Source organism: Haliotis rubra, unplaced genomic scaffold, assembly GCF_003918875.1.
Source record: "Haliotis rubra isolate DU_JTF1 unplaced genomic scaffold, ASM391887v1 Scf44, whole genome shotgun sequence".
Classification (NCBI taxonomy): Eukaryota; Metazoa; Mollusca; class Gastropoda; order Lepetellida; family Haliotidae; genus Haliotis; species Haliotis rubra.
The window spans coordinates 2,005,208-2,077,296 of record NW_025767124.1 but is presented as its reverse complement, the minus strand read 5'-3'; the positions used below and the strand labels follow the sequence as shown (position 1 = coordinate 2,077,296).

General features: G+C 41.2%; 1 protein-coding gene and 2 long non-coding RNA genes across 5 annotated transcripts; 1 reads left to right on the top strand and 2 right to left on the bottom strand.

Moving 5' to 3' along the window:
• Nucleotides 1-51,283: 51,283 nt before the first annotated feature.
• On the bottom strand, nt 51,284-66,594 carry LOC124289317. The gene is made up of 3 exons (XR_006901662.1): nt 66,521-66,594; nt 66,146-66,261; nt 51,284-51,321 (listed from the first exon to the last, which is right to left on the bottom strand). It is a non-coding gene; the product is annotated as an uncharacterized LOC124289317 (long non-coding RNA).
• LOC124289315 (phospholipase B-like 1) lies at nt 51,843-71,883 on the top strand. 2 transcript variants are annotated; one of them, XM_046725925.1, is made up of 18 exons: nt 51,843-52,013; nt 54,679-54,889; nt 55,757-55,982; nt 57,278-57,439; nt 58,402-58,546; nt 59,175-59,375; nt 61,903-62,043; nt 62,613-62,798; nt 63,516-63,622; nt 64,879-66,122; nt 66,381-66,589; nt 66,843-67,095; nt 67,164-67,264; nt 67,317-67,576; nt 67,734-67,835; nt 68,095-68,145; nt 68,402-68,713; nt 68,873-69,065. In XM_046725925.1, exons 1-10 carry the CDS (start codon nt 51,953-51,955, stop codon nt 65,053-65,055), a joined length of 1,617 nt encoding a protein of 538 aa, XP_046581881.1. In that variant the 5' UTR covers nt 51,843-51,952; the 3' UTR covers nt 65,056-66,122; nt 66,381-66,589; nt 66,843-67,095; nt 67,164-67,264; nt 67,317-67,576; nt 67,734-67,835; nt 68,095-68,145; nt 68,402-68,713; nt 68,873-69,065. The 2 variants fall into 2 exon arrangements, with proteins under 2 accessions (XP_046581881.1, XP_046581882.1); XM_046725926.1 differs by lacking the exons at nt 66,843-67,095; nt 67,164-67,264; nt 67,317-67,576; ... (2 more) ...; nt 68,402-68,713; nt 68,873-69,065 and adding an exon at nt 69,804-71,883 and having other exon boundaries at nt 66,381-66,539.
• Nucleotides 67,041-69,442, bottom strand: LOC124289316. 2 transcript variants are annotated; one of them, XR_006901660.1, is made up of 4 exons: nt 69,206-69,442; nt 68,329-69,003; nt 67,142-67,605; nt 67,041-67,073 (listed from the first exon to the last, which is right to left on the bottom strand). It is a non-coding gene; the product is annotated as an uncharacterized LOC124289316 (long non-coding RNA). The 2 variants fall into 2 exon arrangements; XR_006901661.1 differs by having other exon boundaries at nt 69,257-69,441.
• Nucleotides 71,884-72,089: the final 206 nt, after the last annotated feature.

Genomic DNA, 72,089 nt, shown 5'->3' with positions numbered 1-72,089 from the left:
GACACACACGGACACAAACATATGCACACAGACACACACGGACACAAACATATGCACACAGACACACACGGACACAAACATATGCACACAGAACACACACGGACGCAAACATATGCACACAGACACTCACGGACACAAACATATGTACACAGACACACATGGACACAAACATATGCACACAGACACACATATGGGCTCAGATATGCAAATGGAACTGCTTCACCCTATCTAAAAGCCCTGCCGACCGATCACTTCTTGTTGTGCCTCCATATAAACTCAAACTTTTCGGTCATAGATTCTTCAAACATTCAGTTGCTGAACTCTCTCAAGTTTTAAAGGCTGTCTTGTGTTTGCGCTTAAAGCATGGCCAAGTGTTGTGGTGTCAAGCGCATTACAAATTACCTAAATTATTATAAAATTAAATATACGCACAAACATAAGCACACACACAAGCACGCACACACATACGCACACAGACACATTCACATTCAAGTATATGTATTCTCAATATTAAATGCCCGTCCAGCCGTCCCCGAGTTAACGAGGTTATAGATATTATACAGATTGCGGTAATATAATCCACATATCTTGTGCTATATACTTGAATGCACCAGCTAAACTCCGAAATTAATCTTGAGGCCTTAAAGGTGATTCATAACCCGGTTACACACATCATTTGTCTCGAACATCCCCTTAGGTGTACGTTTTTTCTTGAAAGAATACATAAAAGTAGTTAACCCACTTGCACACATACGATTATTGCCCTAAAACTATGCTTTAATAATGTCATCGTTTTTCTGATAGACTCAACAATAAAAGTGGTGCCACAACTGCGTTGTGAGTGAGTGAGTTTAGTTTTACGCCGCACTCAGCAACATTCCAGCTATATGGCAGCGGTCTGTAAATAATCGATTCTGGACCAGACAATCCTGTGATCAACATCATGAGCATCGATCTACGCAATTGGGATACAATGGCATGTGTCCACCAAGTCAGCGAGCCTGACCACCCGATCCCGTTAGTTGTCTCTTACGACAAGCATGGGTTACTGAAGATCAATTCTAACCCGGACAACTTTGTACACGTGAAGACTGAATATATGGTATCGTGGCAATATGATCTTGTGGCAATTGTAATCCTGGCATTGCTTTTCTCGATCGAACTCAATGTAACTCGAGATGTATTGACTGACCGCATAATAACTTCGAATAACCGAGGTTTCAGGGTACAGTTTCTCTGGTTGTTCTAATAGGGAACATCTGAAGAAGCAGCTTCAACATCCTTCATCTGAATCTTTATATCACATCTTTAATCAAACTTACGTGGCATATCGATACCAATGACACCGACTTTTAATGCAGATTTATTTTCAATATGTGTTATATACCCAACATAACACCGGAGCCCATATTGTTCCGTTTTGATTTCGAGCCCGTACATTACCATAGTACATAGCTCAACTTGTACTAAATGTTCAAAGTGGAATAAACAATTTGCATATTTAAACGGCGTCTAGCCCCCTAAAGTAGATCTAGAGTCCTCGTTGATCCTATCGTCTCTGAGGGGATTCTTGCGTCCCCAAAATGCAGCCAACACGACGAGACCCAACGATTCCACATGCTTTTAACGACTTTATTTAAGTCCTTCAATTTGCTGCGTTACCGATTTGCTCAATTCCACCGTCAATATCTCCATTTGGACGCCATTGGGAGAACTCGTATTCGATGTTGTTTCAAAATCAGCTCTGTATATATGTCGTCTATTATTTCGTCTTGCAAAACGTCTCAGTCGCTGTAATGCTGTAATTAAATAAACTGTCTAGACGTATTCTAGACGTATTCATAGCTGTCTATTCAGGCTGTCCTGCGGAAGGGCTTGAAGGTCGGTATGAGTTAGCTCATGCCATTATCATACCAGCAAGCCTCCATATCGGAACAAAGTTATGCAAACGAGATGTGGGAATTTCAAATTTAAGCTATCTAATGCCAATTTACATTAATTTCCGCTTTAAAAAATGAAGTGTAGCATCGAAATGGGAAAGAAAAGCATAATTATTACATGGGACAGATTCAAATCTTAGCATTGAGTGAAATGGTTGATAAACAATATTATTCTCATTTAAACGATATTGCTGCTGGACAGGAATGATGGTCCCGCTATCACAAACATTAAGAATGACTTCGTAAGGTTCTTGTGGAGGATTTTCTTTTTCATCTTTACTGATTGGCAATATCTCCAAAGCGGAGATTGAGTAACGCACTGTCCTTATTTCGTAAATAAATACTAACTTGCGACATTTTACTTAATTCACCACTTACAATCATAATGCTGAACAATTGTGGTAAAGGAACCGCAACGTTAAGCAATTCTGACCTGACAACATATGTAAGAGTTATACTGTGACTAGCTATGGTGATGTATAAAATATAAGGGCACTTAGATTTGTGAGGAGTGCTGTGAACTAGCTATGGTGATGTATAAAATGTAAGGACACTTATGTTAGTGTGTGGTGCTGTGAACTAGCTATGGTGATGCATACAAAGTAAGCTCACTTATGTTAGTGTGTGTTGCTGTGAACTAGCTATGGTGATGTATAAAATGTAAGGACACTTATGTTAGTGTGTGGTGCTGTGAACTAGCTATGGTGATGTATAAAATGTAAACACACTTATGTTAGTGTGTGGTGCTGTGAACTAGCTATGGTGATGTATAAAATGTAAGCACACTTATGTTAGTGTGTGGTGCTGTGAACTAGCTATGGTGATGTATAAAATGTAAACACACTTATGTTAGTGTGTGGTGCTGTGAACTAGCTATGGTGATGTATAAAATGTAAGCACACTTATGTTAGTGTGTGGTGCTGTGAACTAGCTATGGTGATGTATAAAATGTAAGCACACTTATGTTAGTGTGTGGTGCTGTGAACTAGCTATGGTGATGTATAAAATGTAAGCACACTTATGTTAGTGTGTGGTGCTGTGAACTAGCTATGGTGATGTATAAAATGTAAGCACACTTATGTTAGTGTGTGGTGCTGTGAACTAGCTATGGTGTAAGTGATGTATAAAATGTAATAAAATGTAAAGTGTGGTGTGTGTGTGCTGTGAACTAGCTATGGTGATGTATAAAATGTAAGCACACTTATGTTAGTGTGTGGTGCTGTGAACTAGCTATGGTGATGTATAAAATGTAAACACACTTATGTTAGTGTGTGGTGCTGTGAACTAGCTATGGTGATGTATAAAATGTAAACACACTTATGTTAGTGTGTGGTGCTGTGAACTAGCTATGGTGATGTATAAAATGTAAGCACACTTATGTTAGTGTGTGGTACTGTGAACTAGCTATGGTGATGTATAAAATGTATAAAACACTTATGTTAGTGTGTGGTGCTGTGAACTAGCTATGGTGATGTATAAAATGTAAGCACACTTATGTTAGTGTGTGTAGTGCTGTGAACTAGCTATGGTGATGTATAAAATGTAAGCACACTTATGTTAGTGTGTGGTGCTGTGAACTAGCTATGGTGATGTATAAAATGTAAACACACTTATGTTAGTGTGTGGTGCTGTGAACTAGCTATGGTGATGTATAAAATGTAAGGACACTTATGTTAGTGTGTGGTGCTGTGAACTAGCTATGGTGATGTATAAAATGTAAACACACTTAAGGTTAGTGTGTGGTGCTGTGAACTAGCTATGGTGATGTATAATAAAAATGTAACACACTTATGGTTAGAGTGTAAGCACACTTATGTTAGTGTGTGATGCTGTGAACTAGCTATGGTGATGTATAAAATGTAAGCACACTTATGTTAGTGTGTGTGGTGCTGTGAACTAGCTATGGTGATGTATAAAATGTAAACACACTTATGTTAGTGTGTGGTGCTGTGAACTAGCTATGGTGATGTATAAAATGTAAACAATGTAAGCACACTTATGTTAGTGTGTGGTGCTGTGAACTAGCTATGGTGATGTATAAAATGTAAAGCAAACACTTATGTTAGTGTGTGTGTGGCTGTGAACTAGCTATGGTGATGTATAAAATGTAAACACACTTATGTTAGTGTGTGGTGCTGTGAACTAGCTATGGTGATGTATAAAATGTAAGCACACTTATGTTAGTGTGTGGTGTGGTGCTGTGAACTAGCTATGGTGATGATATAAAATGTAAACACACTTATGTTAGTGTGTGGTGCTGTGAACTAGCTATGGTGATGTATAAAATGTAAGCACACTTATGTTAGTGTGTGGTGCTGTGAACTAGCTATGGTGATGTATAAAATGTAAAAACTGTGAACTAGCTTATGTTAGTGTGTGGTGCTGTGAACTAGCTATGGTGATGTATAAAATGTAAACACACTTATGTTAGTGTGTGGTGCTGTGAACTAGCTATGGTGATGTATAAAATGTAAGCACACTTATGTTAGAGTGTGTGGTGCTGTGAACTAGCTATGGTGATGTATAAAATGTAAAGCACACTTATGTTAGTGTGTGGTGCTGTGAACTAGCTATGGTGATGTATAAAATGTAAACACACTTATGTTAGTGTGGTGGTGCTGTGAACTAGCTATGGTGATGTATAAAATGTAATGACAATTTATGTTAGTGTGTGGTGCTGTGAACTAGCTATGGTGATGTATAAAATGTAAGCACACTTATGTTAGTGTGTGGTGCTGTGAACTAGCTATGGTGATGTATAAAATGTAAGCACACTTATGTTAGTGTGTGGTGCTGTGAACTAGCTATGGTGATGTATAAAATGTAAACACACTTATGTTAGTGTGTGGTATTGTGAACTAGCTATGGTGATGTATAAAATGTAAGCACACTTATGTTAGTGTGTGGTGCTGTGAACTAGCTATGGTGATGTATAAAATGTAAGCACACTTATGTTAGTGTGTGGTGCTGTGAACTAGCTATGGTGATGTATAAAATGTAAGCACACTTATGTTAGTGTGTGGTGCTGTGAACTAGCTATGGTGATGTATAAAATGTAAAGCACACTTATGTTAGTGTGTGGTGCTGTGAACTAGCTATGGTGATGTATAAAATGTAAGCACACTTAGGTTAGTGTGTGGTGCTGTGAACTAGCTATGGTGATGTATAAAATGTAAACACACTTATGTTAGTGTGTGGTGCTGTGAACTAGCTATGGTGATGTATAAAATGTAAACACACTTATGTTAGTGTGTGGTGCTGTGAACTAGCTATGTGATGGTGTTAGTGTGTGGTGCTGTGAACTAGCTATGGTGATGTATAAAATGTAAACACACTTATGTTAGTGTGTGGTGCTGTGAACTAGCTATGGTGATGTATAAAATGTAAGCACACTTATGTTAGTGTGTGGTGCTGTGAACTAGCTATGGTGATGTATAAAATGTAAGCACACTTATGTTAGTGTGTGGTGCTGTGAACTAGCTATGGTGATGTATAAAATGTAAGCACACTTATGTTAGTGTGTGCACGTTGCAATGGAAAAATATGTGTACCTGAAATTGCTTAAACAAAATAATTGTTCGAGATTTACAAAATAATAGTGAGTTGGGTCTTACGCCGCTTTTAGCAATATTCCAGCAATATCACGACGGGGACACCAGAAATGGGCTTCACACATTGTACCAATTTGGGAATCGAACCCGGGCCTTCGGCGTGATGAGCGAACGCTTTAACCACTGGGCTACCCCACCGCCCCCTGGTACAATAAAGTGAACATTGGCAAAACACGTACCGTAAAGTAACCAAAACGTGAGTACATGACACGTTTATATGGGTAACAACTTCTTTTTATTCTTTATACGACGTTTCTGAGCTAATTCTTGCTCCTTCATCAGGTGAACAAAAATGTTACTAGGTTGACTTCAAAAGACTAAAACGTAGGGTCCGAAAACACGACCATGATACACGTATCACAAACATCACTATTGAAAAATGTGGTGTCCCCCGCCGTGATGTTGCTGGAATATTGCTAAAAGCGGCGTAAAACCATACTCAGTCAGTCACTATTGAAAAAACTTGGATTGTCTGTTTCAGTTTAAGCCGCCATCTTGCACATGTTCTTTTGTCCGGCACTGTAGTATAATGCAATGACGTCATATTCGAAGCAGTTCGACGCCGAAGATCCAGGTTTGATTCCCCACAGGGGTACAATGTGTGAAGCCCATTTCTGGTGTCCCAGCGTGCTATTGCTGGAATATTGCTAAAAGCGGCGTAAAACCATACTCACTCACTAACCCACTCGAAGCAATTCGCACTCTATATAGTACCCTTGCCCGCTTGTGTGTTATGTTCTATGAATACGTGTGCCTTCGGGTCCCATGCATTACTGTCAAGGGTATTGTATGATTTGTGAGCAAATGATTATATTTATGATCAGCATTTGACAGGCGATATGAAGGGTCATCGGGAGAGAAACAAATAATATGTTGGTCTCAGTGTGACTGACAGCTTGTCATGTTCGCGGATAAATCATACCGACGGAGGCATCTTTGGTATGTATTTATGTCCATGTTATAGCAACGATACATCACATCCCTATAGATTAAATTAAACGTAATAATAAGGAACACACACAGACAGATACTCACACACACACACACACACACACACACACACACACATACACACACACACACACACACACACACAGACACACACACACAGACACACACACACACACACACACACACACACACACACACATACATATTCGATAAGAACAAACATCTATCTATCTATCTGCAATTTATCTATCTATCTCTATCTATCTACCTATCTTTCTATCTATCTAGACCCGTGAAGGTCCGGGTTAGAATGAACCTTCAGTAACCCATGCTTGTCGTAAGAGGCGACTAACGGGATCGGGTGGTCGGGCTCGCTGACTTGGTCGACACATGTCATCGGTTCCCAATTGCGCAGATCGATGTTCATGCTGTTGATAGCTGGAGTGTCTGGTCCAGACTCGATTATTTACAGACTGCCGCCACATAGCTGGAATATTGCTGAGTGCGGCGTAAAACTAAACTCACTCACTTCTATCTATCTAACTGACTATCATATAATATCATACATACTGTCATTCATATATGTTGATTATATATGTATTGGATATAGAATGAATATATACACACATGTATGTATCTAATATAAATTTCCATATCTATCTATCTAACTCTCTCTATATATAAACATATAAATAAATATATTATAGAATGAACATATACACATATATCTATATCTATATACATCCAATATCTTATTATCTCATTTCCTCTCTCACTCCCCCCTCCTCCTCTCTTTCTCTCCCCCCCCCCTTCTCTCTCTCTCCCTGTGTGTGTTATACAACAGTTATGATGATCCTGACTAGTATTTGACCTCTAGGGCAGTAATTATTGGTTGGGGCGGTGGGGTAGCCTAGTGGTTAAAGCGTTCGCTCGTCACACCGAAGACCCAGGTTCGATTCCCCACATGGGTACAATGTGTGAAGCCCATTTCTGGTGTCCCCCGCCGTGATATTGCTGGTATATTGCTAAAAGCGGCGTAAAACCATACTCACTCACTCACTCACTCACTAATTATTGGTTTCTATCACAATTGCTATAGTATACGACCAATAAGTACAAGTCACCCCTTCAAAAGACTGGCGCCTCAGATCCTGACATATTTCAAGAGTTATCTGTAATAAGGCATGATCTCCGAAAGACTCAACGCCTGCAGTCTAATTGTTTCTTTTAATGTCTTCATCATCTCATCAGGGATAGATACCGATGCTACAACTATCTTTAATGTTCCAGTTTAGTCATATCAGAATCCAATAAAAAAATTAACATTTGCCTATACAGTGAAAGAAAGGTTGATTCCGTGATTACCACATCAAGATCCCAAATTTACATTCAACCCATATCATGGCTGGCATCAAGTGGTTTAGCGGCAGGATTTACTTTCCTGAAGAAAATGACAAGTCAGTTGAACCGTAAGATCTGACAAAGGGGAGGGGGTGAAGGGAAAAGGAGGGGGGACGCGATCCCTTGTCTACATATCAGCCAGGCTAGACATTGGGGCGATGCTATCGCTCGTTTAGCCCTTGGCAGAAACACTTGACCTGAGTATACTCGTCGACGAATGTCCGTCCAGCTGATTAATAGACTCAATGGTAGAAAAACAACAATTTATGCCATATTCATTTGTAAGGTCGTCACACAAATCTGTCTATCATCAAATCAATCGTGTGGATTTACCTTTACTTTATTACCCTACTGACGTTTGACACAAGGCCAGAAGGTTAGCCATGATGCATGATAAGGTATTACCTACCCTGGCTGAATCAAAGAAATCAGTTTATTGTCTATTCTATACTGGTTATTATTACTGTGTAGAGAACACATGAAATGCTCCACGCCACAATATTTCTACAATTAAGTCATGCTGGTGTGATTAATTTATACTTTGTAGTGGAATTAATTCACCACATCGTGGATACACAAATCCTTAACAAATCAGCGATAGATCTTTGGCTCAGAACTTGTACGTAATTGTGGATACAAAATTTTGTGGAGTTAAACTAATAAAATAACTATAAGGAATTCCGTAGAAATGTGCAGAACTAGTGTGTAGTGTGAGGAAGTCCGCATGTGTAGAAATGCATAGCGAAAGAGTTCTAAACAGAACTGAGCAAAGACTAGCAAAACTAACCTGTACTGCACGAAACTAACCTGCACTGCACGAAACTTTTACTTGTGCTGCACGAAACTAACCTGCACTGCACGAAACTACCGGTGCTGCACGAAACTAACCTCCACTGCACGAAACTTACTTGTACTGCACGAAACTAACCTGCACTGCACGAAACTAACCTGTACAGCACGAAATTAACATGTACTGCACGAAACTAACCTGTACATCATGAATAATCCTTTCCTAGACGAAACTAGCCTGTACTACACGGTACTGTCGTATTGTACTCGGATCTACGCGGAACTAACCAGTACTTTCCCGAACTAGACTGTCATGAGCAGACTTTTACAGTTCGAAATACTGAATAATGCGGTGTCATTGTTAAAACATCTTTACAAGAAGCGCAGCGGTATGGATTGAAGTGACTCAGCTGCAATATTTTCCTCGCGAATTGGGTGCAGTAAAACGGAATTGGAATCGTGTTTCTCTACGATACACCAGATGAACATTGTCAAGCCTAGAAGTAGGCTTAACCAAATTGAACTAAATACGTGCCGAGACAAATGTAAATTACAAAAATGGTTGTAACGAAACAAAACTGTGCAAAATCATTCCTGATAAATACGGTGTGGTGGCTTCATGGACATTAGGCCGGTGGAGTAGCCTAGTGGTTAGAGCGTCCGCTCGTCACAGTGAAGACCCGGGTTCGATTCCCCTTTCTGGTGTCCCCTGTCGCGATATTGCTGGTATATTGCTAAAAGCGGCGTAAAACCATACTCACTCACTCACTCACTCATGGGCGTTAAATTGAATATTTTAAACACATAGACAAATATCCCTTTATCAAATTGTGCATTCACAACGAGTTCAAATTTCATAATTTATATTTCCACAAATTAAAAATGATGAACCTTTTGAAAAATCTTAATGGGACAAAATATGTTTTATGAATACCATTGCCTACGGCGGTAGCAATAATTACTGGTTTGCTGTTATCATTAGAACTGTATTTATCTTCAAGCGTGATCAAGTTGTCCTGTCAGTGGCTGTCATGAAAGAACGAGTGAGTGAGTGAGTTTAGTTTTACGCCGCACTCAGCAATATTCCAGCTATATGGCAGCGGTCTGTAAATAATCGAGTCTGAACCAGACAATCCAGTGATCAACAGCATGAACATCGATCTGCGCAATTGGGAACCGATGACATGTGTCAACCAAGTCAGCGAGCCTGACCACCCGATCCCGTTGGCCGTCTCTTACGACAAGCATGGGTTACTGAAGATCAATACTCTTACCCGGACCTTCACGGGTATCTGATATGAGTGAGTATGGTTTTACGACGCTTTTAGCAATATTCAAGCGATTATTCTGACATGAAATGATATAAGTGCTAAAATCGTTACTAAACCCAAATCACTCACTCCTTTCTTTCCACCCGATCCCGTTAGTCGCCTCTTACGACAAGCATGGGTTACTGAAGGTTTCATTCTAACCCGGACCTTCAAGGGTTGTCATGAAAGAAGTGCACTACACGAGTGCTGTTGATAGTCCTGGGGCTCCTTTCACGAAGCAACCTTTACTAAGGTTAGCCTTAACTCCCTTTCTTTAACATTGTACTAAGGTTACCATAGTGACTTACGATGACCTTAGTGCTTTGTGAAAGGAGGCCCTGGACCCTAGTGGGGATTTAAGAAGAAGTTTTGGACGAGTCTAGATTGCCATAGCCCAGAAATTAAAAAATGTTCTTGGATCCTTTTTGGAATTTAAAATCATATATTTTGGATCAAGACAACTTTATTCCGGAAAGTAAATGTCAGCCTATTGCTAAACCTGTTCGTGGGACAATGCCTGTCGCTCTTAGTTCAGAGATATACAGTACAAGTTGCACAAGATCATAAGTGGAAGTTTAAATATTTTTTTCTTTGTCGAACTGAGGTAATGACTATTAACATACAAAGTTCAACTGAAACCACAAAATCTATAATAATTACGTTAGAAAAACAGACAAAGGAAATGTAATTTAGACTAATATTTTCCATGTGAGTAATTTTTGGAAACAGAATCTTCCCAATCAGCACTGCTTATCTCGCTAGCCTGTACCTATAGCCGCCGAGGTGGCACGCTCATGTGTAACGTTGTAGCAATAGCAACTCGGGACCTTCCGCCGTGAAAATACGAAAGAAAGGAAAATGTACGCTCGAGTTACGCTGAATGGCGTCTCCTCGTCTGTCTGTCTGTTTCTCCCAGCGTGGATTAGGCTCATTAATAACACGTTAGATGCGCTTTAGGACACACTCAATAGTTTTTTCATTTTCGCCCGATTTGTCGGAATATCACTTGACAACGATTATCGGTCATAATTGAAACTCGTGGCGTGTGACCGATTGATGGATGCTTGGATACGAGGGGGTCGGAGGTTGCTGATCAGGGGTCGCAGCTCTAGTGTTCATTTCAGATTTGCTTTTCAAGTAATTTTCTTTTGCCTGCGCGGGCCGTCTCTAGAGATTGGTCTGCAGTGAGTGGAGTTTTTATTCTTTATTGAATGTGGGCCGATGTTGAAAGAAATGATTGCTCTAACCTCATCATATTTCTTTCATTTGGAGAAAAATGATGCAAAAATAAATCAAAACAAGAGCCTGACGATTTACTCGGAATCCAATTACACGGATGAACATTGTAAAAAAGTGTTTTACTTTGAGAAATGGATAATGTTTATGATGTCTGACATTACCCAGTGAGTATAATGACGAACAATGGACATATCCGTCGGCAGACACTTCATCTGTTGGCCTCGGGGCGTTGTGTACGTTGACGGTAACGTCATATTGAGATACAAAGGGTACTGCTGTAACGACGTCATCAGTAGCGAATAAAGCCCGTGAGTAGATGAGTGAGTTCGTGAGTGTGTGATTTAGAGAGTTGTTTGAAGGGTAGGCTAGTGTATGAGTGAGTGATCGACTTCATCTGTTGGCTTCGGGGCGTTGTGTACGTTGACGGCAAGGTCATATTGAGATACAACGGGTACTGCTGTAACGACGTCATCAGTAGCGAATAAAGCCCGTGAGTAGATGAGAGAGTTCGTGAGTGAGTGATTTAGAGAGTTTATTGATTGGTAAGTTAGTGTATGAGTGAGTGATCGCATGAATAGATGGGTGGGCAAGTTCGAGTTCGTGAGAGTCTTTTTAAACTTAGGCTCAGTCTTTTCTTATTGTTATTAAACTTAGGCTCAGTTTATATTCAGTTACATACCCAATTGAGATGAACACAAGCGAGTACATAACTCAATGACCCACAATGTTATCTGTAGCTCTGAGTATTCAAGAAGCCGGATCCCTCATATGCTGCTACAGATTGTGGAGCCACGTGTCATAATGTCCGTACTTTAAGAAGACCCGTCCATTCACCACCACGAATTCCCTTCCGTAACTGTAAGAACACTCGGTCGACACCATTTGCCTCGTCTCCACTTCGTCACCACTCTCCCCTCTCCTTAACATCCAAGACCTCTCGTCACCTCTGTATCCGTAAAACTGCAAGAACCACACGACCACAATTCGTCACAACTCGCCCATCTCCATAAGCTATATGAATCACAACCACAATTCGTCACAACTCGCCCAGCTCCATAACTTGTATGAATCACGACCACAATTCGTCACTACTCGCCCCTCTTCGTAAACTGTGAGAGACATCGATATTGGCCCCGAAGAACCCCCGGCCACCTTAACCTCCATTCACAACCACTTGCTCCCCTTCTACTTAACCTGTATGAAATCTCGTCCCCAATTCGTCACCACTCTCTCTCGTTCCGTCGGTAATGTGTAAGAATCTCGTCCCTCATTCACCATTTGCCATACCCCTCTAACTTTATGCTACTTCGCGCTCCATTCGTCACCAATCGCCCCTCTCCTGCAAGACAACCTGTCCAACATTCGTCACTCCTGGCCCTTCTCCCTAACCTGATTGGTACCTTGTGCCCCATTCGTCACCACTCGTCTCTCTCATGCAAGAAAACTCCAACATTCGTCACACTTGCCCCTCTAAACTTGCCCACCATTCGTCACACTCACCCCTCTAAACTCGCCCACCATTCGTAACACTTGGCCATCTAAACTCGTCCACCATTCGTCACACTCACCCCTCTAAACTCGCCCACCATTCGTCACACTCACGACCACCCCACTTTGCCCCTCTAAACTCGCCCCACCATTCGTCACACTCTCACCCCTCTAAACTCTCCACCATCCATCACATTGTCACACTTGCCCTCTAAACTGGGCTGCCTACCCATCGTCAAGCACTCACCTCCCCTCTAAACTGCCCACCATTCGTGTCACACTGCTCCCCTCTCTAAACTCGCACCACCATTCGTCACATCTCTTCCCTCTTAAACTCTGCCCACCATTCGTCACACTTCACCCCTCTAATCTCGCCCACCATTCGTCACACTCACGACCACCCCCTTAAACTCCACCACCATTCGTCACACTTGCCCCTCTAAACTCGCCCATCATTCGTCACACTCACGACCACCCCCTTAAACTCGCCCACCATTCGCCACATTTGCCCCTCTAAACTCGCCCACCACCCGTGACACTCACACCTCTAAACTCGCCCATCATTCGTCACACTTGCCCCTCTAAACTTGCCCACCATTCATCAAACTCGCCCCTCTAAACTCTCCCACCATTCGTAACACTTGGCCATCTAAACTCGCCCACCATTCGTCACACTCACCCCCTTAAACTCCACCACCATTCGTCACACTCACCCCTCTAAACTCGCCCACCATTCGTCACACTCGCCCCTCTAAACCCGCCCACCATTCGTCACACTTGCCCCTCTAAACTCGCCCACCATTCGTCACACTTGCCCGTCTAAACTCGCCCACCATTCGTCACACTCTTCGCCCTCTAAACTCGCCCACCATTCGTCACACTCGCCCCTCTAAACTTGCCCACCATTCGTCACACTTGCCCCTCTAAACTCGCCCACCATTCGTCACACTTGCCCCTCTAAACTTGCCCACCATTCGTCACACTTGCCCCTCTAAACTCGCCCACCATTCGTCACACTTGCCCCTCTAAACTCGCCCACCATTCGTCACACTTGCCCCTCTAAACTCGCCCACCATTCGTCACACTCTGTCCCTCTAAACTTGCCCACCATTCGTCACACACTCGTCCCTCTAATCTCGCCCACCATTCGTCACACTCACGACCACCCCCTTAAACTCGCCCACCATTTCCAACATTTGCCCTCTAAACTCGCCCCACCATTCTGTCACTCCCCACCACCCCTCTATCCTCGCCCACCATTCGTCACACTTGCCCCTCTAAACTCGCCCACCATTCGTCACACTCACACCTCTAAACTCGCCCATCATTCGTCACACTTGCCCCTCTAAACTCGTCCACCATTCGTCACACTCGCCCCTCTAAACTCGCCCACCATTCGTCACACTCACGACCACCCCCTTAAACTCCACCACCATTCGTCACACTTGCCCCTCTAAACTCGTCCACCATTCGTCACACTCACGACCCCTCTAAACTCGCCCACCATTCGTCATCACACTTCGCACATCTAAACTCGTCCACCATCCGTCACACTTCCTCCACCTCTAAACTCGCCCATCATTTCGTCATCTAAACTTCGCACCTCGTAACACTCTGTCTTCGTCCCACCATTCGTAACACTTCGCCCCTCTAAACTCGCCCACCATTCGTCACACTCACGACCACCCCCTTAAACTCCACCACCATTCGTCACACTTGCCCTCTAAACTCGCCCATCATTCGTCACACTTCACGACCACCCCTTAAACTCGCCCACCATTCGCCACATTTGCCCCTCTAAACTTCGCCCACCACCCTGACACCACACCTCTAAACTCGCCCATCATTCGTCACACATCTAAACTGCCCTCTAAACTCGCCCACCATTCATCAAACTTCGTCCCTCTAAACTCGCCCACCATTCGTCACACTTGGCCATCTAAACTCGCCCACCTCGTCAACTTCACCCCTTAAACTCTTCCCACCATTCGTCACACTCCACCCCTCTAAACTCGCCCACCATTCGTCACACTTTGCCCCTCTAAACTCGCCCACCATTCGTCACACTTTTGCCCCTCTAAACTCGCCCACCATTCGTCACACTCTGCCCGTCTAAACTCGCCCACCATTCGTCACACTCTGCCCCTCTAAACTCGTCCCACCATTCGTCACTCTCGCCCTCTAAACTCGCCCACCATTCCGACACACTCTGCCCTCTAAACTTCGTCCACCATTCGTCACACCTCGACCCCTAAACTTAAGGTCCACCATTCGTCCCACCGCCCCTCTAAACTCGCCTTTATCCACCATTCGTCACACTTCCCCTCTAAACTCGCCCACCATTCGTCACACTTGCCCCTCTCTCGCCCACTTCGTAAACTAAACTCGCCCACCATTCGTCACACTCCCCTCTAAACTCGTCCACCATTCTGTCACACCATTCTCGCCCCTCTAAACTCGCCCACCATTCGTTCCCTCTAAACTCGCCCACCATTCGTCACACACTCGCCCCTCTAAACTCGCCCACCATTCGTCACACTCCGCCCTCTAAACTCGCCCACCATTCGTCACACTCGCACTTCTCCACCATTCGTCAACACTTCGCCCCCTCTAAACTCGCCCACCATTCCACCTGCACATCTTCGTCCACCATTCTCGCCCCTCTAAACTCGCCCACCATTCGTCACACTCGCCCCTCTAAACTCGCCCACCATTCGTCACACTCGCCCCCCTCTAAACTCGCCCACCATTCGTCACACATTCGTCCACCTCTAAACTCGTCCACCATTCGTAACACTCGCCCCTCTAAACTCGCCCACCATTCGCCACACTCTCCCCTCTAAACTCGTCCACCATTCGTCACACTCGCACCTCTAAACTCGTCCACCATTCGTCACACTCGCCCCTCTAAACTCGCCCACCATTCGTCACACTCGCACATCTAAACTCGTCCACCATTCGTCACACTCGCCCCTCTAAACTCGCCCACCATTCGTCACACTCACCCCTCTAAACTCGCCCACCGTTCGCCACACTAGCACTTCTAAACTTCTAACACTCGTCGCCCACCATTCGTCACACTCCTCGCACATCTAAACTCGTCCACCATTCGTCACACTCGCCCCTCTAAACTCGCCCACCATTCGTCACACTCACCCCTCTAATCTCGCCCACCGTTCGTCACACTTTCCCCTCTAAACTCGTCCACCATTCGTCACACTCGCCCCTCTAAACTCTCCCACCATTCGTCAAACTCGCCCCTCTAAACTCGCCCACCATTCGTCACACTCGCACTTCCAAACTCGCCAATATTGCTGAGTGCTGCGTTAAACACCAACCAACTAACCAACTAACCAACCAACCAACTCTAAATCGTTACACTCGACCCTTTCAAATCCCATACACCTCAACAGAGTCATCCGCCGGCATACAGTTTCTGGCTGTCGGCCATGTTAACCTAATTCTGCGTCGGTATTGCTTCATTTCAAAGCGACGTTGAATCTGTACACATAATACACATGGTACACACATGGTACACACAAAGTATACACATGGTACACACAACCAGGCACGACCTGCGACAGCACCCCTCCACGGAAACATGAAATGTTAGGTTATAGTTATTCCACATACGTCAAAGTACGCATCGCTCAAAACGCCCAAAGATTCGCTCTGGTCTTGGTCTTCCGTTGTCGGCACCATATGGGTTTAAGCAAATTATCACCACACCCCACGCTACCCAAAGCATTACGCTGGCACCCCATGCTATTGTTCGAAAACTGCTCACATTTCCAACTTAGTCACTCCTGACTTGAAATCAGTTTTATTTAATATTATTCCGTAGAGTTAGTGAAGACTTGGCACGAAATCAATGTCAGTCAATCACTTTTTCCATTCACAGCAAGACTTCACTCGTTCTTGATACAAGATTCTTTGTGAAAAGTAACACGTATTCCTGACGTCATAATTGACATGTCTTACTTTCCCAATTCTCTTGATTGTTTTTTGTTACCATAAATTCAGGATTTTGATTTGATCAAAGCCATATATTCATACGGAACACGGATTTTATACGGACTACGTAATAGTTCCGTTCATTACTCTAATACAATCAATTCCTTCCGATGATTCATAAACAATTAGGAATTATAATTGAAATGCACATAGTGGAACAAACCGCTCCCGATCGCGATAACATTCGCCCATAGAGTCATACGATGACAGGAAAGGGGAAGATATAAATTTTGGAATTCATTTTCCAGTTAGTTTCGTTTCGCGCTCAGTTAGCGCCCTCTAGGGAGAGCAGGAGGTACTAGAATGAGCAGCGTACGACAACTCCCGCATCGCCCGTCGCTGCGGCTGATTTCTATTGTTGAGTAAAACAAAAATACAAATGGGTCAAGCACAATAAATATCAAGGGGAGAGCTTCTGAGAAAACGTGTATTGATAAAATCTGTATAGCAATATAACGACCAACGTCTCTATTAATAAAATGCTTATTATAAAAATCGTATACTGGGCATAAACGCATTCAGTAAGATGAAATAATATAAAATAATATAATGAATAAATTCTTATCTAAATGACCAATATATGTCGATTAAGCGTAAAGAAGCATGCATAAAGCGTGTTATTATCGCAATTCAGAGCTTTAAGTCATTTAAAGTTGTCAAACTTGCCACATGCCTTTGAAACATGTGATTAATGATTTGCTATTTTCTCTGTGACTTGTCTAAGGAGTTGTCTTTAGGTTGTTTAACTATCACACGTGCGTACCCTCTTCACATTAACCCATGTAATTGAAATTCTCAGCGTGGAACAAATTGCCTTACTTCATGATAACATCTTATTTGATGAAGCCGTTATGTCTCTAGATGACAAGGGCGCAGCATTAATATAAATTTCAGAATTCATTTTCCGCGCTGTCTCCCACACTGCCCGGCCGTCGAGTCCCAAGGGACCCACGGGCTCGACCCTCGTCTTCTATCGCCTACCCTCGGCTCGACTGAAGCACCAACGAGGCTAATTCTATACGACGCTCCCTCCCATCTGTTCATATCAGAAGCCAAACTCGCTTGTAATTGATATAGGAATCCCCTCATGGGTTTCAAGAAATGGAATTTTCGGTTATAGCCAAATTGAGATCTCGCATGCTGGGACAATCCGCGGGGATGCTTTTTGATTGGAATATAACTATTTCATATGATGTTTGATATTTGTGTTTAATGGCGGGTACTAGAGTTGCTGTTTTGCTTAATGCGATGCCGTCAGCTTGTTACAGATTGAAAGCGAGAAGTCGGACACGAAAACAGCCACCAGACATGACCGCCGAGAAACAGACGCGAGAAGTTTCGGTTGGTATGGTCCCAATGCGTGTCACGTGATTACTGCTAATGTTAAGTGTTAACGCGACTTGAATTGCGCGGTGTATTTGGTTAAGGTGTTTGTCATTTGGTTAAATATTTATAAACAGATAATATAATGAGTTTTGTACAGTCGGGACTATCAAATACAGATTCACTAACATAATTAACTTTGTTGGTTTGAGTTAAGTGGATCTTCGGTTCCTGGAAGGAAACCCCAACATCGTTGTTTGTTTGGTTGGTTGGGCTTTTGACTGATTGACACTTTTAGTAGCAATGTTGCGGCCTGCTCATAGCTATATACACCAAGAGAAAGTTCCACTAAATGTGTTTCCTGGGTATTCCACATTACAACATGTGCTCGTAATATCAATCACTGGCATAGTCGATTACAGGCCGGGAAATACATAGGATATTGGCGAGTCCGGCGTTAAACCAGCCAAGCAAGCAAGCAGCCAACGAACCAGCCAACCAACCTGCCAACCAACCAACTAACCAAGCAAGCAGCCAACGAGCCAGCCGACCAACCAACGCCAACGCCAACCAACCACCCACCTAACCAACTAACCAAGCAAACAACCAAGCAAGCAGCCAACGGACCAGCCAACCAACCAGCGCCAACCAACCAACTAACCAAGCAAGCAACCAGCCAACGAACCAGCCAACCAACCAACGCCAACCAACCAACTAACCAAGCAAACAAGCAGCCAACGAACCAGCCAACCAACCTGCCAAGCAACCAACTAACCAAGCAAGCAAGAAAAGCAGCCAACCAACCAACGCCAACCAACTAACCAAGCAAGCAAGCAGCCAACGAACCAGCCAACCAACCAACGCCAACCAACCAACTAACCAAGCAAGCAAGAAAAGCAGCCAACCAACCAACGCCAACCAACTAACCAAGCAAACAAGCAGCCAACGAACCAGCCAACCAACCTGCCAACCAACCAACTAACCAAGCAGGCAAGAAAAGCAGCCAACCAACCAACGCCAACCAACTAACCAAGCAAGCAAGCAGCCAACGAACCAGCCAACCAGCCAACCAACCAACCAACCAACCAACGCCAACCAACTAACCAAGCAAGCAAGCAGCCAACGAACCAGCCAACCAACCAACCAACCAACCAACCAACCAACCAACCAACGCCAACCAACTAACCAAGCAAACAAGCAGCCAACGAACCAGCCAACCAACCTGCCAACCAACCAACTAACCAAGCAGGCAAGAAAAGCAGCCAACCAACCAACGCCAACCAACTAACCAAGCAAGCAAGCAGCCAACGAACCAGCCAACCAACCAACGCCAACCAACCAACCAACTAACCAAGCAAACAAGCAGCCAACGAACCAGCCAACCAACCAACGCCAACCAACCAATTAACCAAGCAAACAAAGAAATAAACTACCCCGCGATCAGGTGATCATGACCACCCAACACGAAATACGACACAGACATGTTATACTGCCCCAGCCCCGTCTGGTTTCATATGCTTTCCTTGAAATTCTATTACGTCAGTTCGCTAGTTCGATCATATTCTTGTTTTTGTCAAGTAAAAACATAATCTTCAAAACGTTTACACAGCACTCAAGCTTGATGCTGATTTTTAAAAGGGTCGCGTCACGTGTGTATTTATAGTAGCCTTGAAGTAATGTTTGACATAGAAAAAAACGTAATGAAATCTTAGAGGCAATTATTTTAGAAGCCTGTACGCTCAGACATCATTGCCGCCTCGTCAGCTCGCCTAGCACTTCTGTACTAAACTTTAGAGCGCTTAATTATTTCTAAACACCCATATAATGCACATTTTCTTTTTTATTTCTTTAAACAAATTTATAAAGTAAACTGAAGGCTTTAACTTGTCGTAGGGGTAATATTGATTTCCTGATGATGCTTACGTAATCTATATATTCTAGGAGTGTGCATGTGCATGCGCATGCGCGCGAGTGTTCGCGCACCTCCGTGTGTCTGTCACGTATCGTACTAAAATACACTTAAACCGCCTGCTCTGTATTATACGTGAAAGGTAGTTTATATACTTCGAATTCTGCTCCCAAAACATAGTCATCCAGGTTATTCAGGGAATCTATAAAGTATATTGATTTGTCTATATCACTGACTGACTGAGTTTGGTTTTACGCCGCTTTTAGCAATATTCCAGCAACATCACGGCGGGGGACACCAGAAATGGGCTTCACACATTGTGCTCATGTGGGGATTCGAACCCGGGTCTTCGGCGTGACGAGCCAACGCTTTAACCATTAGGCTACCCCACCGCCCCTGTCTATATCAGATTAGTCTAATCCTGATATATAAGATACAAGTGGGAGCGAAACTAAAATTATTAAACCATTTATAAGATACAAACTCAAAACTCAAAACAACACCACCGCCATCATCATCATCAACATTAACAACAACACCAACAACAACAACTGAACGGAACTGAAAATTCAAAGCATGCTGTTTGTTATTCGATGGATGCCACGTAATGTCCTTTGTATGTGATTCTATGTTCCAAAGAGTTGCCCCGTAATGTCCTTTCTATGCCATTGTACGTTCTACGTTCCAAAGAGTTGTCCCGTAATGTCCTTTGTATCTGATTCTACGTTCCAAAGAGTTGTCCCGTAATGTCCTTTGTATGTGATTCTACGTTCCAAAGAGTTGCCCCTAATGCCCTTTGTATGTGATTCTACCTTCCAAAGAGTTGCCCCGTAATGTCCTTTGTATGTCATTCTACGTTCCAAAGAGTTGCCCCGTAATGTCCTTTGTATGTGATTCTATGTTCCAAAGAGTTGCCCCGTAATGTCCTTTGTATGTGATTCTATGTTCCAAAGAGTTGCCCCGTAATGTCCTTTCTATGCCATTGTACGTTCTACGTTCCAAAGAGTTGTCCCGTAATGTCCTTTGTATCTGATTCTACGTTCCAAAGAGTTGTCCCGTAATGTCCTTTGTATGTGATTCTACGTTCCAAAGAGTTGTCCCGTAATGTCCTTTGTATGCCATTCTACGTTCTACGTTCCAAAGAGTATGCATATGTATTTTACATGTATATATTTTTACAATTATATTAATCTCACACAACACGTACACTCGAGTTTATCTATTTTCTGTGGTCAATGTGTGATCATGTCGTCCAACAAGCTGTCCCTTTTCCGGAGAGGCTGGTACTGAAATTAGGTGACCTCCATTCTGATTTCCTGATCCAATATTTCACAATTTGTCTGATCTACAGTAATTACGTCCTGTGGTGGAGTGACGTTTACCGACGCTAAGCAGACAATGGATGACTGTGTTGATGTAGCAACTACCCTTGGGAAACATTCTCTCACTTCCCAGTACACAGCCAGGCAGGCGGTACCAACTGGGCGGCACAGTTGTCGATCTGGGAGCTTGTGTTATACATGGAGCTTAAGTGGCAGAGAAAGACAAAATGGGAGATGGTGTAATAGGGTTTAAAGTCGCGTTGATTGCCTCAGAAAGAGAGAGAGTGAGTGAGAGTATGATCGAGAGAGAGAGAGATAGAGAGAGAGAGAGAGAGAGAGAGAGAGAGAGAGAGAGAGAGAGAGAGAGAGAGAGAGAGAGAGAGAGAGAGAGAGAGAGAGAGTATGATAGAGAGAGAGAGAGTATGAGAGAGAGAGAGAGAGACGAGAGAGAGAGAGAGAGAGAGAGAGAGAGAGAGAGAGACACACACAGAGAGAGACACAGAGAGAGATTTGAAAGATTTGAACACTTATTGATTGTACATCTATAGATTCCCTCTTTGCATCTTCGTCCCTTGTACAGTGCAACCGAGGCCTTAACTGCACCTACATCGTTTCCGCAATGGCTGCTGCGTTTGTTTCCGCAATGGAACAACCCAGTGACTGACCTCATGAGCATCATGTGGGGGATACCAATCAACGAAGTCACTTCTAACTCGCTCGGAAACGCTCCCATTTTGGAATCTTATGGCCATTTTGTTGAGGGATATGAACATTGGATTAGCGACTTTCAGTCTCAGATAAACTAACTTCTTCAAGCCTCTGACATGAAAAAAAGTTCCTAAATTATCTGAATAATTTTTAATAAGAAAGAGTCCCGTGACTTTCTTCATTTAAAAAAAATGAACCTGAAACCTACGGTAATCTAGACAAGCCACATATTCTAGACTTGCTTGGGTATATGGAAATTGCATAGGTATGTGTTAAGTCGGAGAGAAAACACCAGTCACAACAATGGACCCATCTTACGTCTAACATCTAAAACTAAGAGCGAACAGCCTTATGCCAGTCTCCTCAGTCGATTGCTTAAGATTAAGACTACCAAGGGTAAACGTTTGTTGTCCCATAACATACACGACTGTGAATTCACTGAAAATTCTTCATATTCACTACGTTTGACACCGTCAGATTTCCAACTCTTCTTATTTTTAAGAGAAATGATGTCAGTTTTGCCATAGAGGATTTTTGGCAACACCGATGAACCTTTCTACTCCTGTGGGATCAAGGCTTGTCTATCATACAAACCCTGAAACACATATACCCACTACGGCCCAAGTCTAGATTACCACAGTTTCAGGCTCCGAAAATGAAGACAGTCTCCGGGCTCGTCCTTATAATGTGCACAAAGAACTTAATTAAGCATCCCCTGTATTTTTGCAATGATAGGTTTTCAACTCGCACATGAAACTTCTCGTGGTGACCACGATGGAAAAACAGGAGTTTTTCTGACCCGTATGATCCTTTAACTCAAACAAAACGACAAAATGATTGGAATCCATGTTGATTTTGAGGTGATAATTACTCATTTACACACACACGCACGCACGCACGCACGCACGCACGCACGCACTGATTTTCATACAAAACCATGCCTGTACCAGCACAGGCAAACTGTAGCGCAAATAGGGTTGCGCAACAAAGAGAAATGACCAGTCTTCCTATATGCGAGACTAATTTTACAATTAAACTGTTGGAGATGATTTTTCTTGTCGTCGTTATTGTTAGAATTTTCGTAATATTTATTCGACAAAAATCACTTCTGGGGTAGTGGGCGAATGAAGCAGGGGAGGTAACTCCGCAAGTATTCCCATATGGCGGACATGTGATTCAACAAGTATGTTAAGATTTAAGTCCCCTGCTCCTTCACTCCGTTGAACCGGAAGCTGGCAGGGGTAATGGAGGCGAAGAACGGTTTGATGTGGCACGAGTGGCGCTTAAAGTGCTGAATTAAATATGTTTTACGTGAGTAATTATTAAATATGAAGTTGGAAGTCTGAGAGAACATCCCTGTGAGGAAATGGGTGTCTACATTTGATGGTGGCGACATTTTATTTTGATATTAAAATATTTTTCGAACAGAAGCAAGGGAAGTACGTTGTCAACTTTTGCTCGCTTCGCTCGCATATAGGAAGACTGGTCATTTTCTCTTTGTTGCGCAACCCTATTTGCGCTACAGTTTGCCTGTGGTACAAGTATGGACTTGGAATGTTTAATATTATTGTTTTGGGTGAATGTGAACATTCAAAATGTCCGTTTGCATGTCTTGCACGATTCAAGGTCAACACCGAGTGTAACCTCCATGTGACAGCCAACACTCTCCTCCTCATACCCCCTATCAGCCTCCTGATCCTCAGAAGGGCCAGTCTACGCCATTCCTCGTGTAAAGCAGCTTCCAATTGGGCCAGGTTCTGTACAAGAGGATCAATTTGTTGCACACGACGACCAATCATGTCCCAGATATGCTTCAAAGGGTTAAGATCGCGGCTCATTCAATCGTGAGATATGTGAGGGGCTGCTTAACTAAGTTGTTTGTGTACATTATGTGAACATTATGTACAAACCGTAATTTCTGTAAAACATGTTCATTCTTAGACTAGATGTTAGTGATTCCAGGCAATCCAGCGTCGTTGGCACTGTGTGGACCTCGGACGGGACCATGATGTAATGTCATAGACAACCAGCCATTATTACAGTCCACGATAGTTAGACTTAGATCTTTTCAATTTGGAGCAGTAGGGTAGCCTAGTGGTTAAGCCGTTCGCTCGTCACGCCAAAACCCATTTCTAGTGTTCCCCGACGTGATATTACCGGAACACTGCTGCAAGCGGTGTAAAAAAATACTCACTCACTCACTCACTCGTAATGTGCTGGGTTTATGTTCAGTACTGAAATCCCAAGGGCTGTTACATGCATTGCATAAGCGGCATAACTCGCCCAGTGAAGCGACGACTATGTTTACTTCTTAGTGAGTGAGTGAGTGAGTGAGTTTAGTTTTACGCCGCTTTTAGCAACATTCCAGCAATATCACGGCGGTGGACACCAGAAATGGGCTTCACACAATGTACCCATGTGGGGAATGGAACCGGGGTCTTGGGCGTGACGAGCGACTTCTTAGTATATGTCACTGTCACGATATGGCTGAAATATTGCCGATGTGACGTTATATTTGTACTCACTCACTCACTCACTCACCCACCCACCCACCCACCCACCCACCACTCACCACTCTCACTCACTCACTCACTCACTGATATATGTCACCAACATGTAAAACGCTAGTAAAAATTTCTTGCTCGCTATCACCATTATTGTGGGAACCTGCTGAGTGTTGATTTCCAAATGCGTCATATGACTTGTTCAAAAGTTTTTTGAACAAAGGTATAATATTTTAAAACTCTTTTTTAGACACATAAGTGACAAGACATTGATGTCCGATGCAATTCCTTAGTTTGTTTGTGCCATATAATCCCTTGTTTGCATGTGTTTGTGACGGTAGGGCAGGATACGCTCTCCCTTTCTCTTTCACTGTTTGATAGTTACTCAAAAACACATAATAATGGTACAATCGGAATCGTTCAGTAGACTCTGCTTTCTTGAGCTATGGAAATGATTTTGTTGCCTTTATTTTATAATACCATTTTGGTACAATGCTCTCAACGGAAGCTTTAGACCATTACCGATATACTTGAAATTATTCAATATTTGATTAGTCCTATCGACTGAATAAAAGACTCTACTTCACCCTGCACCTCAAGGTGTGTAAGGTGTGTAAGGTGTTGCATTTCCCCATGCATCTTAGGTGCATCACTTTACCGTGCCGGCATCCGCTTACAGCTAAATCTGGGGCACGATAAAGACCCAGGCTCCCCAGTGTGTACAAATGTGTGAAGTCTTTTTTTTTATGGTGTCCCCCGCAGTGATATTGCTGGAATATTACTAAAAACGGCGAAAAACTCTCGCTCACCACAGCAGAATCTCACCCATGCTCCTATTAAGCTTCTACAACAAGCAATGAGTGGGGCTTTCTTTCAGCATTAAGCTGATATGATAAGAATGCTGCGTTTATCATTGCAATTTGTTATTGTACCATTCGATTGTTAAAATAAAACGACACATTGGCTAGTATGCAAATGAGATAGTTCTTCTTTACTTAGAAAAAACAAACAAAACATAGCAAAATAATATGAAAGATCAACAAACTAGAAGTTAATGAATGACAAACGCACACCAGCGAAGACATTTTACGACGCTTCAAGAAATCGTGACAACAGATTGTGAGGTGAGGTGAAATTGGGTTTTACGTCGTGCTTGAGAATATTTCGCTCATATGACGACGTGCATGCGTGTGTATGTGCGGCTGCTTGTACTAGTCCAGAGTTAAGCTGGTTATATAGTGCTAGCCCCTGAGATACCATGCCGCAGTGAAGCATGAATACCCCACTCAGACACATTATACTGGCTCCGAACCGACCAGTCCTTGTTGTACCCATTAATGCCGAACGCCAGGCAGGGACCAACAAGTACCATATTTTAATGTCTTTTGGTATGACACGGTCGGGGATCGAACCCGCGACCTTCCGCTCTCCGGGCGGACGCTCTAACCACTACACCACGGAGGCGGCCACAACAGATTGTGAGTAGAAAGTGAATTATGAATGGTATACTGTCAGAGATATTCGAAAGCTAAATGTACGAGAATGAGAGATCTGACAAAATGTCAAAATATTACTTAGTTATGTAAACTTTTAAAAAATGGTTTGCCTAGGTTTTCTAGTTCAAAGTACACGCCTATAAAAAGAAACACATGATGAAAAATTTCAAGTTATTTATTGGCTTGCATTTTTTCTCATTTCAGGGTCAGGAAGGATGTGTTGCTGTAATAGTTCTTCTCTGTAACCTAAAGCCGACAGCTTTCTCTGCACATACGTTGGATAGAACATAACGTTATTTATGTGGCCGTTTAAACAATCGCAGTGTGTTGGTATGTCTGCAACATTCCACATCTAGGCGAAAGTTATTGCATCTAAATTTTGAAATCTGTCGCGTGCAATAGAAGTGAATATCACAAGAAATATGTTGTTCAATGATCAACATTTATTGGAAGAATAATTGTTGCACTAAGATGAAGAAAATATGCATGCCAATTTTGAGAGAGGCAGCCATAAATTCTCTGTTTCAAATGAAAAGAAGTGTGCGGTGTCGTCAGTCTCTTGACTCAACCCTACAAAACCCAAACCATACTGAAACATATCATTCTGATAGGTGATTCCAAAGTTGCTTTACCAAAGTCATCGAGGGAGGTAAGCATACAAAAAGATTTTATCCATTAGTGTAAGTTTAAGTATGCACCAATAGCTGGTTGCTCTGGAGACGTCTAACGGGATCGGGTGGTCAGGTTCGCTGACTTGGCTGACACATGTCATCGTATCCCAGTTGCGTAGATCGATGCTCCTACTGTTGATTACTGGATTGTCTGGTCCAGACTTCGATTATTTACAGACGGCCGCCATATAGGTGGAATATTGCTGAGAGCGGCATAAAACTAAACTCACTCACTCACAGGATATATAGCTTGTATTCTAACTCTGCCACATTCTCCTAGCACCATGAGGGGCGGTGTGGTAGCCTAGTGGTTAAAGCGTTCGCTCGTCACGCCGAAGGCCCGGGTTCGATTCCCCACATGGGTACAATGTGTGAAGCCCATTTCTGGTGTCCCCCGCCGTGATATTGCTGGAATATTGCTAAAAACGGCGTAAAACCATACTCAGTCAGTCAGTCCTAGCACCATGTTCGTCATTAGTAAGCTTGTTGAGCTGCAACAATCTCTTGCAGAATCTTCAGTTGTACCTGATTCTTCAATCACATTATTGTAAGTATACTGGACAAAAATATTTAGGTATATATGTACATTTTGAAATTATGAATAATGATCTATTTATTCATTGACACACTGATAAAATATCAATCATAAAAATACCAATATCCCTAACTTATTTTGTCCAGTATAGTTCCCCAGGCATAACAAAACTTTATAGGGGTGATCGGTGAGCAGAAACAGGGACATATCAAAATCGCTGTTAATATATGTCAACTGACATTAAATGTGCGGCTGTACGTAATTGAGCTTTAGTCCACAACAGTTTAGGGGGAAGTAAAGACGGTCCCAGGATATCTATAGTTGCAGTTTCTGTTTGGCGCCCTTTACAGAACCACCTCTCATATTGATTTTAGGTGTGTTCGTGCTGATTTTCAGCTCAGTGACATCACAAAACTGCTCCAGAATGTTAATTTGCGTTTGCACCTGCATAGAAGAGTCAGAAACCGCGGACACATCATCACCACCACCACTACCACCACCAGGATCAACAACAACATCATCATCATCATCATCATCATCATCATCATCATCATCATCACGATGGGGCTGTGGGGTAGCCTAGTGGTTAAAGCGTTTGCTCGTCACGCCGATGACCCGGGTTCGATTCCCCACGTGGGTACAGTGTGTGAAGCCCATTTCTGGTGTCCCCCCGCCGTGATATTGCTGGAATATTGCTAAAAGCGGCGTAAAACCAGACTCACTCACTCATCATCATCAAGAATGTCTGTAGATAGGCCCACAATACCATTATTTTGTAACTTGCATGCTCCAGCTTTTCATACACCAGCCTCGTACACCAGTCTACTTTTTGAAATAATTTTAACAAACTCTCGAATATTGAAATGTATACAAAGTTAAGCGTCTTGATGTACCATTTATACATCGTTTAGCACCATATACTCTTTTCCAGACATAAAATGTACTCATTCTCAAGACAAATAACGCCCAGGTCTCAGAACAATATAGAGGCATTCGGTAAACAAATAAAATTTTACAAACAGTACTTTATTTCCTTAAATGGATGCATTGTTGGTATATCGATGACATGCAAATGTAGTTTTAACGCCAAGATATTTATAGGAAGTTTGGAATGGAGGAAGGATGGGAAAGCCGCAACAAATCGGGGGCCTAGTGACTGCAAGAGTTGTATGGTCCCCAGGGAGTTGAGATTGATAATACGATTTGCCGTTGAGGCTGACATCCAATGATCGAGGGAAAATAAAATACCAGCGCCTTGAGCATATACTAATTGCGTGGATATGTGCGCTATATAAATATCGTATAATAATAAAAAAAAGTTTGTAATAATTGTTCCTGGAAGTACAATTTTTCATTGTAATTAACCGAAAATGACAGTCAAGTCATCTGAAAATGACGAGAAATGACACGTGTGTATTGTCACCAGCGAACCGTGAGCTCATCAACGAGATTTATGGAATCAAGTGCATAGCCATTTGAAAATTACATCCTCGGGCCATATTTACAGGTGTTTAAAAATTACTTGCCTCCGTGCTTATTATGCACGATAGTGATGTCAAGATATTTACACAAACATGATATTTTAAAGTTTTTAATGGAAATGGAAATGTAGACCAAAGACTAAAAAAACGAGTACAGATTTATGACTTGTGCATTTCGTCATACTGCTAGCTTGAGATTTTTTACATTTTCCATTTCACTATTTATATAACATAAGCGATGATGTTTCGTTGTTGTTGTTACTAGTTCCTGAGGATTTGATTAGCGGAAAAATATCATAGACGAAATAAACAGAATAAAGTTAAATCTTTATAAGTGAGTTAGTTATGTTTAACACTGTTTTTTTTTCGGTTTTATCATTCCGCTGAATTTAGGAAGAAGCCCCAAATGGCATCGGTCATGTACCAGTTTGAGGAAGTTGGTATTGACGGGTATGTTGAACCAAGATAAAATTGGGATGGAATCTTGGATTCCAAACTACGGTCACAGGCCCCTTGAGTGAGTGAGTGAGTTTGGTTTTACGCCGCTTTTAGCAATATTCCAGCAATATCACGGCTGGGGACACCAGAAATGGGCGTCACACATTGTACCCATGTGGGGAATCGAACCCAGGTCCTCAGCGTGACGACCGGACACTTAAACCTTTAGGCTTTTCGACCCAGAGCACGTAGCGTCCAAAATTCCTAAATACAAACATGAAAAGGTTCTATACTTCTCGCGTTTTCAAAGTTCATTTCCGGCTTTGTATCTATCAATATCGAAACTCCGATATTATAACAAAAATACACGTAGTGTAAAAAGAGGTCACAGGTAATATAGTAGATACCCTGTACTCACACCATCCATTGCAGTATACTGGACACCCGTGAAGGTCCGGGTTACAATTGATCTTCATTAACCCATGCTTGTCGTAAGAGGTGATTAACGGGATCGGGTGGTCAGGCTCGCTGACTTGGTTGACACATGTCATCGTATCCCAAAAGCGGAGATCGATGTTCATGCTGTTGATCACTGGATTGTCTGGTCCAGACTCGATTATTTACATATCGCCGCCATATAGGTGGAATATTGCTGAGTGCGGCGTAAAACTAAACTCACTCACTCAGTCGTTTTTTCATGACAGCCATTGACAGGACAACTTCATTACGCTTAAAGATAAAAACAGTTCTAATGATAACAGCAAACCAGTAATTATTGCTACCGCCGTAGGCAATGGTATTCATAAAACATATTTTGTCCGATTAAGATTTTTCAAAAGGTTCATTTTTAATTCGTGGAAATATAAATTATGAAATTTGAACTCGTTTTGTGATATTCGCAAACAGAACTCGTTCCAAACTGGTTTCCTTTTAGCGTGGACCGAGATAATATAATGTTTTAGAGGGGTCTGCTGAATGGGTGAATGAATGTTTTTCAGCCGTTTTTGAGCATTATTACAGCACTATAGCTGCAGGTAAATCTTAAACATATATATTTTATCAAGATTTTTCAACTCATGTTCTCGCTACCCGTGAAGATCCAGGTTAGAAATGGTCTTCAGCAACCCAGGCTTGTGATAAGAGGCAACGGGATCGGATTGTCAGACTGATTTGGTTGACACATGTCATTGTATCCAAAATGAGTAGATCGATGCTCGTGCTGTTGATTACTATGCTGTGTGGTTCAGACTCGATTGCTTATAGACAACCGCCATATAGCTGGAATATTGCTGTGTGCGGTGTTAAACAACAAACAAATAGTTTTCTCGCCGTTTATTGCTACCAAATTGCTGACAATCATCACCCCTCGCTCATGTTCACATTCAACATTTGTTTTTAGAAAATGCCGACCATATGGCCTTAGTATAGACCTTGGATGCCCCCGTGTTAGCTAACTTCTCGTCCCGAAGAAAATCACATGGGTTAGGTCTCTGGTCCATTAGACGGGTAAAGAACTTGGAATGAATGTGGTGTCCTCCAGCCGCTCTAGTGAGGATGCCCGTGATATACGCATCCTCCACCGAAATGTACGGCAAGCGCCAAGACGCCTGCAGTATCCGTACGGCAAGGTCACGTGATATAACGTACGCGTTCCCCGATACGTAGATGGGGTAAACGTTCATTGGGTACGCCTTGGTGTCAACCTTCCATCTGCCCGCCCTCAATACTCGGGACTTTCCGTAAACGTAACCTATGACACTATAGTTAAACAATGGCTCATTAATCAACAAGAAGTCGATCAGGAGCGGGATGTTTGCAAACGTATCCTCGTCGCATTTTAAAATATAATGAGTTCCGGGACAAACTTCATGCATCCATGCAAGGGAAGCGAGAACCTTTCTACTGAGATTTCGATAACTGTCCACAAAATCACCCATCACAATGTCCTGGTGTTTCTTAGATTCTTCCTGTACGTCCAAATATTCCTTTTCATTTGAATGCTGTCCTAACATAAAAACGACCTTGACTTCTGCGTTCACAATTCTGATTGGCCATTTTTGCGTCCGGGAGACACTCCCCCATGTTCTTCGGATCAAGTCACGTGTTTCACGGTTACCAGGCAACGATGGCACCGCGACTAAAAGGTAAGGAGATCGTTTATCACACATACGGTCCTCTTTTAAAATAAACTTCTCGACAGAAGGTTGTATTGGTTCTGTCAAATGGAAATACTCTTCATCCTTGCCGAAAGTTATGTCATTCACGCATGTCCAGTTCAGCTTCCATGCTTTAGGGTTAATCGATATAGGCTGACGGATGGGGGACCTGTGGAATATTGTTGGCGGAGTTGTTGGACGGGAGGTCAAGGGCTCTTCGAAAAAGATTTCGTCCTCGTCTTGTTGGTACTGCTGCTGAATGAACTGTTGAAGAACATAAGACAGCATCATGCAGGACGCCAGAAACATCACACATACCGTGTGCCTTCTCAGTCGACAATAAGGCACTATCATCAGACTGGAAAATAAAAATACATATAATCAGTACAATGTAACTCTGTTAGTGAGTGAGCGAGTTTAGTTTTACGCCACAATATTCCAGCTATATGGTGGCGATCTGTAAATAATCGAGTCTGGACCTGATAATCAAGTGATCAACATCATGAGCATCGATCTATTGGGATACGATGACATGTGTCAACCAAGTCAGCGCGCCTGACCACCCGATCCCTCTAAAGACAAGCATGGGTTACTGAAGACCAATTCTAACCCGGATCTTCACGGGTTTAAGGTTCACAGACCCGGTGCTATGTATTAATTGACAGACTGTTCGACAAGCGACAGAATTTTTAAAGCAGAAAACGAATGATTTCAAGAGCGATGTTAAGTTATTGGGTGTGCCAGTATAGTATATATATGTCAAGTTAACGTGTTAACAAGCGAAAGGTTAGCATTAAAATATTTATTTCTATATCAATCGAAGAGAAATACGTTATCGTATTATGTGGCTTTCTAGGCACCATAGAAGCAGTATTCACTGACATCACCTGCTACTGAAATATGCAAATACATTAGATAGATACTAATTACGGTGTAAGTAAGTCACCTTTCGTCAGCGGCTATCTAGTCAACTGACCATCGAGTTGCTGGGCACATAAATAAATTGCCGGGCACACAAGCCCACACATACATGTGCATAGGCATAACTGCATAAGTGCAATATTCTCAAACCTCACCCCAGTAAAGATTCGGATTTTCTGCTTTAAAAATTCTGTCGCTTGTCGAACAGTCTGTTAATTAATACATAGCACCGGGTCTGTGAACCTTGAACCCGTGAAGATCCGGGTTAGAATTGATCTTCAATAACCCATGCTTGTCGTAAGAGGCGACTAACGGGATTGGTTGGTCAGGCTCGCTGACATGGTTGACACATGTCATCGTATCCCAACTGCGTAGATCTCTGCTCATGCTGTTGATCACTGGATTGCCTGGTCAAGTCTCGATTATTTACAGACCGCCGCCATATAGCTGGAATATTGCTGAGTGCGGCGTAAAACTAATCTCACTCACTCTAACCCCACTTCACCTCGCCTTTCACTTTTATGTACCACTACAAGTTAAATATAAATACATGCATATATCAATGACTAGAACGAGGGCAACTTAACCCTGTATCAGCATGCCTCTGATATATTGGTTACTAGTAATTCTCTTACCTTCGTGAGACCATCCCTCGGGTTGATATAGTTTGACAAACACAGGTATGAGAATGATCTCTTCACTGCAACCCTACTCCTGACACGGTCTTAAATATAGCATGTATTGTAAAACACTGATACAGCTGTACCGCCATGAATGATGTTTGGAACAATGCTCGTGTCAAAGAACACACACTGATAAATATTAACGACAGCAAAAGGTTAAGTATCGACTTGACAATAGCTACCAATAATTCCCAATCAATGTGGTATTTTTCAGAAAACGGATGCATGGAATATCTTAGCGAAAGTAAGATATAACCATTTTGATGATGCTTAGAAGCAACAATTAGTGGCCAATTGAAGGTGGTGTATTTGATGATGGTATAACAGTAACTGTTGTGTATTGGAATTTAAGCTTTCAGTGTTTCGGCGAATGTTTTCAGCTTTGTACTGTTTTGAAAACCTTTGTAATATGTTGTCAAATCCAGATCCCAAGTGCCTACTGTATTTTGCCCAGAATTGTGAAGAACTACAAAAATAGAGTGAGTGATGTTAAGAATGTGATAGAATACTGAATATTCCATCTGTGATGTCACGAAATGTCCTTTCATATGAGGCTGTGAATGAAGTAATTCGCCTCTTTTCAGAGTTTTGATATAAAAGACAGACAGACAGATATTTATTCAGTATAAAGGCCACTGGCCCAAAATACAATCATATTGACATATAAATTCTGCGCATTGTACAAAATACATTATAAAACCATGAAATATTTATATAAATTACTTATTACTCCTGTCAATAACCCACACCCTCAGGGTCAGGCACCTAATCGCCAGCACACAAAGTCAGACGCCTAGACCGCTCAGCCACCGCAGCTTCCACAAAAATGGAAGTCGGACAACTGGTAGTCTCAATCCAACAAAAGTACTAGAATCTGTACTTTACAAAGAAAGTGTAATCCCAAATATAACATATGCTACATTTGACCACTTTCTAAATGGCATTGTGTATTTCATTAAAAATATGAGTAAGAACTGTTGATACACTACTTCTTGTATGTTTTAAAACTGTGCAGCTATACCGTCAGGTCCGGGTGATTTGTTATTGCCCAGTTTCTTAATATGAGTGTTAACTTCATCTGTAGTTATAGATACATTAAGAATGTCATCAGTATCACACTCCTGATCAGCACAATGATAATCATCAACAGGGAACGTATTAGATACATTCAATAGAGATGAGATGTGTTTTTGATATAAAAATGAGTAATGTTAACGCGATACCTCCACTTTGGTAAAACAAATCCACCACGAGCTTCGTAGATGGTGCTGACAAACATAAACTAATTCCCTGCTCCCTATGCGCGTCGTCGACTTGCGCCAATGCGATATGAAAGACGGGGCCCAGGAGAAACCGAGAATTCCGTCATTGGATTCTGGCGTGTCCAGGGGGCATAACTCTGCACAGCCAGCAGGTCGTAGGTTAATCATTTCCGTGAAACCCACAAGTAAAGATATATTACTGACAAAGGGCAAAATAGGGACATTCTAGAACTAAGCGCAGCGATTAGCCCGAGACATAAAACTATATAAAAATCGTAAAAATTTAATTACCGAAGTATCATATGTAAATATTTACAACAACGGATCATCAGGATAAAATATGAAAATGATGGTAACAGGGAAAGATTTGTGAGCTCGGCATTAAGGGATAAAACAAGGGGCGGTTGGCTTGGCATTTGGGCAGACTCTTGGTTATTTAGGGCGGGCGTTCTGTGTTTTACTTTGTCTTACATCTATTTGTGATACTTTTAGTTTTAGTGTGTTTATTTTAATCAGAGTGTTCCACAGAGTATTCGACAAGAAATGTCACATTTTGATATGGAATGTAAATCATTGTTGCTCAGACTACCATCTTTTAACGTATCACCCGGCCAGGGATTAAAACACCGACCTTTAATTTACCGGACAAATATTCTATCAACTGGACCACGCAGTCTGTGTTTGAATGAGTGAGTAAGCGTGGTTTCACGACGCTTTTAGATATATGTGAGCAAAATCACGGCGGGGGACACCAGAAATGGGCTTCACACATTGTACCCATGTAGGGAATCGAACCGGGTCTTCGGCGTGGCGAGCCAACGATTTATCCACTAGGCTACCACACCGCCCCGCAGTGATGGCTTGTTCCCTGGCCCTACACAGACCAATGACGGACCAATGGTGGTCATCACTACACACAACGTACACCACATGCATATATTGCAGATAAAACTACATTAAATGGTTAAATGGTTCAGCAATATCTTTTTACTGCAGTGTTAACGTCACGAGAATGACTCCCAATGTACGCTTGTAAAATACATTCAACAATATTTAAGCTCTTTCGAGACACCAAAATCGTTCTCACAAAGGCGATATGTATTCAAGGACATTCACAGTAACAATATTGGCATTCCTATTTCTTGTCAGTTCGCTATTGTCACGAACTTCTATACATAATACATGGAACTGGAAAACAATGTGATTCGCATCTATAATTTAGGGCATACCATGTACACTTCGACGACTATGGTGCATTTTCTACCCTATTTATATGCTCGAAATAAATTGAACGCCCAGTATATTGTCTACAAAACAAAATTCACACGTTTTCTTAAACACGTCCTGAGCTTGCAAGTGACAGGGCTAAAGGGATGATGATAGGGTAATGGTAAAACCGTTTTTCTCTATTTTTAAATATTTAAGTACCATGTCATATCTCACTTGAATAAAGCATTCGTGTTCATTGGTTTTTTTCACAGGATGAACATAAAACTATACAGAGGTCATGGTTCGGCAACTAAAGCCTGGGGTTATAGAGAAGTTTATTAACCTGATCACACCATTTTTATCAAATAAATTTATATAATTACAGATCAAAAGAGGTATGAGCTAGTTATATCTATTGTACGTTCAATTTACTTCCAGTACACAGCAATGGATGAAAATGGATCCTACATCATGTACATTAAACGTCCTAGGTTATAGATATTGTAGCTGTGTTAGTTAGTTAGTTAGTTAGTTTAATAATATTTTCCCTAGGGAGTCGATATTACAATACGAATGCTCCGGATAATAACATCATGGCCTTTTAAACATGATCTGGACATGTCTTTCATCTTGCGCTAATTTGGTAGTAAAAATAATCATAAATAGAAAATTACTTGATACAATACATCGCGCGAAAGAAAAATCTTGCGGTGTGTAACCGCTGTAAATAACATAGCTTTCGAACATTTAAATCTAAATATCCCTTCCAGTTTCTTTAGAACAATCTAATAACACTACATTTGGTGAAGCCTAAAAGAGTATGTACGTGTCTCAAGTATATTGAAAACGTAAATGCATCAAGCAGATGAAACATGAATAACGGAATACTTCCAAAGACAGTGAGTGAGTGAGTTTAGTTTAGTTTTACGCCGCTCTCAGCAATATTCCAGCTATATGGCGACGGTTTGTAAATAATCCTGTCTGGACCAGACAATCCAGTGATCAACAGCATGAGCATCGATCTCGCAATTGGGATACGATGACATGTGTCAACCAAGTCAGCGAGCCTAACCACCCGATTCCGTTAGTCGCCTCTAACGACAAGTATGGGTTACTGAAGATCAATTCTAACCCGGATCTTCACGGGTTTTCCAAAGTCAGACTTATACAGACTTGTACAATCTGGGGTCTGTTCCACGAAGCGATTCCAGAACCACGACTTTGGACGGTCAGTTTCTTGTAACATTCTTGGAGAAACATCAAGACCAGAAAATAACAAGTCTCGATTATCCAACGAAACAGACTTCATCTGCTGTAAAGCACAAAACAGCGGAAACGAGCCAGGAGCTTTAACGCTATAATCGCTTTGTAGAACAGAACACTTTTGGCTTAAAACTCAACTCGCTTACGTAAACGATGTCTAGTTTAAGCGTTGGTATGGGTGTGTCTCGGGCGTTCGAGAGAATGAAAATCAAACGTTTCATATAAAAATTTCAAAGTAATTGTCTGGAATCAACTAAGAATAGCAACAGTCACTAAATAATTCACCAGCCTGCTCATATAAAAATTTCAAAGTAATTGTCTGGAATCAACTAAGAATAGCAACAGTCACTAAATAATTCACCAGCCTGCTCTACATTTGAATCAATATTGGACTAAGCTTTTTACAACAGAAGATACTACCTACCCAGATTGTCATCTTACAAGCTAATGGTAAACACAACGGAACAGACAAGGGAAGCCAAAGTTGCACACTAGTGCCGTTGTACAAAACAAATTAAGATTACCTTATCCCCTTAACTTTTAACCTTAGACTTTTGCTGAGGTTGACGCCTACGAATCTACCTTGCATTGTGGTTGCCTTAGTTAACTGTAAAGGTAAGGTTGGTTCGCCCCGACCTTAGTGTTACTGCGGTTGACATTTCAAGTAATTTGTTTGTTGATTGGTTAGTTGGTCGTTTAACCCCCAGCTACATGGGGGTTGTGTGTAAATAATCAAGTCTGCCCCAGACAATCCAGTGATCAACAGCATGAGCATCAATTCCTTGCAATTGGGATGACATGTCTCAACCATGTCAGCGAGCCTGACCATCCGATCCCGTTAGTCACCTCTAGTCATGCATGGGTTACTGGAGACCCGGATGCCAAACATGAAAATATCGTCTCACAGTGCGTTTATCGGTGTCCGATAAAAACCGGTGAAATTTAATGGGGATTTTAATGCATACCAAAATTTCGGACAACACTTAGCAGTGTTTACTTTCCAAACCATCTAAGTATTTGCACTTGCTTTTAAACCATCGGATAGGAAATTTAATAGTCACATTTCTGTATCATTTTATAGCCGTAGGTAGATCCAGTGCCGCGCAAACGAACTTCTCGCGCAACGTTAACTTTTCAGGTCTTATTAAAACGTGCGAAAGTATCCTTTCAACGTAAGGTTGACCAATGACAGCTTTGTGCAAAGGACGTGATATTATTTTAATGTTACCTTAGTCACTAAGTTCAACATCAGTGAAGGTGAATCCACAAACAAAAATCCCCAAAAAAGACATTATCCCTTCCTCCTTAACATAAAAGAAAAACATCCTTTAGATTAAAAACTTTGAAACATAATGTAATCCCCTTTCATGTTTCATGATGATTAAAATGTGATTAACTCATTGACATTGTATGAAATGATGTGCTATGACATAATGTATGAATATAATGTATGCTCATTGACATTGTATCAAAATGTCACATAATGTATGAATAGATGTATGCTCATTGACATTGTATCAAAATGTCACATAATGTATGAATAGATGTATGCTCATTGACATTGTATCAAAATGTCACATAATGTATGAATAGATGTATGCTCATTGACATTGTATCAAAATGTCACATAATGTATGAATAGATGTATGCTCATTGACATTGTATCAAAATGTCACATAATGTATGAATAGATGTATGCTCATTGACATTGTATCAAAATGTCACATAATGTATGAATAGATGTATGCTCATTGACATTGTATCAAAATGTCACATAATGTATGAATAAATGTATGCTCATTGACATTGTATCAAAATGTCACATAATGTATGAATAGATGTATGCTCATTGACATTGTATCAAAATGTCACATAATGTATGAATAGATGTATGCTCATTGACATTGTATCAAAATGTCACATAATGTATGAATAGATGTATGCTCATTGACATTGTATCAAAATGTCACATAATGTATGAATATATGTATGCTCATTGACATTGTATCAAAATGTCACATAATGTATGAATAGATGTATGCTCACTGACATTGTATCAAAATGTCACATAATGTATGAATATATGTATGCTCATTGACATTGTATCAAAATGTCACATAATGTATGAATAGATGTATGCTCATTGGCATTGTATAAATATGTCACATAAAAATAAATGTTCAATGAATGATGTGAAAAATGTGCTCAAAATATGTGCTATGTGCTCTTTGACCTTGTTGAATGTTGAAATATTACCAAATAAATTAATGGATATCATAAACTCCTGACTGTTTTTCTTTTTGGGGGATTTTGTCGGGGGTGTCTGGAGGGGGATTTTGTCCTACGATGTACTTTTGAGGGGGTATTTTGTCCGGGGGTATTTTGTCCGGTTACCGTTTTATGCAATGGCACCCAGATCGATGGGTATGAATAGAGTGGGTGACATTTTACTGCTTTGACTTGAATGCCTTCAACTTGTTCAATAATGAATGTTCCATGTTTAAATTAAAATAAACGCTGTTGTCTGAAAGTGCATTGTCTATTATCTATTATTTATTTGTGAAAACTGTTGCTGAAGGAGAAATTACATTTAACGCAGAAAACATACTATGTTTTAGGATTTCAAGGAAAACATAATAACCCATTAAGTGCTGTCTGTTTGACCGTATAACAAGTGATTGTAAACCAATGTATGAAAAATAAAAGCATTCTTTATAAGCATGTACAAAAAGAAATCATATAAAATACTATGAAGCTACCAAATATCTAGCCTTTTCAACATACTCTAATAGCAAATTTTTCTCCTGATGGTCATCAATCTAGATACACTATGATCTACTATGTACCTTCTCCTGGATATGTGTATGAGATTTGTTATGTACTTATAATCTGAAATATCTTTTGTCTACTATACATATGGTAAAAGGAATTTACTGATACAAACCTCTTTGATGTATGTGCATATCTGTGTGAGCGTAAAATACCTATCTGTACTCTATATTTACCAATTACATGTAATTGAAAGGAAAACATGTACATCTTCACATATATATTATCTATGTTGTAGAGTGGGGACAAAATGGAAATATAAATAAACAAAAAAAATATTTATTTGTGTATGTACGTAAAAACTGCGAGGTGAACAGCTCCCAAACACTTGCCATAACCCTATGGGGTTTGCTTGAAATATATACTGAGTCAAAAAAGAAACTTCACAAAATGTATTTTTTAAAAACAATGAAATTTATTTCTCTGATGATACATCTATGTATCCGAAATGGGATCCCTATCTTTCGACTATAGAAAAACGTTAGCAAAACCCACTCAAACCCATCCATTCCTCGTGCAAATGACGTTAGTGCCAAATCAGGTTTTGCACGTGCAGTCGATCACGTGATCTTCGCATCGAAGTTTTCTTCATATGCACGTGTTTGCATTGGCCTCAAGAATTGAAAAAACACTTTTAAACCACAGTTCTAACGGTACTTGAAATGCCGGGATTGTCAAATGTGCAACGTTGGCATGTTGCAAGCTGGAAGATCAGTTATTGACGTCGGAAGAGCAATGGGATGCAGCCGTCGTACTGTGTATGACTTGCGAGGTCGTCTACAACAAACTGGCGCCACTTCTGATCGCCCAAGGTCGGGTCGTCCACGTGTGACGTCACGAGCAGAAGACCGTCAAATCGTCCTACGTCACCTACGTGACAGATTTCTGCCGGCTACACGAACCAGGGCTGAGATGTTTAGAGGTCGACTGTCCTCACAGACCATTCGAAATCGGTTGCGGGCTGCCAATCTCCATTCTCGACGTCCATATCGTGGGCCGATATTGACGCCGTTTCATCAACGTCAACGTCTGCTGTGGGCCCAACGTCACCTCCGATGGACCCAGAGAGACTGGAATCGAGTCGTCTTTAGCGATGAATCCAGGTTTACCCTCAGATTCGCGGACGGCAGGCATAGAGTCTGGAGACGACGTCGTGAACGGTATGCCCAATGTTGTGTACAGGAAGTCGACAGATTCGGGGGCGGAAGTTGCATGGTGTGTGAACAACCGTGCTTCTGGTCATCCGTGTGAAACAACTGCTGCTTACCGCGACAGGTGCTCTGGTCATCATGGCGGTGGAAACCTCACAGCTGCCGTTGTACAAAACGCGACCTAAGGTGCTCAGCCTATGAAGGTATGTTCCTTTCATGGCGGCTCATGTACAGCCCAGGTCAACAGTTCCAGCATGATAATGCTCGGCCGCATACCGCGATGTTGACACGAAATTTCCTTCAAAACGCTGGAATCAACGTCATGGACTGGCCATCGAGGTCCCCTGACTTGATGCACTTGGGAGAAGGCTTCGTGGTCTTAGGAACCAACCTCAGAATTTGCAGGAACTTGGCGCTGCCTTGCAAGAGCAATGGCGCAGCATCCCCAACCACGTGTTCACAAGCATCAGGCAGTCGATGTGGAGACGGTGTTTGGCAGTGGTGAATGCGCGGGGCGGCCATACACAATATTGAACTGAGAAATTTCGAATTTTTATTCTTGTGACTTGACATTCTGCATACCCATGTTTTGGAACGGCGGTGTAGCCTAATGGAACTGATTATGGCACTGTCAGTGTATCGAGTACATCACACAGATCTCAGCAATGAAATAATAACAATTTAACCATTTTACCATCTCTTTTTCTTTTATAGTGACCTGAAGAAAAAATGTGAAGTTTCTTTTTTGACTCAGTATAGTTCGGTCGGTAGAGGACGCGAGAGTCGATTTAATGCAACGTTGTATTAATTCATTCGAACTTTTGATTTCATATTGTAATCTTAATACGTAATTTTTTCGGAATAAATTATATGGTAGTTTCGCTGGGGGCTGATAGTATTAATGAGGGAAATGCAATATTGAGTTTTAGAGAAGTGTGGCGTGATAGTGTGCCTTTAAACTTCACGAATACACATCAATGTGAAAGTAGAGGTTTAATTCGCCAACAATAATGAGTTATTAAGTGTATGAATCTGCGTGTCGGTGCTGTTGATGTTAACCTCAGGTCGCGTGATAAAACACATTTATCCACGTAACAGCTCAGAAAAATCACTAATTCAAATCCAAATGGAATAGATGTATGTTGTATATACGGAAGAAATTAATTGATTTTGTATCTAATTATGTATTGGCACCCAAGGATGAGTTCATGGAGAAGGAAGGGCATCGACTGAATGACTGAATATGGTTTTACGCCGTTTTTAGCAATATTCCAGCAATATCACGGCGGGGGACACCAGAAATGGGCTTCACAAATTGTACCCATGTGGGGAATCGAACCCGAGTCTTCGGCGTGACGAGCGAACGCTTTAACCACTAGGCTACCCCACTGCCCCAGGAAGGACATCGGTGAAACAGTCTAATCGATGGGACGCATGGATGGATGAAGGGATGAATGGATTGATGGGCGGATGGACTGGTAGGGCCGTCGCCATGTTAAGTTGTAACAGGTATTGTTTATGCAGGACGGTGCAGAGGAGATACGGTTGTATGTGAACACCGTGATTCAACACCTATCGGGCGGTGGGGAAGCCTAGTGGTGGTCTGATCGTCACGCCGAAGGTCCGGGTTCGATTCCCTTCATGGGTACAATGTGTGAAGCCCATTTCTGGTGTCCCCGGCCGTGATATTGCTGGAATATTACTAAAGCGGTGTAAAACCATACTCACTCACTCACTCCCCATCATGAGTTGTAAACATCTGTGAAGCCTTTTTGTGGCATCTCCACTGCACTGTTGCTGCTGAAGTGGCGTAGGTGACTAACTCACTAACAAAATGAATTGCCTCTTTAAGAGGCACTAGCTAGACTAATGCTTAGTCTCTGAATATATATAATTTTGATAGTAAAAAACCCGAACCCATTTAAATTGAAAAGGAGCCTCAGGAAGACCAGGGATTCAGAACCTGAGGAAATCTAGACTTGCTTCATTTAGGGCTTCAACATTGCAGGGACGGCTAGGCATTAGGGGGAATAATGTGGTTTAGGGAGAGACAGACTAGCCACCTGTTTGATAAAGGTGTTAGCACCTACACCGAAATGTCGCATGTTGCATTTAAGATGTCAGTATATATAACTTGTTCTTCTTCAAAGTGAATTTCCCAGATCATTAAAAAACAATTCCCGGTCAAACCTTACTGAGCAGCATAAATCCTTACTGATTTACGAAAGTTCGGTTAAATGGATGCTTGGAATTGAGATAATCACGTGACACTTCGCGGCACAATGATTCTAGAGATTTTCGCGATGTTTAACAGTTGTTCTGAAGTACCATAACATAATCAAACGCTGTCATTGTAATTTTCCTTGAATCTGTTCACATGTGTTATGAATCACATAGACTTCTCGAAGTGTATGTTTAACTACACAAGCCATAATTACATCAACGTTAAACATCATTACGATTTACCGTTATACAACACGATGGTATTTAGTAAAGAGCTAGTGCGTGTCGATATGTCGCTTATATACGTGAAGTAGGGACTATCGACAATATACATACATGTATGTGTAGCTATAGATAAGCGGTGAGGCGATTAATTGCACCATATAATTCTGATAAGGATTCTTCCGGAACTATATAGTTAAAGGTTGTCATCGATCGCTAATTCCGATCGATGCTTACCCTTTAAACGACGCTTAAGTTACCGAGAATCACAAACACATGTTAGTCAAGAGATAATATGGATTCATCAAAAATGGAATAATTTTAAAACTTGGATAACAAACGCAGATCGTTTGTAATATTAATTGTCTGCATTTATCACAAAATAAGCAACCAGATACTATACAACAATACGGTTGTGGATGGCGCTACACATGTCAATGCTGCTGCTGTTGCTGCTGCTGTATACGACACTACGGTTGTTGATGTTGCTATATACGACACTACGGTTGTTGATGATGCTGTGTATGACACTACGGTTGTAAATGATGCTATATATGACACTACGGTTGTTAATGATGCTATATATGACACTACGGTTGTTGATGATGCTATATATGACACTACGGCTGTTGATGTTGCTATATACGACAATACGGTTGTTTAATGATGCTATATATGACACTACGGTTGTTGATGATGCTATATATGACACTACGGTTGTTGATGATGCTATATACGACACTACGGTTGTTGATGATGCTATATATGACACTACGGTTGTTGATGTTGCTATATATGACACTACGGTTGTTAATGATGCTATATATGACACTACGGTTGTTGATGATGCTATATATGACACTACGGTTGTTGATGATGCTATATATGACACTACGGTTGTTATGATGCTATATATGACACTACGGTTGTTGATGATGCTATATATGACACTACGGTTGTTGATTGCTATATATGACACTACGGTTGTTGATGATGCTATATATGACACTACGGTTGTTGATGATGCTATATATGACACTACGGTTGTTGATGATGCTATATATGACACTACGGTTGTTGATGATGCTATATATGACACTACGGTTGTTGATGATGCTATATACGACACTACGGTTGTTGATGATGCTATATATGACACTACGGTTGTTGATGATGCTATATATGACACTACGGTTGTTGATGATGCTATATATGACTACGGTTGTTGATGATGCTATATATGACACTACGGTTGTTAATGATGCTATATATGACACTACGGTTGTTGATGATGCTATATATGACACTACGGTTGTTGATGATGCTATATATGACACTACGGTTGTTGATGATGCTATATATGACACTACGGTTGTTAATGATGCTATATATGACACTACGGTTGTTGATGATGCTATATATGACACTACGGTTGTTGACGATATATGACACTACGGTTGTTTGCTATATATGACACTACGGTTGTTAATGATGCTATATATGACACTACGGTTGTTGATGCTATATGCTATATATGACACTACGGTTGTTGATGATGCTATATACGACACTACGGTTGTTGATGATATATATATGACACTACGGTTGTTGATGATGCTATATATGACACTACGGTTGTGTTGATGATGCTATATATGACACTACGGTTGTTGATGATGCGGTTGTTATATACGACACTACGGTTGTTGATGATGCTATATATGACACTACGGTTGTTGATATATACGACACTACGGTTGTTAATGATGCTATATATGACACTACGGTTGTTGATGATGCTATATATGACACTACGGTTGTTGATGATGCTATATATGACACTACGGTTGTTGATGATGCTATATATGACACTACGGTTGTTGATGATGCTATATATGACACTACGGTTGTTGATGATGCTATATATGACACTACGGTTGTTGATGATGCTATATATGATGACACTGACGGTTGTTATATGATGCTATACTTATGATGCTATATATGACACTACGGTTGTTGATGATGCTATATATGACACTACGGTTGTTGATGATGCTATATATGACACTACGGTTGTTGATGACACTATACGGTACGGTTGTTGATGATGCTATATATGACACTACGGTTGTTGATGATGCTATATATGACACTACGGTTGTTGATGATGCTATATATGACACTACGGTTGTTGATGACACTACGGTTGCTATATATGACACTACGGTTGTTGATGATGCTATATATGACACTACGGTTGTTGATGATGCTATATATGACACTACGGTTGTTGATGATGCTATATATGACACTACGGTTGTTGATGATGCTATATATGACACTACGGTTGTTGATGATGCTATATATGACACTACGGTTGTTGATGATGCTATATATGACACTACGGTTGTTGATGATATATGACATATATGCTATATATGACACTACGGTTGTTGATGATGCTATATATGACACTACGGTTGTTAATGATGCTATATATGACACTACGGTTGTTGATGATGCTATATATGACACTACGGTTGTTGATGATGCTATATATGACACTACGGTTGTTGATGATGCTATATATGACACTACGGTTGTTGATGATGCTATATATGACACTACGGTTGTTGATGATGCTATATATGACACTACGGTTGTTAATGATGCTATATATGACACTACGGTTGTTGATGATGCTATATATGACACTACGGTTGTTGATGATGCTATATATGACACTACGGTTGTTGATGATGCTATATATGACACTACGGTTGTTGATGATGCTATATATGACACTACGGTTGTTGATGATGCTATATATGACACTACGGTTGTTAATGATGCTATATATGACACTACGGTTGTTAATGATGCTATATATGACACTACGGTTGTTGATGATGCTATATATGACACTACGGTTGTTGATGATGCTATATATGACACTACGGTTGTTAATGATGCTATATACGACACTACGGTTGTTGATGATGCTATATACGACACTACGGTTGTTGATGATGCTATATATGACACTACGGTTGTTGATGATGTTATATATGACACTACGGTTGTTGATGATGCTATATATGACACTACGGTTGTTGATGATGCTATATACGACACTACGGTTGTTGATGATGCTATATATGACACTACGGTTGTTGATGATGCTATATATGACACTACGGTTGTTGATGATGCTATATACGACACTACGGTTGTTGATGATGCTATATATGACACTACGGTTGTTGATGATGCTATATATGACACTACGGTTGTTGATGATGCTATATATGACACTACGGTTGTTGATGTTGCTATATATGACACTACGGTTGTTGATGATGCTATATATGACACTACGGTTGTTGATGATGCTATATATGACACTACGGTTGTTGATGATGCTATATATGACACTACGGTTGTTGATGATGCTATATATGACACTACGGTTGTTGATGATGCTATATATGACACTACGGTTGTTAATGATGCTATATATGACACTACGGTTGTTGATGATGCTATATATGACACTACGGTTGTTGATGATGCTATATATGACACTACGGTTGTTGATGATGCTATATACGACACTACGGTTGTTGATGATGCTATATATGACACTACGGTTGTTGATGATGCTATATACGACACTACGGTTGTTGATGATGATGCTATATATGACACTACTACGGTTGTTAATGTTGCTATATACGACACTACGGTTGTTGATGATGTTATATACGACACTACGGTTGTTGATGATGCTATATACGACACTACGGTTGTTGATGATGCTATATATGACACTACGGTTGTTGATGATGTTATATATGACACTACGGTTGTTAATGATGCTATATATGCTATACGGTTGTTGATGACGACACTACGGTTGTTGATGATGCTATATACGACACTACGGTTGTTGATGATGCTATATACGACACTACGGTTAATGATAATGACACTACGGTTGTTAATATGCTATATATGACTACGGTTGTTGATGATATATATATGACACTACGGTTGTTGATGATGCTATATATGACACTACGGTTGTTGATGATGCTATATATGACACTACGGTTGTTGATGATGCTATATATGACACTACGGTTTGTTATATGATGTTGATGATTATATATGACACTACGGTTGTTGATGATGCTATATATGACACTACGGTTGTTGATGATGCTATATACGACACTACGGTTGTTGATGATGCTATATACGACACTACGGTTGTTGATGTTGCTATATACGACACTACGGTTGTTGATGATGCTATATATGACACTACGGTTGTTGATGATGCTATATTATATATGACTACTACGACACTACGGTTGATGATGCTATATACGACACTACGGTTGTTGATGTTGCTATATATAACACTACGGTTGTTGATGTTGCTATATACGACACTATGGTTGTTGATGATGCTATATATGACACTATGGTTGTTGAAGATGCTATATATGACACTATGGTTGTTGATGATGCTATATATGACACTACGGTTGTTGATGATGCTATATACGACACTACGGTTGTTGATGATGCTATATATGACACTACGGTTGTTGATGTTGCTATATACGACACTACGGTTGTTAATGATGCTATATATGACACTACGGTTGTTGATGATGCTATATATGACACTACGGTTGTTAATGATAGTATATATAAGACTACGATTGCTGAGGATCAAGTAGAGTGAAATTCAGATTGCGAATCCTCATAATTTTACCTTGCCAACTGAACATCTAAATCTCAGAATTTTACTCACCTAAGGATAAAAGTTGTTTAACATACGATCATACATTCAAATCGCTATTATTAGTTTGTATTACAAGGGGGTAAGGGCAGTAGTTGGAACAGTGAAACAAATGCACGTGCGGTACGTGATGAGCGTTAACTTAGACCAACCCTACTTGTTCTCGGTGTTTCATTCAATGTGTATACGCCCTTGTAATACAAACCAATAGTAGCGATTTGAAACTATAATCGTTTGTTAAACAACTTCACTGCAAACAGACTATACGACTACGTTCACGTTCAAGCAATCTCCAGGCATATTCCACCCAGATTCACATATAAATGTACCCGTGAAGATCCGGGTTAGAATTGATCTTCTGTAACCCATGCTTGTCGTAAGAGGCGACTAACGGGATCGGGTGGCCAGGCTCGCTGACTTAGTTGTCACATGTCATCGTATCTCAATTGCGTAGATCGATGCTCATGATGTTAATCACAGGATTGTTTGGCCCAGACTCGATTATTTACAGACCACCACCATACAGATGGAATATTGCTGATTGCGGCGTAAAACTAAGCTCACTCACTCCCTCAGATATAAATGAATGAATACTCTATATTTCCCCCAATGATTTAGAACGTACATTACTGTCATTACATTACATTACTGGTCAGTGGCAATGAAAATAGAGACATACATATGACAATGAAGCAGGGTATTCAGAAACGAAGAGAAATATGAAGAACTGTATTTACATGGTGAGAGGCATAATTTCTCAGATATAATGAGTGGTTAAAGCGTCCGCCCGGAGAGCGGAAGGTCGCGGGTTCGATACCAAAAGACGTTAAAATATGGTACTTGTTGGTCCCTGCCTGGCGTTTGGCATTAATGGGTACAACAAGGACTGGTCGGCTCGGAGTCAGTATTCTGTGTCTGAGTGGGGTATTCATGCTTCACTGCGGCGTGGTATCTCAGTGGGCTAGCACTATAAAACCAGCTTATTTAAGTCAGGGCTAGTACAAACAGCCGCACATACACATACACACGCATGCACGTCGTCATATGAGTGAAATATTCTCCAGCACGACGTTAACCTCAATTTCACCTCACCTCACCTCACCTCACCTCACCTCACCTCACCTCAGATATAATATACACCTGAAGCTCAATGACCTGACCTTTTTAGCCACGATTCACATGACTGTTGCCCAGTTGTCAAGTGTCATATTGAACCACATCCACAGGGGCGTGTCACGCTTAGAAACAGCGTTAGAAAGACATATAGGTACATAGCCCCTCCCCTAGTACTATAATAGTACTAGGGTAGGGTCTATGTACCTATATGTCTTTCTAATAGTACTAGGGGAGGGGCTATGTACCTATATGTCTTTCTAACGCTGTTTCTTAGCGTGAAACCTATATGTCTTTCTAACGCTGTTTCTTAGCGTGACACGCCCCTGTGGATGTGGTTATAGTACTAGGGTAGGGTCTATGTACCAGGGTAGGGTCTATGTGCCTATATGTCTTTCTAACGCTGTTTCTTAGCGTGACACGCCCCTGTGACCACATCTGTAATGGCACCGAGATATGTCAGACCTTATCTTCATCACCAGCAGTGTCCTCGAGTCTGAGACAGGTGTCACAGCTAAGGTTATCAAATAAAGACTCACTTAGCACATTTCATGCATTTTGCTGCGATCACCTCACGCCCGACGGTAACAACCCGTCGCAACCTGACCAGAGGTTCAAACCCGTGGTAGCCCAACCAAGGGAAATAAATAACCAATAACAAAACAGCACCATGAACGTCCATTACCGCTGTACTTACCTGAATGATTGTCCCAGGACAAGTGTGTACTCTAGGCCCAGTCGAAGTCAGTCGGTTTAGCTCTCGACCATTATCCACTGTCAGAACTATCCCATTAAAATGATTCCGATCTAATCGTCCGGCAACAAAACGGTCAACTCAGTTTAATTCGTTAGGCTAATCGATATATCGGAATACTATACTGCTTATATTACGTTATTATGATATAAAGATTGTAGTTATAGCTAGTATCCCTGGATATAAACATACTTAGGTTTCTGATTGGCTACGCTCGTCACTCTCAATACATGAAACATTAAACGACTTATATGTCTTAAGTGTAGGCACGGGTATATGGCAAACAAGCTTAAGATAATACAGATGGAACGACCGACAGCAATCGATACTATGAAAGAAAGTATTATTAATTTAAAGCTTCACTAATAAAACGGTATCATGTGACACTGGTTTAATAGTTTTCAGTGCCTTATATAGGAGACATGAACCATTAAAGACAAGTCGTGTAATTTGAGACTCCCCTGGCGTTTCCTTGATTTAACCGCTGCTGCCATAGTTTTCAGCAGTCTTCATAGATATCACAGTAGCCACCGTCAGTTTGCAATATACACAAAACTCGAGAAACATCCGGGTTAAAATAGGTCTTCAGCAATTTGTTTGTCGTAAGAGGCGACTAACGGGATCGGGTGGTCAGGCTCGCTGACTTGGTTGACACATGTTATCGTATCCCAATTGTGTAGATCGGTGCTCATGCTGTTGATCACTGGATTGTCTGGTCCAGACTCGATTATTTACAGGCCCCCATATGGCTGGAGTGTTGCTGAGTGCGGCGTTAAACAACAGTCAGTCAATCAGTCAATTAAATGTTGATAGCCATTTCACTTATATAACACGTACGTTTTTGAGGTGGGATGGGGTATTGGGTGGCATTCCAAAGCTAAATAGTTTGCGAAAAATGTAGGAAAACAGGAAAAAGACATAGACATTCCAGAAAAGGCACATATACTGTCTATTAGCTCTTACACAATTCTTTAAGACTCGTAAAGATCCGAGTTAGAATTGCTCTTAAGCAACCCATGTTTGTCATATTGATTAAAATGTGATTGAAAACAACAACAACAAAGCAATATACATAACTGACTTAACCATCATGAACACCATCAAAGTTATCGTTGTCGTCATCCTCTTGACTCCAAACGTCACTAAGCAGCAGCAACGACAAAGAATAACGATGACGACGACGTAACAAATTGGGATGTTATTTCTACTTCATATCAAATCAATACATGTTCTACACAAAGCACACGTGGGAATAATATATGTGTTATTCTCTTAAACATGTAACATTTCCTGTCCAAATGATTTTTTGTTGACTCATTATTTCGTTTTCAGATTATTTGACAATGAAGAAATCTATCAGATGTGGAATATGGAATGTATTGGAAATACTGTTATAACCTAATGTCTAGTCTGTCTCACTGTCCCTGAACCACATTATTTTCCCTACTGCCAAGCTCTCTCTGCAGTGCTGAAGCCCTAAATAAAGCAAGTCTAGAATCTCTGGTCTCCCTAGGGCTCCTTTTCAATATAAATGGGCTTGTTTGTTACTATCAAAATTATATATATTCAGAGACTAAGCCTTAGTCTACCTAATGTCAGCCACATCAGCGAGTCTGACAACCGATCCCATTCGTTATAATTATACAAAAAGTATTGGTATGTGGAGATTAATTCTAACCCGGACCTAAAGTACCATATACAATATCTTGACTATATTGAAGATATAGAGCTAGATGAATTTCTGGTGGAATATGTCATCAATGTTTTATTTATTTTCGATGACAACAACTTCTGGTAATAACTCAGACATTTCCTGCTAACCTGAAAATAACAGTTCTTTACGCTTATATTCAGTAATTGTTATGCTGCTAAAATAAATTCAAACATGAATTCAGATTTGTTGCTTTTCTTCAGTTAGACCAGAATGTTATATTTTTGTGAAAAACATGCCTTAATGATACATACTCTTAAAACACATGAAAAGTCTTTTGTATGCATATGACATTTTCATTTGGCCAGTATCTGGAGCAGTGTAGCAATTAGGTCGGTCGGAACATGCGATTCCGGCTGTCGAGCATACATCCATCACATGACAGTCACATGATTTCGGTGTAGTGTAAGTCACGTGTTATGCATAACGTTGGTGTTTATCGTCAATGATCACGCCTACATCGGTCAAGTCAAGTTACGATCACCACTCTTGTTGACAGACACATCATCATGAAGCTTCTTGTTTTTATGTTGACACTGGAAGTGATAACAGTTAGCGGACTGAACACAGGTAAACCACTTATTAAGAAGTGTTCGGTTTTCGAGCACAACATTTCGTGTGTTTGCTTTCAGACGATTATGGCACATTCTACTATGCCACTGTGTGATGTTTTCATTTAAATATAATCACGTTATATATGATTTTCCAACACAGTATGTATTTTTGCAAAATCTTAATAACGCGGTCGATGTATATAACGAAATTATAATAGCTCTAAATTTTTTATTTAAAAACCGTTATTATAATTTCCCCTCCATGTGATGTGAATGACACTTGTATTGTTTCATCGATGTGGAAACCGTTATTCCCATCCATGGTGTAGTGGTTAGAGCGTCCGCCCGGAGAGCGGAAGGTCGCGGGTTCGATACCAAAAGACGTTAAAATATGGTACTTTTTGGTCCCTGCCTGGCGCTCGGCATTAATGGGTACAACAAGGACTGGTCGGCTCGGAGTCAGTATAATGTGTCTGAGTGGGGTATACATGCTTCACTGCGGCATGGTATCTCAGTGGGCTAGCACTATAATACCAGCTTAAGTCTGGGCTAGTACAAGCAGCTGCACATACACATACACACGCATGCACGTCCTCATATGAGCGAAATATTCTCCAGGGCGACGTTAAACCCAGTTTCACCTCACCTCACCTCACCTCACCTCACCTCATAACTTCCTGTCATCCTGTATTTTAATAAGCGCCGGGCCTCTAATAAGTGCCGGGTCTGGAGGTCCGTTGAAAAAGTAACAGCCAGGGGCGCTTATTCCAGGAAATACGGTATGTACTGTCACTAACAGGGTCTAGGCACTATATAAAAGCTTAGTGCTTAGATCCCGTTAGTGACAGTACATACCTTGATGGCGATTTTTAGCGTTACAAGCCTCTGTGCCCACAAGACTCAAGAGCATTACTTTATTTCCTGAAAAAGAAATCAGTATTTTTGTCACAGATCTGCGTAGTTATAGAGAATACGTATTTCTGTGTTTCATTCATTGACCTTAAAGAGCTGATATGAAGGGGTCAACTTCTTAAGGTTATTAGAAAATATAAGGTTAGATTTCTACATTCTTAAATTTAGCAAGAAAAGTAGTATCATATCCCAATGGTTAGACTAAGGCTTAGTCTCTGAATATATATAATTTTGATAGTAACAATCAAGCCCATTTATATTGAAAAGGAGCCCTAGGTGGACCAGAGATTGAGGAAATCTAGACTTGCTTTATTTAGGGATTTAGCACTGCAGAGAGGGCTTGGCAGTAGGGAAATTAATGTGGTTCAGGGACTGTGAGACAGACTACCCAATGGTCTATGCTCATGATACTGATCACTTGATAGTCTGGTCCAGACTCAATTGTTTACAGACCACTGCCATATAGCTGGAATATTGCTGTGCCGCCATATAGCTGGAATATTGCTGCGACGCCATATAGCTGGAATATTGCTGCGCCACCTTGTAGCTGGAATATTGCTGCGCCGCCATATAGCTGGAATATTGCTGCGCCACCATGTAGCTGGAATATTGCTGCGCCGCCATGTAGCTGGAATATTGCTGCGCCGCCATATAGCTGGAATATTGCTGCGCCACCATATAGCTGGAATATTGCTGCGCTGCCATATAGCTGGAATATTGCTGCGCCACCATGTAGCTGGAATATTGCTGCACCGCCATTTAGCTGGAATATTGCTGCGCCGCCATTTAGCTGGAATATTGCTGCGCGCCATATAGTTGGAATATTGCTGCGCCGCCATATAGCTGGAATATTGCTGAGTGCGGCATTAAACAACAAACAAGCAACAGTGATGTTCAGGAGCATACTCAACAAATGAATGTTAATGCAAGTTCTCATGGCAGTAAATAGACATGCCGCACAATAAACAGTGTCACAGTTCTCACTACCACAATCAAGGGGGTGACTTTCTTTTGTCTAGTAATTCCAGGATTATGTGTCTGATATTATTCTTTTATAGATGTAGCATTTCATCTCTAACAATGTTGTAAGTATATGATAATTAGGACTGCACGGTATTACCGGTATAACAGTATATCACAATACGCTTTTCAAACAATATGTATTGCAATATTTTTTCTGAGAACCGGTATATTTGGTGAAGAACATATATGAAGTTTTTATGATTATCTTTATGGTCTAAATTAAACTCTACACAGACTTCACAATGTAATGTGAATGGTGAATTGCTCGCTTCTAAATTTGGTATGACATTTTCTGTTTTTAAATGATGTAATCAAATTATAGTCTTTAACATGGACTTTGTACTTGGAATATTTTGAATGAATACTTGATCAAAATGGCTGAAATAATGCCGAGAACTCAACTCAACTCAATGACACAGACTTTCATTCACAACTAATGTTTTCCTTCGTTATTCAATGACAAAACAGCATACTGTAATACTACAAATTGTATCAAAAAGAAAACAGAACCCATGACTTCGAAACCTAATCTTGAGATTGCTGTTATCAGAACTGAAACACATGTTTAGGGACTTATATTGTAGAAAATAGGATCGACATATACATTTAGTGTCACTCACTGTCAAGCACCTAAATTCCCATTATATCGCAAAACGTATCGCAATATGGGTACCTGAATTGCAATATATTGCTATATAATTTATTTGCCAATACACAACCCTAATAATAATCTCATTTACTTTCAGATAAACTTAGCAGTGGAAACATCAGGTGCAAACAACGAACATGCATAAGTGTTGATGATCGTAAGCAGGCAACAGCCTATGGCCAATATGATAACGCCCTGCTGGAGACCGGCTGGGGTGTGCTGGAGATTGTGGCAGGGAAGGGGGCACCTGCCTCCAATGATGACATCATGTTTGCATCAGGGATGTTGGAGGGCATGTTTACAGCAGAGTAAGTTGGTTGATGAATCTCAAACAGTCAACCAGCTTTAGCTTACATACAAATTCCAATGTCCTAATACCAAGTCCTTTGCACATTTACGACTAAAGATATATGAGTATTTGAATTAATGTGATAAATGAATGTGATATAGAGTAAAATATTTATAACATTTTAAAATCAGTTTGGTATATAAATCTTTATGTATTTGTGGGTTATTGCCTGAGTAATATTTTAATACCTGACAACACAGTCTCCCTTACGTTGCATGTCCATAATTTAGAAAATGAACCATTTCTAAAAACTGAGTCAAATGAAGCTTTAAAGTCAATAAATGAACAGTATAGTCTGCCCTTGTATATAGCTAAATACTTAGTAATTATGGAGCATAAAATCAAAATATTATTGAGGGTCTGAAAACCTTTGCAAAACCAAGCCTTCTCTGGTATCAAAAACTTACTTTGCCCAATGATATATAACACATTTGAGAAAAGCTTGCCAGACACCTCCAGAAGTGTGATTGACCTATAGGTTTGGGGAATGTTAGTGCTTCCCTTCTTGTGTAGGGAGGGTGCGATAGGGTGCCCTAGAGGTTAGAGCATTCGCTCGTCACTCAGAAGACCTGGGTTTGATTCCCCACATGGGTACAATGTGTAAACCCCATTTCTGGTAAAGCCCCTGCCGTGATATTGCTGGAATCTTGCTAAGAGCAGCGTAAAATCAAACTCACTCACTCACTTGTGTAGGGGTATGTTGATACCTCTTATCCATGGCTTTGGGTATATGTCATTGCTGGAGTGATATTTTGATATCTGACCATGCCTTCTCACATTCATATCATGACAAGGCATAATAAGATATTTCCTGGTTTCTTTTCAGTCAAATCTATGAGCATTATAAGAACATGCATGCAACATTCTTTGGCAACAAGAAGTCAAGTGAATATGAAGTGAAGGCCCGTAAGTTCATGATGCAACAGGATGCTTGGATGAGGCAGATGGTTGAGAAGAATCCATCGGACCCACTGTGGAGACATGTGGGCTATGTACTTGCCCAATTTGATGGCTTGGTGGCTGGATACAATCAGACTGCCAGTCCAGACAAGGTACATACTGCCTATCTATTTTTATTCCATTCTGTAACACCCGTGAAGATCTGGGTTAGAATTGGTCTTCAGCTACCAATGTTGCTGAAAATCATTTTTTTTCCATTTCCAAATTTAAGTTTGACTTAGGTCCAGTTGAGGTCAGGATTTGGTTCTGGAGCATGACTTACAGTCCGTTCAGTGCTTTTTGATCAAACTTTGGATATTTATTGGAATTTATTTTTCCCTTTACCATGTAGTGACTCCACTTTCCATGACAAGATATTACACTAAATAGTAACTTATGTTCAATTCAAGGAAGGGTCACAAAATACAATTTGTAGTTCCTGTGAGTGTGTAATGCCTTTGTATTTTCACACACGTCAGTCAGATGTCAGCTGGTGACTTGTGTCTTAAACTAAAGGTATTAGTGCCAGTCAGCATATTCATCAGTGTTTCATTCTTTGTCTTGAGTCTTGAGTGAGTGAGTAGGTTTAGTTTTATGCTGCACTCAGCAATATTCCAGCTATATGGCACCGGTCTGTAAATAATCAAGGCTGGACCAGACAATCCAGTGATCAACAGCATCAGCATTGATGTACACAATTGGGATATAATGACATGTGTCAACCCAGTCAGCGAGCCTGACCACCCGATCCTGTTAATCACCTCTTATGACAAGCATGGGTTACTGAAGATCAGTTCTAACCCGGACCTTCACGGGTGTTCTCTGTATTCAGTCTTGAGAACAATTCCATTTTCTGGGATTCTTTAATCTTGCACTCGTTGGAACAAAAATTTTACCTCTATCTGGGGGAATGTGAATATTTCACACTTATTAATACAATATTTTGGTATTTATTTCTGTATCAAGACATATTTCTCCAAATTTTCCTTCAGCCAGAGATCCCTATATCTAATGATTTTGTCAGCAAGAAAAGGTGCAATTCTAAATCTTCATTCATGTACTCAAAGAAAATAGGGTTGAATAAGTTGTGGTACATTACTGACATTATTAACATGTGGTTATTATTGAGGGTGTTGTTTTGGGGGTTTTTTTGGTTAAAAAATATTCTCTGTTCGATTTATGTAACTTGTCCAATTGTTGAATTATTCAGATACAAACACTCTAATACAATAACTTAGCAAGATTATATTGATACAATTCTTGTTGAACTAAATGTCTTTCCTTTTACTTTTGAATCAGTATAGTGTCAGGAGTTAATGTATACACACATTGTTTTATTATTATTATTTATTATTATGATTATTGTTGTTTTTGCAAACTTTATTGTTTGATGTGTTCATATTTGCAGGCCCTGGACGTATTTGCCTTCCAAGTGCTCAATGGAGTTGGTGACCTGTTGGACCTGAGGAATGCCCTCCTTCCGGATGAAATCCCGGATTGGACCAAGATGACCAAAACAGAGGCATTCAGATATATCCGACAGAACAGCCACTGCTCTGCTCTTATTAAGGTTCGTATATATATCTTCTCTTCCTTTTCTGTTTTTATGAAGTTTACAAATGTTGTGTTTTCTTTAAATGTGTGAAAATATTTTTTCTTCCTTTTCAGTCTGTTTTTATGAAGTGTATAAATGTTTTCTATCTTTAGATGTATGTCCTATGTATTTCTGGCTAAAGTAAGATAATAATGAATAAGACAGTGTGGTATGTGATGTAAGTTTCTTGGTTTTGAATAAAACCTGTGAAGATCCGGGTAGGAATTGGTCTGGCTGGAATATTGCTAAAATCGGCGTTCAACCATACTCACTCACTCATAATCATACCCATGAAGATTGGGGTAGAATATTGATCTTCAGTAACACATGCTTGTCATAAGACACTACAGGAGTGGGTGGTCAGGCTCACTGACTTGGTTAACACATGTCATCGTATCCCATTTGCGTAGATCAATGCTCATGCTGTTGATCACTGGATTGTCTGGTCCAGACTTGATTATTTACAGACTGCTGCCATATAGGTGGAATATTGCTGAGTATGGATGTTAAACAACAAACAAGCAAAACAAAATCATTTTGAACAACTTCTGTTTTATATGTGTTGTTGCAAGTTTTATATCTGCTTGGTTGAAAGGATGGGGGATATAGCGATCAGCCTGTCTGTCTGTCTGTTTTCTGTTTCTGGAGCAGTAGTTGTAAGCTGTTGAATATTCTTGATCAGATCAGACTAAGTGGTGCCTTTTGATGATTTAGGACTTTCATTGTTTATGATTTCATCTATTTTTCAAGATGACAAGTAGGACTTAAACTGAAAAAATTGGAATAGTGTCTAGACTCAGCAGTGACCATTTAACAGGGTACAGTGACTCCATGCAGTGGTTTTGATTGTTTGTTTGTTTGTTGTTTAAAGCCACCCTCAGCAATTTTCCTGTGAGTTATGACACAGATTGTATGTCTGACAATCTCTATATCCCCAGGTGCTGGGAGCATATGAAAATCTGTTCATGTCCCACTCCAGCTGGTTTGTGTATGCTGCCATGCTGCGGATCTACAAACACTATGACTTCAATGTAGCAGATCAGAAGACATCTGCCAAGAGAATATCCTTCTCCAGCTACCCAGGTGAGCTTCATGAATTAATGCTTTGTTCATGTTGCAGGGTCCATCAGTACCTGACTTGTGAGATGTTACTTTTCCTGGATATTATGACATTTGTGTTCAGAACGATGATATGTTCTAGTTGCAGGGTTTGTGGAGTCCTTAAACATGATATGTCCCTGTTCCTTGAGTCCCTGACTTAAATATGTTCCTGTTGCAGGGTTCTGAGGAGTCCCTGGAGTCTCTGACATGTTCCTGTTGCAGGGTTCTGAGGAGTCCCTGGAGGCTTCGTAGGAGTCCCTGGAGTGTCTGACTAAAATATGTTCCTGTTGCAGGGATCTGAGGAGTCCCTGACTAAAAGATGTTCCTGTTGCAGGGTTCTTGGGAGTCCCTTGAGTCCCTGACTAAAATATGTTCCTGTTGCAGGATTCAGAGGAGTCCTTTGAGTCCCTGACTAAAGCATGTTTCTGTTGCAGGATTCAGAGGAGTCAATGCAGTTCCTGACTAAAGCATTGCTCACAACGTCTAGAATGCCTCTCAAACAGAACATATTCCTGTTGTAGTGATCTGAAGTCCCTGACCATCATATGTTCCTGTTGCAGGTATTTTTTGAGTTCCTGGAGTCCCTGACTAAAAGATGTTCTTGTTGCAGGGTTCTTGGAGTCCTTGGATGACTTCTACCTGCTGGGCAGCCAGATGGTAATGCTGCAAACAACCAATAATGTCTTCAACAAAACACTCTTCTCCGCTGTCAAACCCAACTCACTCCTGGCCTGGCAGAGAGTCAGGGTCGCTAACATGATGGCCAACTCTGGCAAGGAATGGGCTACAGCACTCTCAAGATACAACTCTGGTGAGAATGTTCACACTATCAGTTCTCTGTACCACAAGATACAATTCTGGTGAGCATGTTTGCGTTCTCATATCTCTGTACCACCAGTATTATTTGAAGTGGCCTTGAGATTTCAGTCTTTGGCAGGTTATTGTTTGTTATTTACGCTGAATTTTCCTGAAAATACTTGAAAAAACTTTTACCACACATTGTACACACATTAATGTTTTCTTCGTAAACATATGCATGTCCAAAGATCCGGCTGAAAAATATTCTTCCTCTAACAATACTACCTCTCTGCTCCAAGATTGTTATACCTCTGAAGATCAGGGGTTAGAATTGATCTTCAGCAACCCATGCTTGTCATAAGAGGTGACTAACGGGATCCGGTTACATGGATAAATGCTCATGATGTTGATCACTGGATTGTCTGGTCCTGACTTGATTATTTACGGATGCCTCCATATAGCTGTAATATTGCTGAGTGCGCCGTAAAACAATAATCAGTCAATTAAATGTAGATAGTCATCTCACTTACATAACACATTTCTGTGGTGGGATGGGGGGGGGGGGCATTCAAAGCTATTGGTTTTAATTTTAAAAAGAAATCGTAGGAAAACAGGAAAAAGACATAAAAAGTCCTACTGCATTATCAGTATATTGCTACTGAACCATAAAAAATTGGAGTGTGTCATTGATCAATTGTTTTGCCTTACAGGGCAACACATGTGCTTTATTTGCCGCAGCTGTCTTGCTTGCAGGCAGACAATGATATCATGCCTTGTGCATTTGTGATGTCGTGTTTTGTATGGTGTAGGATGCAATATTTGGTATGGTATAGGATGCATTTTTGTTTTGGATGCAGTACTTTGTATGCTATAGGATGCAGTTATGTAAAGGATGCAATAGCAGGTAATGCAAATGATGTAGTATTTCGTATGGTATAGTATAGGATGCAATATTTTGTATACTATAGGATGCAGTTATGTAATGGATGCAATATTTCATAACTTATAGGAGGCAATGTCATGTATACTGTAGGGTTCAATATTTGATATGCTGTGTATGATGGTAATGAGTGAAATGGTATTTGAAGTACTGACTGACTGAGATGCTTTTAGCAGGCTGTAATTGGTAGGTATAGGATGCAGTATTTTGGATGGTATAGAATGCAATTTCTTATTATCATATAGGATGCAATATTTGCTATCGTGTAGGATACACTATTTGGTTTCATGTAGGATGTAATAGTATGTATGGCATAGGGTACAAGAGTTCAGATGATCTAGAATGCAACATTTAGTATCTTATAGCATGCAATATTTGGTATTGTTTAATATGCAATGTTTAGTATGGAAAAAAGTGCACTATTTAGTGCTGTAGAGGATGCAATGTTTAGTAAGGTCTAGGATGCAGTATTTAGTACTGTAAAGGATGTAATGTTTAGTAAGGTGTCGGATGCTGTATTTAGTGCTGTAGAGGATGCAATGTTTAGTAAGGTCTAGGATGCAGTATTTAGTACTGTAAAGGATGTAATGTTTAGTAAGGTGTCGGATGCTGTATTTAGTGCTGTAGAGGATGCAATGTTTAGTAAGGTCTAGGATGCAGTATTTATTACTGTAAAGGATGTAATGTTTAGTAAGGTCTAAGATACAGTATTAAGTAATGTAGAAGATGCAATGTTTGGTTAGGTTTAGGATGCAGTATTTAATTAGTAATGTAGAAGATGTAGTGTTTAGTAAGGTCTAGGATGCAGTAATTAGTACGGTAAAGGATGCCATGTTTAGTAAGGTGTAGGATGCAGTATTTAGCATCTGGTAAAACAGTGTCTAGTAGCAGAAATTACACAGTCTGTGGGCATCTGAATGCTGGCAGTCATGTTAGTTATATTTTATGAGTGCTTCCTGAGATTTGTGACTTTCTGAAATGACTGACTGTGTGAGGAAGGCAATGTTCGCCCTGTGGTCAGGTTCAGATCCCAGATTGTCAACAGTTTTTATCCGTGTTCTTTAAGAACCTTACCTTTTGACTGTGGACACAGCTTTTAAAGGGGAAGGGTGAACATTTAATTACAACATTCATGATGAATGCAAATAATTTGCAATTTGTGATTGGTATATGGATTACCCACACTGTATTATGCATGTCAGTGTTTTATGTTTGCACTTTTTCTGACAATTATTAAAAGGGATATGTGTTTACATGATCATCAGGGCACTATTATGGCGCTGAGCTCCATGCTGCACAGGCATGCTTTGAGCGCATACAACATAATGGTCATGTTTAACCCAAGCTGTCTCTAAGGTGCTAGAGGGTTAATAGTCATAATGACATATCCCATCTGGTACCCATTTATTTCTGGGTCTACACAGCCATTTTTGAACAAAATCACTTGCCTTAGTCGAGACTATCATGTGCGCTCGTTGTGGGGCAGGACTGAACTCGTAGAATCTCACACGGGTCAAGCTGCCAAACACAAGCCAGTAAATATACCAATCTTACACAGCGGAAACACTGACAAAGTTTGTGTGATGTATTAATGTTTCAGGAACATACAACAACCAGTATATGGTCGTGGACCTGAAGAAAATACAGCTGGGATCCACCATCTTGGATGATGCATTGTGGGTAGTGGAGCAGATACCCACACTGGTCAAGTCAGGTGACCAGACAGCGATACTTAGGACAGGTAACTCAACCCTTTGGGATAATATGGTCATGCTGTTATCATTATCTGTCAAATAACAAAAACTTTGTTTTGACTTGATAAATGATCTAAGGCACTGTGTCCCATGCTAATGGCTGTCCTATGTCGTCTATGAGTAGATGTGATGATCTTGTAGGTTACAGGCTGTATTGCATCGTCATCCTGTTCTGTGAGTAGTGAGTGAGTGAGTTTAGTTTTACACTGCTTTTAGCAGTATTCCAGCAATATCATGGCAGAGGACACCAGAAATGGGCTTCACACATTGTACCCATGTGGGGAATTGAATCCAGACCTTCAGCAGGACAAGCAAACACTTTAACCACTAGTCTACCCCACCGCCTGTTCTATGAGTAAATGTTGAGATGTTACAGATTACAGGGTGCCGTTGTACAACACGATCATCTTTGGTGGCCGTAACTGCCAGCGCTAAGGTTGTTTTGTATTACGGCACCCTGGTCGTCCTACAATGTCCTGTTCTGTAAATCGATGAGGCGATGTTGTTACTGACTGTCCTGTAATGTCCCAGTTTTCAGTAGATACTGATGTTGCAGGTTACTGGCCATCCTACAATGTCCCATTCTATGAAGAAATCTACCAACGTAGTGGCTACCCTGATTTTGTGGCACAGCACGGCTCTGACTTTTCCTACCAGCTGGCGCCAAGGGCCAAGATATTCCGGCGTGATGAGGGGAAGGTAGTAGACCTGGCATCCATGAAGCATATCATGAGATACAACAGTAAGCTGAAGCATACAAATATATTTTTTCACATGTTCTTGTGGCTTTTGGGAAGAAATATGTTTTCTGATACAACTGGTGTATGTAGGTCTACAAATTTCATAGAGGAAAATATACTCTTAACTCTCAGTTCCTTTAAAATAATTGAGCTATCTCCCACTATTTTTAATGGAATGGAAAATTATGAGGATATTCTCATGTTTATAACATCCGTACCTTTAACCTTTCATGAAATGTTTCAGTATTGAAATATTGGAAACATAATAAGAGATCTGTTTGTGGCCGGTGTACATGTTTGAGACTTGCTTGTGTAATCAGTGATTTCTTGCAAACCAATGTACACAGCTCTTGTCAAATGCATAAGGGCCCTAAACAAGTATTTCATCAATCGCTTACATGTTCATAAAACCTGTTCATGGGTGTTACAGAAATAAATGGACCCTGAACAAAGATTTAGTTATATGTTTAGTTGTTTTGTTTTTTGTTCTTATTTCATTAAAGGGATTCCATTTCAGACCCAAACAATTTTGTTGCAAAGAGTTTTAAGAAGTTATAAACTATATATTTTTCAAACCCAATGTTATTTGTTAACAAGACCTCTGAAAATCCAGAAATATAGAAAGTATGGTCTAAACTCTCATATGCTTAAAGGGATACTTCACAGATTAGTAACTGAATTCCATGTTTGCATTTTTTATATATTCCAATTTGTGTCAGATTACAAGCATGACCCTTACTCAGAAGACATGCCTTGCAACACCATATGTTGCCGTGGTGACCTGGATGCTGAAGAACCAGCACCTGATGGATGCTATGACACAAAGGTTTGTACAGAGACAAAATAGTAACCATGTACCTCTTTCTACTTTTTGAAGATTTTGTGATATTTTTGGTTAGTTTGTATCTTGGGGATTCTAGGTTAGAAGTGGTCTCCCACATGCTATGCGTTTTTTATTGTGAGTGAGTGAGTATGGTTTTACGTCGCTTTTTGCAATATTCCAGCAATATCACGGCAGGGGACAACAGAAATGGGCTTCACATATTGTACCCATGTGGGGAACTGAACCCAGGTCTTTGGTGTGACGGCGATTTTTAGAGGCATCTTAGTGGATTTGGTGGTCAGTCTTTGTGATTGGTTGATTGTGTGCCAGGCCCCCCTTGTATGTCTGGTATTACTGAGCACAGCAGTAAACTCATCCTCGATAATCTCCAGTGTATACGTTACAATCACTTTCCACTATACCCTGGATGCATCCACGGCTCGGCCCAATAATTATATTACCTCCCTTTGCTTGCTCCGCATTATCACAGTAGCCAATGAGCTAAGCCGCCGTTACATCCGAGCTTGCCAGTGTCAACAAAGATAGCGGTTGCAGTCGTGAAGGTTTGTTCGCAGTGACACTCAGATTTTGGGGGAAATAATACAGACAAATTGACAGATCTGAAACTTTAAAAAAAATATATGAAAGAACTCCTTCTACCTCTTTCAGAGTACCTCTGCGTCAATTGTGTTGCCAAGTTTAAACGGTTAGATAATTTAGGAAGCGAAAGTGAGTTGTGATTGGTTCGCTCAACTTCCCAGCGTAGACACCTGATTGGATAAAAAGCCGGCCAAGGGAGGTAATATTATTATGAGGCCAGCCGTGGATGCATCCAGGGTATAGTGGAGAGTGTCCGTAACGTATACCCTGGAGATTATCGAGTATGCAGTAAACAACAAGCAAACATTTCTGTCAGACGTGTCAGACCACATGGGTAAACAAATACATGTGGCTTACTCTAAGTGGTTCGGGCTGTGGGGTAGACTAGTGGTTAAAGCATTCGCTCGTCACGCCGAAGACCCGGGTTCGATTCCCCACATGGGTACAATGTGTAAAGCCCATTTCTGGTGTCCCCCACCGTGATATTGCTGGAATATTGCTAAAAGTGGCGTAAAACCAAACTCACTCACTCACTCTAAGTGGTTCACATATACAGATAAATGTTGGTCTGTGAGTTTGTCATCTTCTGATCACTTGTTTTAATGTGATGTCACTATAATCACTATAATCACTATAATCACTATAATCTTGAATTCCAGGTGGCAGACTTTAACATGGCCTTGAACTTGACTGCTGACGTGATAAATGGACCGACCCTTGGAACCAGTCTTCCCCCATTCAAATGGACGCCAAAGTTCAACGTGTCTCATGTTGGTCTTCCACCAGTGTATGACTTCAAGTTTCTGCGAACAAGGCCTTCTCTAGAGAAACCATAGTCTAAGCTGCCTAACTGAGATTACTGAGCCGGAATGTTTGAAGAACATCCAGCTTTAGTTATATAACATTCCACCAAGTGACTTTGGGAGTTTAACATAAAACCTCTACTGTAAAACATGGTTATTATGAGCATCAACTCATTTGTTTTTCATATGAGTGTTTGTTAGTAGGGAATCTTGTCTGACATTTTGAATAACTTAGCAACTCAGATTCACCATGTGACTTGGTACACAATTTCAAATAATCCCCTTGTCACTGATATTGTTTATAATAAACTTTACTATTCAGAATTCAGAACTACTTCTGCTGATAAGGATTATTGATGTTGATGTTGATGTTGATGTTGATGTTGACGTAGTCACAGTCTGGTGTAAATACATACTGTACTGATGAACACTGAGCTTCACTAACTGAGCTTCACTAACAGGGATTTATTTAGACCTTCTCAGGCCCTGATATTTGACGTCTGCAGCAAATGTCATTTAAAATTCCAAAATTGGAATTGTAAATTTCCCAGTTTATGTAGCAACTAATACTTAATTATGTAACTTTGCTGAGGTAACCTATATTTCACTGATAACGGGGGCGTGGGGCAGCCTAGTGGTTAAAGCATTCGCCCGTCACGCAGAAGACCTCATTCGCACATGGGTACAGTGTGTGAAGACGATTTCTTGTGTCCCCTGCCGTGATATTCCTGGGGGGAATATCAATTCATTACTCTCCAGAAATTTTATATCATAAATTTTAAGTAGACAGAAACAGTTAAATTTGTTAGTATGCTATATCTGTGTTCATGATAATCATATTCCACTGTATATAATCAGGAGGTCCTTGTCTGACATTTAGCGAAAAACTGTGATATATACCTACAGAGGAACTGGTAATTTATTATTTGGGAGGGGCTGGTGAGATTGAGTGGAATCATCTCTGTCCCTCTAACCCAGCCCCATACCTCTCAAGATAGGTCTATGTCCCTATTACCCAGCCCCTTACCGCCCGCTCAAGTAAATGACAGGTCTATGTCCCTGTAACCCAGCCCCTTACCACCCACTCATATAAATGACAGGTCTCCGAGAGTGTCCCTGTAACCCAACCCCTTACCACCCACTCAAATAATGGCAGGTCTCTGTCCCTCTAACCCAGCCCCTTACCTCCCTCTCAAGTAAATGACAGGTCTCTGTCCCTGTAACCCAACCCCTTACCACCTACTCAAATAATGGCAGGTCTCTGTCCCTCTAACCCAGCCCCTTACCTCCCACTCAAATAATGGCAGGTCTTTGTCCCTCTAACCCAGCCCCTTACCTCCCTCTCAAGTAAATGACAGGTCTATGTCCCTATAACCGAGCCCCTTACCACCCACTCAAGTAAATGACAGGTCTATGTCCCTTTAACCAAGACCCTTACCCACCACTCAAATAAATGACAGGTCTCCGAGAGTGTCCCTATAACCAAACCCCTTTCCACCCACTCAAATAAATGGCAGGTCTCTGCCCCTATAACCCAGCCCCTTACCACCCGCTCAAATATTGGCAGGTCTCTGTCCCTGTAACCCAACCCCTTACCAACCACTAAAATGAATGACAGGCCTATGTCCCTATAACCCAGCCGCTTACCACCCATGCAAATAATGACAGGTCTATGTCCCTGTAACCCAGCCCCTTACCACCCACTCAAATAAATGGCAGGTCTCTGTCCCTATAACCCACCCGCTTACCACCCTCGCAAATAAATGACAGGTCTATGTCTCTGTAACCCAGCCCCTTACCACCCGCTCAAATATTGGCAGGTCTGTGTCCCTGTAACCCAGCCCCTTACCACCCACTCAAATAATGGCAGGTCTGTGTCCCTGTAACCCAGCCCCTTACCACCCACTCAAATAAATGACAGGCCTATGTCCTTATAACCCACCCGCTTACCACCCTCGCAAATAAATGACAGGTCTATGTCTCTGTAACCCAGCTCCTTACCACCTGCTCAAATAATGGCAGGTCTCTGTCCCTCTAACCCAGCCCCTTACCTCCCTCTCAAGTAAATGACAGGTCTCTGTCCCTGTAAACTTTTCAGGTATGTCTCTCTGTCCCTTACCACCCACTCAAATAAATGGCAGGTCTCTGTCCCTCTAACCCAGCCCCTTACCACCCACTCAAATAATGGCAGGTCTCTGTCCCTCTAACCCAGCCCCTTACCTCCCTCTCAAGTAAATGACAGGTCTATGTCCCTATAACCCAGCCCCTTAACCACCCACTCAAGTAAATGACAGGTCTATGTCCCTTTAACCAAGACCCTTACCCACCACTCAAATAAATGACAGGTCTCCGAGAGTGTCCCTATAACCCAACCCCTTTCCACCCACTCAAATAAATGGCAGGTCTCTGTCCCTATAACCCAGCCCCTTACCACCCACTCAAATAATGGCAGGTCTCTGTCCCTGTAACCCAGCCCCTTACCTTCCTCTCAAGTAAATGACAGGTCTCTGCCCCTATAACCCAACCCCTTACCAACCACTCAAATAAATGGCAGGTCTCTGCCCCTATAACCCAGCCCCTTACCTCCCTCTCAAATATTGGCAGGTCTCTGTCCCTGTAACCCAACCCCTTACCAACCACTAAAATGAATGACAGGTCTATGTCCCTATAACCCACCCGCTTACCACCCTACTCTCTCAAATAAATGACAGGTCTATGTCCCTGTATCCCAGCCCCTTACCACCCACTCAAATAAATGACAGGCCTATGTCCCTCTAACCCAGCCCCTTACCTCCCTCTCAAGTAAATGACAGGTCTATGTCCCTATAACCGAGCCCCTAACCACCCACTCAAGTAAATGACAGGTCTATGTCCCTTTAACCAAGACCCTTACCCACCACTCAAATAAATGACAGGTCTCCGAGAGTGTCCCTATAACCCAACCCCTTTCCACCCACTCAAATAAATGGCAGGTCTCTGCCCCTATAACCCAGCCCCTTACCACCCACTCAAATAATGGCAGGTCTCTGTCCCTGTAACCCAGCCCCTTACCACCCACTCAAATAATGGCAGGTCTCTGTCCCTGTAACCCAACCCCTTACCACCCACTCAAATGAATGACAGGTCTCTGTCCCTATAACCCAACCCCTTACCAACCACTCAAATAAATGGCACAAATATTGGCAGGTCTCTGTCCCTGTAACCCAACCCCTGTAACCACTAAAATGAATGACCCCTATGTCCCTATACCGCTTACCACTCCTCAAATAAATGACAGGCCTATGTCCCTGTATCCCAGCCCCTTACCACCCACTCAAATAAATGACAGGTCTATGTCCCTATAACCCACCCCCTTACCACCCACGCAAATAAATGACAGGTCTATGTCCCTGTAACCCAGCCCCTTACCACCCACTCAAATAAATGGCAGGTCTCTGCCCCTATAACCCAGCCCCTTACCACCCACTCAAGTAAATGACAGGCCTATGTCCCTATAACCCAACCCCTTACCACCCACTCAAGTAAATGACAGGTCTATGTCCCTATAACCAAGACCCTTACCCACCACTCAAATAAATGACAGGTCTCCGAGAGTGTCCCTATAACCCAACCCCTTTCCACACACTCAAATAAATGGCAGGACTCTGTCCCTGTAACCCAGCCCCTTACCTCCCTCTCAAGTAAATGACAGGTCTCCGAGAGTGTCCCTATAACCCAACCCCTTTCCACACACTCAAATAAATGGCTGGACTCTGTCCCTGTAACCCAACCCCTTACCACACACTCAAATAAATGGCAGGACTCTGTCCCTGTAACCCAACCCCTTACCACACACTCAAATAAATGGCAGGTCTCTGTCCCTATAACCCAGCCCCTTACCACACACTCAAATAAATGGCAGGTCTCTGTCCCTGTAACCCAACCCCTTACCAACCACTCAAATAAATGGCAGGTCTCTGCCCCTATAACCCAGCCCCTTACCTCCCTCTCAAATATTGGCAGGTCTCTGTCCCTGTAACCCAACCCCTTACCAACCACTAAAATGAATGACAGGCCTATGTCCCTATAACCCACCCGCTTACCACCCATGCAAATAAATGACAGGTCTATGTCCCTGTATCCCAGCCCCTTACCACCCACTCAAATAAATGACAGGCCTATGTCCCTATAACCCACCCCTTACCACCCACTCAAATAAATGACAGGTCTATGTCCCTGTAACCCAGCCCCTTACCACCCACTCAAATAAATGGCAGGTCTCTGCCCCTATAACCCAGCCCCTTACCACCCACTCAAGTAAATGACAGGCCTATGTCCCTATAACCCAACCCCTTACCACCCACTCAAGTAAATGACAGGTCTATGTCCCTATAACCAAGACCCTTACCCACCACTCAAATAAATGACAGGTCTCCGAGAGTGTCCCTATAACCCAACCCCTTTCCACACACTCAAATAAATGGCAGGACTCTCTGTCCCTGTAACCCAGCCCCCTTACCACCCATCTCAAATAAATGACAGGTCTATGTCCCTATAATCCCAACCCCTTACCACTTACCACTCAAATAAATGGCAGGTCTCTGTCCCTATAACCCAGACCCCTTACCACACACTCAAATAAATGGCAGGACTCTGTCCCTGTAACCCAACCCCTTACCACACACTCAAGTAAATGACAGGTCTCTGTCCCTATAACCCAGCCCCTTACCACCACTCAAATAAATGACAGGTCTCTGTCCCTATAACCCAACCCCTTTACCACACACTCAAATAAATGGCAGGTCTCTGTCCCTGTAACCCAGCCCCTTACCACCCACTCAAGTAAATAACCATGTTCTAATCCCAGAAATGTTTTCAATTAATTTTGTAAACTAATGTATTTGTGACTTTTCACAGTTATTTATCCAATTGATTGGTCTCATAACATAGCCAACGAGTCAGAGTTGAAGGTACCATGTGAAAACATTTTGTGGTAATATACATTGTATTTGATTGGATGTTTTGGATGAAGATAAAATTGTATATTTCCTGTGAATAGTACGCACCTACCTGCTGCCCAAGCCCTGGATTGTTTGAAACTGTGACATTGTGTTGGTGGGTTGGTTGTAATTGGGTAACTGTCTGGAGGCCAGGTTGGCACAGTAGTCTATAGGTGTGTAGAGTTTTGTCCCTTTGGCGTGCCAGGATCCGATAATTGGTGGTTACATTTGCCCAGATGCTCACCCATCACCATACCTTTGATTGTGGCTTCCACCAAACTGACACTTCACGACTTGTCATGAAAGTCAAAGTGGCATGACACTGAAATCACTTATGGCATTGTCTGTCTCACTGAATAATCAGGTCAGGTCAAACACCTGGGTAGTTTCAGTTCAAGTCAAACAGAGTGAATTTGACTGTTGTAACCAATGTTGTAGCTTTGTAAAGTTGACCTTGTATTTCACTGAATACAAAATCCCAATTTACTGCAAAATAACAATTTTTCCCAAATTTTCCTGAGGTATGTTTTTGCCAGGTTGTTCGATATCTGAGCATTCTATTGATTGGGTGTGATTTGAGTGTATTGTTGTCTATGAGCAAACACAAATATTCCCTAGGCTTACTAATGGTTTATCTATTTGGCACAACCATTGTTAGGATTGTCACCTGATGTTTGTGTGTTATTTCATATGAATGTATACAGTATGTTTTGTCTCCTTATATATCTTGTATAAAAACAATGTTTTGGGCAAGTTATAATTTTTTATTTTCAACTTCACTGAGAATATGGTTTCAATTAGTTGAATACACCTTTGTTACAATACAGTACCTTTGTAGTAAATGCAGACACTTTTTCATATATGCATTGATGTCACAAGACCCTTAGAATGTCTTCATTGTTGCTTCAAAGTCTCTTCTCCTTTTTTGGAAGCTGATTTGTTTTGTCTTAATTTTGATAGTTGTTTGTAAGATTTCATGTAATGAAATATATGAGTAATTTTGTTTCTTTATAATTTTCTTTTCACATTGATTGTATAAATGAGAACACTAAATATATGTTTTTCAGATACATCATGCATGTATTACTAGAACTTTCAGGGTTACTATGCTTAATGCAAACTCTTATGGACGGAAAACACCCAGTGTAGTCACATTAAATAGCTGTTATGTGATTTAAGTGTGTTTAGGTTCTAATTTACCTTTTGGTGCATGTATTGTATTTCATACAGCTAGATTTCTTCTAAATGTTATGTAGACAAATTCCATGTCATTACACCCAAATAACTGATGAGGACAAAGCCAGTTTCACAACCAGGTGTTCAAGAAATCGAGGACTTCTTCTTGTTGCTCTTCGCTTGTGATTATTCATGCCTGGAATATTGGCAATTCTTAATCAGCTGTATATAGTCTGTATATTATATGCCCTGCGAGAGTACTAGTAAATGACATATATTGGTTCATGGCCCCTCCATACATGGGGAAGGGCTTCTTGTAAGATTTGAACATTGAAGGACTTCATTTTCAGTTTTCAAATTTTTGCTTTGTATGCAAATCATTTCCAGTTTTATTCTGATTGTTTCAAGCCGATTGTCCTGTTGCCCTTCAGTGTGAAGGCAAGTAGCGTGATTGTATCTAGGGCTCCACACTCCTGTATTAGGCCTGCATCAGGCCTGTAGTTCCAAATGTATGTGGGACTGTATGGCTTGCTGTATAATATTTGTGCCAATTTATTTTTCCCAATAAATTGAATATTTTCAATGGTGGACTGGATAGTTTAACCAGGGCCTCAAGATTCTATCTTCTGTGGGTCTTGATGGATTTCAAACACTGATCATATCTGTATACCATTGGTTTATCCGAAATAAAAGTGTTTATTTTTTATGCATGTTTTTATTTGTGTTATTTCCATTATTCTGTCATTGTTATTAAATAACTGTGTGGTCATGATTCACTTGTGGTGAATGGTTGTTCAGTCTTCTGAGGCGCCAAGTTTAACTGTGCTCTGTTACCTCCCTTTGGAATGTCAGGAACCAATGGTCATGGGTTAGAATTCACAATATTCCTAGATTATGTGTCCAGGTTTGTCA

What these genes read in the sequence shown, in the direction of transcription:
- LOC124289315 (XM_046725926.1), top strand. Translation starts at nt 51,953, where the DNA reads ATGAAGCTTCTTGTTTTTATGTTGACACTGGAAGTGATAACAGTTAGC. An exon ending in AGTTAGCGGACTGAACACAG is followed by an intron (nt 52,014 to 54,678) that starts GTAAACCACTTA and finishes ATTTACTTTCAG; the next exon opens with ATAAACTTAGCAGTGGAAAC. An exon ending in ATGGATGCTATGACACAAAG is followed by an intron (nt 63,623 to 64,878) that starts GTTTGTACAGAG and finishes CTTGAATTCCAG; the next exon opens with GTGGCAGACTTTAACATGGC.